The 60,948-nt window shown below is 39.9% G+C and overlaps 2 protein-coding genes across 2 annotated transcripts in view; one reads left to right on the top strand and one right to left on the bottom strand.

Annotated features, from left to right (window-relative positions):
- The window catches only part of DYNLT3 (dynein light chain Tctex-type 3), a 9,088-nt gene extending 3,151 nt beyond the window's left edge, over positions 1–5,937 (top strand). The window contains exons 3-5 of the mRNA XM_080910927.1: positions 2,728–2,851; positions 3,465–3,542; positions 3,967–5,937. Of these exons, the coding sequence (XP_080767053.1) occupies positions 2,728–2,851; positions 3,465–3,542; positions 3,967–4,043 (279 nt within the window). The 3' untranslated portion in view covers positions 4,044–5,937. The remainder of the gene's footprint in view (positions 1–2,727; positions 2,852–3,464; positions 3,543–3,966) is intronic.
- A 13,784-nt stretch (positions 5,938–19,721) lies between these two features.
- CYBB (cytochrome b-245 beta chain) lies at positions 19,722–55,303 on the bottom strand. The gene is made up of 13 exons (XM_080910487.1): positions 55,249–55,303; positions 53,301–53,396; positions 51,901–52,011; positions 42,781–42,865; positions 40,627–40,772; positions 39,039–39,229; positions 36,303–36,432; positions 35,257–35,349; positions 30,037–30,290; positions 28,508–28,670; positions 26,933–27,079; positions 23,989–24,113; positions 19,722–22,410 (listed from the first exon to the last, which is right to left on the bottom strand). Exons 1-13 carry the CDS (start codon positions 55,291–55,293, stop codon positions 22,284–22,286), a joined length of 1,713 nt encoding a protein of 570 aa, XP_080766613.1. The 5' UTR covers positions 55,294–55,303; the 3' UTR covers positions 19,722–22,283.
- Positions 55,304–60,948: the final 5,645 nt, after the last annotated feature.

Below are 60,948 nucleotides of genomic sequence, written 5' to 3' on the forward strand. Positions count from 1 at the left end.
TGAAAAGGCAACACCATCACTTGACTGATTAAAACTAGGTCGATGACTGTATCATGTTATACTGACCCTTGTTCGGTTCAGAACTTCCAATACTGGCCTTGGATGCACACAAGGGAAAGTTTGAGTCAGTAGAGAGAAACAGGATAATGTGTCTCTTTGGTCTGGGTAAGGATGGAAGGAAAATTGAAAACCCAAATTCAGGATGCTTGGGAATGTGGTTTTCTCAGCTGGGTAAGGTAGAACAATTTCAGGATGCTTGGGAATGTGGTTTTCTCAGCTGGGTAAGGTAGAGCAATGCTAACCACTCACCAGCCAGGTAACCTACTCCATTTCCCATACACATATTAAAGATCTGCGTGTGTGTGTGTGTGTGTGTGTGTGTGTGTGTGTGTGTAGGGTGTGTATAGGGTGTGTAGGGTATGTGTAGGAAATGTGTTTCTGTCACTGTAAATATGTTAAATCTAATGAGACCTCTTGCTTGAGAAGAGGTGGGGAGAGCTAGTGGGGAACTAAATTTTCACCTGTCATAGGAGTTTTAGACATGTCTGAAATATTTTTAAGAATATGGTTATCTATATAAGCCCTTTAACTGAGAATAGCTTGATACCAACTGAACTTCAGTTCTTGACATGAAAGATGACACTTGGGAGAAATCTCAGGCTTCATACATGTTGCTTTGAAGAACATGTTTCTGGTTTCCTTGGTCTTTCTTTCCTAAGTCAATTTTCTATGCCACTAAAATATTTCCACTGAAAAGCTAGAAAGGCTTAAATGTACAAGTACTGTTTTAAAACCCGTTGGACCATCCTAGATAACTCCATACTTTGAATAGTCATTTCTGTTTTATTCCATACTAAGCCTCATTCCTTTAACTTTGGGTTTTGGTTTGATTTGCTTTGGTTGTTAGCTTGTTTTTTGTTTGCTTGCTTATTTTTGTTTTCAAGACAACGTTTCTCTATGTAGCTCTGTCTGTTCTGGAATTTGCTCTGTAGGCCAGGCTGGTCTTGAAGTCCCAAAGTACCACTCGCCTCTGCCCATGCTGGGACTAAAGACATGTGCCGCCACCACCAGCTTCTTTTAATTTCTTGCTATGAGCTCTCTCTCCCTGTCAACTTACTTTTACCGCTGAGCTTTTAGAGCCAGTCATGTACTAGTACTAGAAGACATTTAATTTATAGTAACAATTAATTATTAGTGATAGAATTTCCCCCATGCCCAAAATTTCCTCAAAGAATTACATTTTAAATGACATAAATTCAAGACTTAGTACCTTTAAATTAGTATTGCTTCAACAACAAATGTTTGAGCACTGAATGTGTGCCCAGGTCCTGAATTTTGCCCTGGGGGAATATAAAACTGGTTAAAGCTCTGAAGTGTGTAGTGTCTATCAGGGTTGATGGTAATTAGTTAGGGACTTCACTCGGCTTGAGGCAGTGAAGGAATGAAGAAAAGACAAACACACATACACATGGCTAGAAAAACTGGGATCAGTTGCAGTGGCCTTAAAAACGAGGGAGGGCGCTCGGGTGATCTACAAGGTTATCCATTCATATTTTGACATTAAGGGTTAGGCAAAGAGGCACCTATTGGAGACTGGGCCTTATCGAGACCATCAACTCATTCTCCTACACTTTTGGTCAAAAACTCAGTGATAAGAAGACGAAGGAATTAGTTCTTGGGCCTCGGACCATGGTTTCAGTTTGACCCTGCCAGCAAGATGAAGTTGTCCCTGAAATGGCTGGATTCAGACAACTGTCTCCTTACAATTATATAGAGACAGGGAAACAGAGTTGTTATATACAGCTGAATAAAGAGGCAGCCTTAGCTAATCTCAATAGGAACAGTCTCTGTAGGAGAACAGTCTTCTGGCTCGAGGAGAAAGCCGTGGTGGACTTTTCTGCACACTGTCAACATCTGCAGATGGACCAGAAGAAGGTTTGAACATTTTTCCTGAGCCTTAACTCAGGAGTTGGGGAAGTTTTGTGATTTACCCATGAGTCTGAGGCTATGGGGTCCTTGAAATGGCTGTGCCCATGTCAGAAGCACACATTCTGTCGGGATTTCATTCCCATAGACTGGGAACTCGTGGCTTAAAGATGGTAGGTCATTAGCTAAATGTTTCACAGCAGACAGATACAGATCCTGGCCTTCAAGTCCAGGACTGGGTTACTAAAGCCATTGTTCTTAATTAGGTATCAAAAGTGGATGCAAGTGAGCACGGTGGTATATTATTTGACTTTCTTTTCATATATAATATCTTTATTCACTTCCACTGGCAGGTGTATTGACTGTTAGGCTAAGCAATTATTTTTCATGAATGGGATTTCAATGATGTTTTGAGCACACAAACCCCAGTTTTAGTCCTATGTGCTTCAAAGCTACTCTAGCCACTTAGTGCCATCTTCCTTTTTGTCATTTTGCAGTCATTTTGATCACTTACTGTTTGTGATTTGTCCTTCTTGTGTTATAAACATTAGAGTTCTTTGATTTGTGCCTCTGTTAGATTAAGCTCTTTACCATAGAGGCAAATTTATCTTCATAAGACCTGTAATATTTCATTGAATGAGATAAGACTCATGGAAATGTTTAGAGAACTCCTAAACTGTTAGAGACAGTGCACAACATTTACTAGATGTGTATTTTCTGTTAATGCCTCAGCAGATGCTATCTTGAATGTATATGTCCAGTTTGGTTCATCTGGCTTACTTGACCTGTTCTCTCTCCTAGTGTGTTGATGGAGTCTTGGGTGGTAACGATTACAACCAGAATAACATCAACCAGTGGACTGCAAGCATTGTGGAGCAATCCATAGCCCATTTGGTCAAAATGGGAAAAGCTTACAAGTACATTGGTAAGTGATGATGTGGTGTCTATCCTGTCCTCGTTAATTTACATACCTTTCTCCTCATTTTCTCTGACTTTTCAGAATGTATCTATCTGAATGATAGGCACTGGAGTTGAACACTCATAGTGTAAGATGCACTTCTGACTTATCCCTTCAGCATACTACCCAAAGGTGTATAAAAAGGAAGGGCTTTCTGTAAAGCAGTTTGAAGTAGTACCAGCAGTTCCCCCTGACTGCTGAGTCAGTGATTGCTGCCTTTCACTCATCCATCTATCCATGCCTCTGCATAGGCCTGTGAAGACCCACACACCAAGTACAAAGTGAAGTATTCCCTGCATTTCTGTCTGCATTCTGTTAATGGCACAGAGCACACAGTTTGATCCACAGTTTTTCTGCCATGCAATTGTTGGCCGTGATAGCAATGGTCCATGACATGGCCAAATCCCATGAAGTTAAGTTCAGGCTGGTGGTAAGTATTCAACATAGGAGACTATTTTAGTCTATTGGCTGAATCGTTTCGTGTTACTTTTTTTTCTAGCTTTTAGAGTCCTAATGCAAACACTTCGACCTTGTCGCCTTCTGTATTTTAGTAACTGCTGTTCTGTGTCTTTCTCTGCAGTGACCTGTGCAGTAGTCCAGAGGAGCCCATATGGATTTCATGCAGCCAGCTCCTGTTTCTGGGATACAACATCTGATGGTGAGGGGTCTTAATTTAATTTACCCAGGATCAAAGTTCCAGCAAAGTCAGGCTGGAGTTATTGCATAGCACTATGTAAAGTCTGAAAAGATAGTATCAATAGAGTTGCTTTGCAGTATCAATAGAATTGCTTTGTACCTATTCACAAGTGGGATTTCAGCCCGGGATGAAATGGGAAGTTACAGTGTGTTGGAGAAAATACTACTAAAAGCTATAAGTAAGTGAGTATGTGTGTGTGTGTGTGTGTGTGTATGTATGTGTATGCTGTTAATTAGTGTGTGTGTATGTGTGTATATGTATGTGTGTGCTGTTAATTAGTGTGTGTGTGTGTGTGTGCGCATGTGTGCGTGTATGCTGTTAATTAGTGTCTGGTAATTGTGAGGTTTTGCTAATATATCAAAGTCCTCTTCTTGTATGCTTTCAGGAGCCTGTACCATCAGATGGGAGAACCGAACCATGAACTGCATTGTTAATGTTTTTGCAGTTGCAATTGTCCTGTAACCTGTAACGCACTGACTGTTGGGTTAAAGCCTAAAGCCATTAACTTAAGTTTGCGAGTGTGTCCTTTCTAAAGAGTAACAATTCCGTATTAGTGTGCTAGATGGCAAGTGTGCAATATGCTTCAAAGCTATCAACAGAGAAATGAATGTGCTAAGCAGAAGTCTAAGAGCAGGTCGGCAGATTGTCTCATACTCTATACAGCATTACTTAAGGACATAAAATGTTAGCCAACAATTAATGCAAAAATATGGCTGACCTAAAAATAGAATCTTCTATAGGCCTTTCACTTGTATTATGTTCCCACAGAGATAGGGAACTCTATTTAGATATTAACCTTATCTATAACTAGAAAACATAGCAGGATAAATATGTGTAAAAAAAAAAACCACATGGATCAATGCAGAGAAAATGACATGAATTAGCCAATACCTTTCTGGTTTAAGTTTTTTCCTTTGTTGAATTTCATATAGTAGTTCATGGAAAGTGATTTTGACATATGCCCCCAGCCCCATCTAATGTTGTCATAGCTGCCATGACTTACCAGTTTTGTTGTCCTGAGAACTGGCAAATCCATTGATTTTTTTTTAAACATCAGTTTCTTACATTTACACTTGAGGTGAAATTAAATATGATTGACCAGATTTCCTAGACAAGCAAAATTACTTTAGTGTATGATCAGTGGCTTATGACTCAGACAACTGCCTTACAATCCACTCCTTCCACGAGAGACAGATATGTACTGAAAGTGTGCTCTGCATGTTTCTCTGTGGGCAGACAACTCTTAATGTGGTTTTCATGTGTCAAGCTTGTTTTGGCAGCTGTTCAGTTGGAAACCCAGTGTCTATGTTTGAAGGAGAACAAAGGAAAGAAAGGAAAAGAGTCTGGCCCTCCATGGAAAATTAACTAGAAAGAAAGCACGAATTGGTGATGGAATTATAGATGTAGTTTTTGAGGGTCGCTTCCCACAAAGTAATAATCAAATATGCAACTCTTACTTAAAGGCCTTATTAGTAGTCTTAGCTATACAGTAATAAATTTTATCATTGAATTAGTTTCAACTGTGTGTGAATAATTTAAAATACTTATATAGAGTTAGGACAAGCGGAATAGAATACACATTAAAAATGAACAATCATTAGCAGGTTATCTAATATCTCAGGGCTTAAGAAATACAGTTCAATTTATTAGGAAAATCAAAGATAACTGTTAGGATACACAGCTCGCCACCAAATGCAAAGTCAGTCTGCCATTTAGCCTTGAAAATGAAATCAATTTTGCATACTACCATTGACACAAAATCCACATAAACACTGGAGTCACAATTCATTGAATTTTTCGGGTAAGGAAAAGTTGAGTGTTAATGGTAACAACAAGGCAGGATTCTTATATGAGGACTGCATGCTTGGTTGACATTTTGCTGAATAACTGTAACTTGAAGAATGCAAAGATAGGGTTTAATGAGGTGACCTATAGCTTTGGCACATCAGGAGTTCTTTGTCATTACCTTTATGTTACTTTATGCTGCTGGCTCTTGTACCTCGGGAGATTGTAACAGTGACCAAATTACCTGTGCAGTTAAGGCTTATTCTTTGATTACTGTTGTCGAAAGCTCATTTGAAAATGATCAAATCATAACTGGTGAGCTTGCTTCCTGCGGTGTGTAGTTACAAGTACAATAAAGACTGTCTCATTGTGCTGGACATCGGCTCTGCTTAATCATTCAGTGCTCAGGAAACCAGGATCATGCTGACTTGGATAAATCCTGAGCAGGATAGATGGAGGAGGAAAATACGTGTGGGAACCCCATAAATATATTACAGAAATTAATACATCAGGAGTGTGAGGCCAGACTCAGTTACCCAACAAAACTATGTCTCCACATATTGCTACCCAAATCTAGTCTTCACCATTACAATATCATCAACAGCTTCAGGTTCATGTATTTTATGATCTTTAAAAACATTTTGCAAATAAATAAATAAAAACATTTTGCTTTAAAGCTGGTTTAAAATGTTTTGTGACTATTTTTGAACTTGTAATGATTATTTTTTAGCAATTTGTCTTGTTTGTCAAATTGCAAAGGAGTTGTTGCTTATTTTTTTTTTTAAATTAGGGGCTTTAAGTAAAATAAGAGTTTTCACATTTGAGCACCAAGTGCGGTTTTTGTAAAGCTGTAATTTTGTGTTTGTAAAGTCCTAACACACTGACTCAGAAATGGCAACACTGCATTACACTTTCTCTTCGGAAAGAGCACTTTTCTCTTCTTCCCAAGCTGGGTGTTACTTAATTATGAGCCTCTGAATGGGTTTTCACTGTGTGCATTCATCTTTGCAATTTATAGTGATCTTAGGATGATTTTTGGGTTGTGTCTTCAAAATTTGAGTCAAAAATAGTTACATGTTCTTAATAGTGGTTATTTAAAGAGCTGAGAAAATAGTCATCTATTTGGGGGAAGGTGGTTAAGTGTCTCTTCAATGCACATATCAAAGGAAAGTTGAAGTTGAATTGAGATTCTTGCCTCCTGTGCTACAATCTGTCCACAGGGAATTTGTTGGTGGCTAAATCATCTTTGGCCAGTGTTGGTTCTGTAAAGTTCACTCTCTACCCTTTACAGTGAACATTTTAAGTTAGCATACAAAGTAGCAGGTTTTTATGATGACACTGTTTTACATATGTGTCATACTTGGTGTGTGTGTCTTGATGCTCCCACCGCCCCCATGCCTTTCTGCTCCCCCCCACCCCACTTGCTGGTTCCTTCCCTCTTCTGTTAGTCCTTCCTCCATCTTTAATATTCCATGTGTTGTTTTTTTTAATTGAAGAACTTTATTTTTAAAAACAAAGATAAATGTAAAAATTTTAAGCATTTTTGCATAAAAGTATACAAATACATTTTTGTTAGTGCTTGGCTTTTTTTTTCAAAGGTTTGATAGTGTGCATTAAGGTCTTACTAGTTACAATGAGCATAAAGTATATGTAAAACAGGATGTAACCTGGAATTAGTCCAAGTTTTCTTGGTGTGTAAAGAGTAAACATAATGGTTTTTTCTTTCTTGAACTTCACACAGTCTGTGAGTTGTTTCTGGGGTGTTCAGAGCTTTCTGGGGTTAGTATCCAATTATCAGTGACTGCATATTATGTCTGTTCTTTTGTGACTGGGTTATCTCACTCAGGATGATATTCTCTAGATGCAGCCATTTTCTTAAGAATTTGGTTAAGTCATTGTTTCTGATAGCTGAGTAGTACTCCATTGTGTAAATATACCACAATTTTTGTATCCATTCATCTACTGAAGGACATCTGGGTTCTTTCCAGCTTCTGGCTATTATAAATAAGGCTGCTATGAACATTGTGGTGCATGTGTCTTTGTTGTATGTTGGAGCATCTCTGGGGTATATGCCCAGAAGTGGAATAACTGGGTCTTCAGGTAGTACTATGTCCAATTTTCTGAGGAATCGCCAGACTGATTTCCAGAGTGGTTGTAACAGTTTACAACCCCACCAACAGTGGAGAAGTGTTCCTCTTTCTCCACAACCTTGCCAGCATCTGCTGTCATCTGAGTTTTGTATCTTGGCCAATCTGACTGGTATGAGGTGGAATCTCAGGGTTGTTTTGATTTGCATTTCCCTGATGCCTAATGATGTTGAGAACTTCCTTAAATGCTTCTCAGCCATTTGATACTCCTCAATTGAGAACTTTTTGTTTAGCTCTGTACCCCATTTTTTAATAGGGTTGTTTGAGTCTCTGGTGTCTAGCTTCTTGTGTTTTGTATACCGTGGATATTAGGCCTCTATCTGATGTGGGGGTTGGTAAAGATCTTCTCCTACTCTGTTGGCTGCCGTTTTGTTTTCTTGAAAGTGTCCAGACTCTTAAACATCAATCCTTCATAAGATGTAGTATTTATTTTTATGGAGGACTGAGCCGTGTCTTTGTGTTGTTCACTTGGCAAGCTTTCTACCACTAAGTTATATATATATATGTAGTGAAGTGCTCTGGAAGGCTCAAGCCTGACAAAACAGGGCCCCAGCCTGACAAACAGGGAGCTGGCAGCTTTTACCTTTTCTCCCTTCCCCCTCCCTTGCTCTCTACAGTTAGAGGACATTCCTAAAGCTAGTTGCCAAGGCCTAGTCCCTTATGTGACTACTTCGTTATGCCTGACTCATTCCCGAGGCTGATCACCAAGGTCCAACTATCCAAACATCAAGGTCCAGCAATCAAAAAATAGCATTTTGTCTACCCTGATTAAAATACCCAATCAGAACTTAGCAACAAGTCCTACCTCATTCTAACAGACCTCCCTCTTTTCCTTGTGAAAATTCACACTTGCAAAGTTTTTTCCTGCTGTTTCTGCCCAATTCAGATTTGGCCACCTTGTCTCTTGTCTTGCTTAATTAAAGGAGCTCTTTGTGTTTGGTTTGTGCTTGGAAATTGGTATTTGGGTGTGGTCTATGCCTAATCAGGGGTCCAGATGGGACACCCTGAATTGGGTTCCCTTACCTAACCCTATTTGGGGGTTTTATTATTTCATGTGTACAGGCTGTTTGCCTACAAGGATATCTGTGTACTTCTTGAATGCCTAGTGCCGCCTGTGGAGGCCCAAAGAGGGGGTCAGACCCCTTGGAACTGGGGTTAGAGACAGTTAAGAGCTACCGTGTAGGTGCATGGAATCAAACTGCATTCTACAAGAGCAGCCAGTGCTTTTAAAGTCTGAACCATTTCTCCAGCACCTGTTCTCACGTTTTATTTTGATCCTTTAGGAAGATCTAAGGATTTTTATTTTGACTTTTTTTTTTTTTTTGTTTCTAGAGGCTAACTTAATTTTGTGAAGGTGGTTTCAGTGTTTCCAGCCTGTATCTTCAAAGCCATTAGAGCTGCATCTTCAGATCCCACCTCAGACTTCTGAGGCTTTGGGCTTAGTTTGGTTTGTTTCTTGTTTTGTTTTGTTGGTTTCTTTCCTTTCTGCCTGATTCTTCATCTTTCCCTATTACATCATCTTGAGAATACACTGGCTGCACTCAGGATTTTATTATCTCCACAAGATTGTTAATCACACCTGCATAGTTCCTGTTAACCAAAAAAAAAAAAAAAAAAAAAACAAACTCACAGGTTTCAAAATGAAAGATGTGGACATCTGTGGGTATTCTTCTGCTCCAACTCTTACCACCGCATGGTGCCAAGTGTCAATGGGCTCTCAATGTAAGGATCAGAAAAATGGGGAACAGGTAAATAATAAGTGATAGACTGGATTGCGCATGCTCTATTCCAAGGGAAGTTCCATTTCAGCTCCATCTGCTGTTTCTATTAAAGAATGGAGGCTCAGGTATGGCTAAACTTTCAGCTTTACAAAGAATCACAAGTATTGATTATAATATGAAAAGACTCACAAAACTGAAACAAAAATTCAGTATTGACCTTTGATTTAAGCCAACTCAGTAAATAGGATTCTTATTATGTACACCCTACCCATCTTCCCTTCCCTGCCTTCTCTTTCTCCCTCTGCTCTCCCTCCTTCCCTTTTCTCCCCTCCCGTTTTCCATTTTGATGGTCTTATTACATAACCTAGGCTGTCCACCTGCTCCTGTCTATCATGTGTAGTGCTTACAAGTGTGCTCCACCCTCTCCAGACCCTTGCCTTATTTGTGAACCAGTTAGGAGATGAGAATGAAAGAATAATAGGAAAATGATAGTTTTCCATTCCAGAGTGAAGAACTGTCTGGAGCAACTGGTCTTTCTCATTAAATTCCAGTATTAGAATCTCATTTCATGCTGTTTCTGGGAAGCCAAATACAAAGTCAAGGGAGACAAAGCATCCCAAGGATGGCAGAAATAAAGGAATAAAGAAACATCAAGGTTATAGAAATGGATAATTCTGTTCATAGGAAACTATGGGTGTGGGGAGGAAGTGGGAACTAAGCTGATCTCTTAACGTTTGTGAGATTGACTCAATTTCATAGTTTTTTAGAAGTTCTAGGCTTCTACCACCCCCTCAAGCCCTATCCTAGCCACCTCCATTGATTTTTGTAATCTGGTCACACGTCATACTTACTTGACCAATAGTCAATGAGCCAAGGGCTGGGATTGAAGTTAGCTACAGAGTGGGCTTAAGGCCAAGGCAATACTGGGTGCAGCTGCTGTAGTTGTCGCCATTGCTAATGGGGATCAGATATTTCAACAGAATTATGTCCTATGAATCATTAGTAGGTTTTTAAATGGGGGTAATTTAATGACATCTGTCAATAATTTTTTTTTGTCTGTTCTTCTATCTCGTGAATTGTTCTTTGGCTCGCTGCTACTGAACTAACAGCATAGCTCAGAAATGGAAGAGGCAAATAAGGCTTTTCTGTTGAATAGTGTTTAGAAAGAAACTTTTAAAATTAAAATAAAACCAAGGACGTTGTTAGCAGAGGAGGCAAGCTGAAGCATTAGGACTGCAAGTCTTAGTTTATCCCAGCTACATAGTGCAGATCAAACTAAGGTCCATAAGACTCTCAAGGGCAAACAGCAAACAAAAACCAGGGTGTCCACCCAGAGGATCAGGGATAAATAATACCTGTGGCAAAAAGCATAGTACATCAATTGAAATAGTTAAACGACCATTAACTTTTAAAAGAATTTAAATAGAATGCATGAATATATTTTTATGTAAAACAATATAACACTGTTCAACAAAATCTGTTGTAGACTGTCCTGCAGCTGTTTGTGTTTTGATGTTGATTTCACGTCTCCAGGAAGGAATGCCTAGTCTCTGGAGACTTCTTCAGAACCTTCTTCCTATTTTAATTTGTAAAAAAAAAAAAAAAAGAGCCATTGATGGGGCAGAGGAAGGGAAGGTGGAGAGAGAGGGAGGAGGAGAGGGGTGTGCAGAGGGGGGAGAGAGGTGGAAGAAGATGAAGCTGAAAAGAGTGGCCTGGAGAAACCACAAGTTATAAGGGGTCTCATAGCTGGGGAACAAAGTAGTATAGTGGTGGATCTGCCCAATGTAGGTGCACAGTTTATATTCATATTAACTGAGTTAATTTGGGTTTATTTGGGTTGGAGCAATTACTACAACAGTAAATGGCTTTCATCTTGTTTCCTCTCTGTCCTCCACATCTAAAACTACTCCAAAGGATCAAAACTGGTACTTTGTTGGGCATGATTCAGGCTACTGTTTTGCATTGATGTTAAATATCATTTTTACAGCTGCATGTGACATTAAACTGCAAATTGCTCATTAAAAAAAATAAAGTGAGGCTGGAGAGATGGCTCAGTGATAAAGAGCACTGACTGCTCTTCCAGAAGTTCTGTCTCAGCTCCCAGGACCACATGGTGGCTCACAACTCCAGTCCGTAACTCCAGTCCAGATATCCAGCTCTTTCTTTCGGCCTCCATGGATTCCAGGCATGGGCATGGTGCACATACATACATGCATGCAGGCAAAACACCCACACACAGAAATTAGAGACAAGTAAATCTTTAACAAAACAATGTTACATTTTGGGAGGGGTTCGTGTGCCACAGCACATGTTTGAAGGTCTGTGGACAACTTGTGGAAGTTGGTTCCCTTTTTCCACCATGTGGGTCTCAGATCACAGCCATCTCACCTACCAAGGTCGCCATTTTTAATATAGTACTTTACTTGCAGATTTTTTTTTCTGTTAGTGAGTAAAGTCTCAGTGTTGAGCTTAAGTAATAGCTTATTCACTTTGAACATTTAGGTAGTGTCCCATATTCCACTCTTACAAAAAGTGTGCCTATGAAAATCTTTTCACAAATCGACTGGTTTCCATGTATCAATTCTCCTTTAAAATAATTTAGAAGTGGAAGTATTGAATAGTCAGACCTCTTGCACCTTAATTGTTTTCTTTTCTATTTTAAAAACAATCACTTGGGACTGGAGAGATGGCTGAGTGGTTAAAAGCACTGGCTGCTCTTCCAGAGGTCCTGAGTTCAATTCCCAGCAACCACATGGTGGCTCACAACCATCTGTAATGGGATCTGATGCCCTCTTCTGGTGTGTCTGAAGACAGCTACAGTGTACTTATATATAATAAATAAATAAATCTGAAAAAAAAGAGATATCCTTTAAAAAATAAAACAATAAAAATAACTTGTCTTTATATAGTAACAAATTGCTGTTGTGGTTTCTTTAAAGATTTACTTTTATTTTTGTTTTATGTGAGGGAGCACAAGTCCTCTTCTGCCCCATATGATGATTTGTTTTGTCAATTTGGTTGCATTGGAATGTGTACAAGATTCATGAGATACACTTGTACATTTCCAGAGAGGATTTGAATAAGTGGGTAAAGATATACCCTAACTGTAGGCAATGGTGGTCCATTTCTGAGGTCCCACATAGGGTAAGAGAGGGAAACAGAGAACACTAGCTAACACAGATATTCTCTAACTTTGCTCTCAGACCACCACGAGGTGAATTGCTCTGCCACACCCTCACCATGATGGGCTGAAACCTCTGGAACCATCAGCCAAAACCAAACCTTTTCTCCTTATAATTCATCCTGTCAGGTCACAATAATAAGGAAACTCATACGCCTTCAAATATATAGTGCATGTATTCATCAGCTCTGAAAGTTATCAGTCTCAAATAAAATTCCTTGTTGTCTGTAGTATGACTAACTCTCCCGAAAGTCCTAGAGTGGGCCTGATTTGGGGCTATGCATGCTTAGGGTATCGTATACGGACTTGGACAAGAAAAGATTTTAGCTCATGGTTTCGATATTTTTGTCCATGATCTTATGCTCTGCAGATGGACCTCAGACAAGGTTAGAACATCATGATGGTTCAAGCTCTGTGCACAGGAGCAGGCAAAGCAGTCACCTATAGTGATCCACAAGAATCAGAGGACAGGCCACTGTGAACTAATTTCTTCTAAACTTTCCACAACCTCCAAAACCAGCACCGCCAGTAGGGTAACAGTGTTCAGCAAATGAGGGGCTCCGGAGGGCAAGCCATATCCAAACCACAGCACTGGTGGTTTGCACATCGACTTAAGTGGGAAGACCTGAAGTGCCAGAGTGGTATCTAAGTGACTAACCAGACACCATCCTTGGCATGCTTGACCACAATTGGACTTTGATCTATTAGCTTTTGTCTGACCTACCTCCAGGGAACTCTGCAATGGAGGCTGCGTTCTCTCTGTTACACCTTAATTTCTTTCCTTTCTAATATCCTTTCAGTTCCTTCGATGACTTAGCAGAGGGCTAGGAGAGAAGGTTGCCCAAACGAAAAGCCGGCCTCTGAGGGAACGCCCTCTGTTGAACTGGCTCCTTTGATATTGAACTCAAGACACATAAGGAAAGATGGTCAGACTTCCTTCGGAGACCTTTATTCCAAGAATCCCAAAAAGAAACACACACATACACACAAACACACACATGCATCAACTTACATTCATCAATGCATGTTATGTATGTACACATATTTATGAAACTTGCTTTGAAATAAAGCTTAGCTCCATCAGACTGAGCACGGGGACCCCAATGAAGGAGTTAGGGGAAGGACTGAAGGAGCTGAAGAGGTTTGCAACCCCATGGGAAGAACAACAGAATCAACCAACCTGACCATCCAGAGCTTCCAGGTACTAAACCACCAACAAAAAGAGCACACATGGAGGGACCCAGAGCTCCAGACGCATATGTAGCAGAGGATGGCATTGTCAGGCATCAATGGGAGGAGGAGCCCTTGGTCCTGTGAAGGTTTGATGCCCCAGTGTAGGGGAATGCCAGGGTGGGGAGGTGGGAGTGGATGGGTGGAAGAGAGAATATCCTCACAGAAGCAGAGGAAGGGGGCATGGGAGAGGGAAAAACCGAGAAAATGGATAACATTTGAAATGTAAATGCATAAACTATCCAAAAAAATAAGGATAAATATCTGGGTTTCTGTGAGTCTAAGAGGAAAGATTGAAAAAAAAAAATAAATTAAGCTTATGCATTTGTAGTTTGTCTCCTTCTGTAGTTTGACACGGCTGCCACCAGGGGACAGAAGGGTGCTTTAGCCATTGATTGTGTACTGAAGTGTAAACTTGGAAATTCATTTTGTATGAGATTCAAAGGGATGTTTTTTGGGCCCATTCTGTCCCCTTACCTGCTGTGGATGTTCACAGATCCCCAACTTTTGCTACAAAACAGCCTTCTGTCAAAGTAGTTAGAGTATGTTAACCTCTAAACCCATGCTATAGCCACGTTTCACAGCCCTTACTAGATGTAGAAGGAACAGCAACCATTTTGGGTTTGCCGCTGTTCCTTCAAAGAAATTGCCAGAATTCTGATGGTTTCTCCCCCCCCCCTTTGAAGCCTCTTAGCTGTAATCTTGTCTTGGGTCTTTTTTCCACAGATCTTTCCTTGTCTCTTTCTACACGCAACATGTGAATAGGAACTCAATGTTTGCTGTATATTCCAAACTCCAGAAAAACCGAGTGAGCAAAGCTACTTGTTGAGCTTACCGTTTTGGTGAAGTGACTCATAAGTTAATATGATCAGATGCTAGTGTGTGCTGTAGAGCAACAGCAGGATGGAAGACAGAGTATTTGAAGCAGTAGGTGGTAGCAGGGAGACCCCCTACTATTTTAAATAAACCTGTCAAAGCAGATCTCTCTGTTGGCATATATGTTTTAGCTATTCTATTGGGTTCTTACATCTACCACCATTTCAACCCTTATTCTACCCCAATCTCTTCCAGCTCCCCTTCCCCAAACTAGGTAGGAGAGAAAGAAGAAGGGATTTAAAGGGAAAGGTGTTTAAAAGGGAAAGGGTTTAAGAGGAAAAGGGGGATTTAGACCTCTTCAGACTACTTGTTGCTGATTACAGGTATTGGGGTCTTTGGGGCAAGTCCAGTCTTTGTCATCAGAATACCCACAGCCCAGCAGTAGCAAATAGCAAGCAATAGCAAGCCAGCAAGAGCAGTATGGACCAGCTGCCATCACCACAGGCCCTCTCAAGGCTCTCCTATTTACATCCCTCCAGAGTCCCCAGAATTAAACTATCTGCAGTTGGCAGAAATCATGCCCTTTCTATAGCATAAGACAATTATGGTTAATGGCTGTGGACAAACAGAAGCAGCCCCACATCCCATACCTTGGATTAAATCAAAAGCATATTCATGTTACATAAGTGTTTTTTTTTTTTTAAAGAAACCAAAATTCTCACTAGACCTCTCTAATAAAAATTCTATTTCAGCTGAAGAAGGAAATGAGAGGAAGTAAACCACACATTTTTTTAAATGAGTTCAGGCAGAGGGACCACAAATGTAAAGGACTGAACAATGGGATCAACCAGAATGTTTGAGGGCCAGCAGTGTAGGAGCTGAGAGAGCAAAGCAGAGAGGTATTCATCATTCTATGCTTTCTGAAACGTGAACAGCCAAGTCCTGTCACTGTATCTTCCCTGCCACGGTCGGCTATATTGTACCCCTGGGAAGTGCCTGACCAGTGTAGATCACTAAAAGGGTAGTGAGATCTCCCTGAACTACAGTGGTAGCCAGTTGTGAGCCACCATGTGGATAATGGGAATCAAACCCAGGTCCTATGGAAGAGCAGCCAGTGCTTGTAACCAGTGAGCCACCTTTTCTACCTCACAGCCATATCTTTTTAGAAGAAATGCTTGAGTGTATGTGTATGTGTCTGCATGAGTCTGTGGGCATCACTGGCTTACCAGGTGCTCACAGGAGTCAGAGGGCATCAGACTTCCCAGAACTGGAGTTACAGGTTGTTGTTGTGAGGCATGTGATACTGTGCTGGGAACTGAAAGAAGGTTCTCTGCCAGGGCAATAAGCACTCTTAACCACTCCCACATCTGCTTCAGCTCCTCCTCCTTTGTTATCCATTTAGGTCTATAGTATCACCATTCATTACTTTGCTTCTCATGTTCTCCATAGTTAGCTCATCTGGGATGTGCCTGTCAATTGTAAAATCAGAAAATTAACATTTACATGATCATGACTCTTTCACTTTAATCTGAGTTGTTTGTTGTGATCTTTATAGATCTATAGAACCAATGTATTAAGTATACTACTTAAAGGAAATATTTCTCCTATTGATCGAAAGGGCTACAGAGTAAATATCTGCATTGGACTCTTTCTGCTGCTTATTGGGTCTTTCAGAGGGCAGCCATGATAGGTCCCTTTTGGTGAGCGCTCCATACCCTCAGTAATGGTGTCAGGCCTTGGGGCCTCCCCTTGAGCTGGATCCCAATCTGGTCCGGATGCTAGACCTTCTAATCCTTAGGCTCTTCTCCATTTTTGCCCCTGCAGTTCTTTCAGACGGGAACAATTCTGGGTCAGAGTTTTTGACTGTGGGATGGCAACTCCAGCCCTCCACTTGATGACATTTTTCTACTGGTGGTGGGTTCTACAAGTGCCCTCTCCCCACTGTAGGGCAGTTCATCTAACCCCCCCCCTTTGAGTCCTGAGAATCTCTCACCTCCCAGGTCTCAGGTACATTCTAGAGGGTCCTCCACCTCCCACCTCCAGAGATTGTCTGTCTGCTGGCCTGTCCTGTTTCCCCACCCCATACCTGATCATGTTCCCTTCTTCCCTTCCTGTCCCCTTTCCCTCCCAGGTCTGTCCCCCCCAACCCCCGTGATTGCTTCCTTCTCCCTCCCAAGTGGGATTGAGGCATCTTCACTTGGACCCTTTGCCTTGTTAGCTTTTTTGTTCTGTGGGTAGTGTCCTGGGTGTTCTGTACTTTTTGGTTAATGTCCACTTATCAGTGAGTACATACCGTGCATGTCCTTTTGGATCTGAGTTACCTCACTCAGGATATTTTTGCCTGCAAAACTCATGATGTCCCCGTTCTTAATATAGAACTAAACAGAGAATTCACAATAGAGGAATCTTGAATGGCCGAGAAGCGCTTAAAAGAAATAATCAAAGTCCATAGAGATCTGGGAAATGCAAATCAAAACAACCCTGAGATTCCCCCTCAAACCAGTCAGAATGGCTAAGATCAAAAACTCAGATGACAACAGATGCTGGCAAGGATGCAGAGAAAGAGGAACACTTCTCCACTGTTGGTGGGATTGCAAACTGGTACAACCACTCTGAAAATCAGTCTGGTGATTCCTCAGAAAATTGGACATAGATCTACCTGAAGACCCAGCTATACTGGGCACATACCATGCCACAGTAGCATGTGTTCCACTATGTTCATAGCAGCCTTATTCATGATAGCCAATAGCTGGTAACAACTCAGATTTCTCACAACAGAAGAATTGATACGGAAAATGTGGTTCATTTACATAATGAAAGCAGAGGATTTTTTAAAAGATGTATTTATTTATTGTATGTTTATGAGTACACTGTTGCTGTCGTCAGACACACGAGAAGAGGGTGCCAGATCCCATTGCAGATGGTTGTGAGCCACCATGTGGTTGCTAGGAATTGAACTCAGGACCTCTGGAAGAGCAGTTAGTGCTCCTAACCACTGAGACATTTCTCCAACCCTAGAGGTTTTGTTTGTTTTTGTTTTTACCCAATTCATATGTACCAAATAGAAAGTAATTTTTGTTGATTATCTTTTACCAAGAAAAAACACTCATCTAAAAGGTCTCAAAGCTAACTTCTTTTGTGATTTGTTCCTGGTCAAGTTTACTGTTGCCTGTGATCTCAGAGGCACTCTGCAGAATGGAGCGCCTTATAATGAATGCAGCAGGTAGCTGACAACACATATGTTTTGGCTGTTTCAGCACTGAAAAACAGGCCAATCTGCTACCTTTGCAGACCCTAACACACCACGTATGGATTGACTTGCATGTGACTAAGGTGCCATGGTGGTTTTCAGCCACTGGAGACCCAATGCATACACTGTGATAGGTGGTTAAATAATATATATATTTTTTAATTTAATATATTTATTATAATTATTATAATTATAATTATATAATACATAATTATATATTTAATATAATATATATTTTATCAAGCAACATGCGCAGCTGAAATTTAGTCTACAGTCTTTGGAGAAAGACAGGTGTGTTAGTCTTATACATTGGCTCATCCTCATCTGACTCTGAAGAGTGATGGTTAGCTTTTTCTGCTAGCAATTACATTGTTACTCAAGTGGGAATTTCATAACTAAAAGGAGGAAGTGATGCCTAGCAATCAAGTAACCTAATATTATGGAAAAAAACCTGGTGATTATTTAATATTTGAATGTAATTGTAGGATTTATGAAGATGTTTTGAACTTGATATTTTAATATAAATCAGATTTGCTGACTGTGTGATCTTCTCTAAAGAATCAAATTTCAGAATATAATGTTTGGGGATTTTCCCAATAAATAGACAGGCACAATCCGTTTGTTGTTAGTTCCCAGGGTCAAAATCTCCTAAATTAACTCATAGTGGCCTCTCATGTTTTGTTATTCTTAGTACTGCCATTGAGTCACAAAACAGATCTTTGGGAGTTGAGTTCTTTTTAGTACAATTTGAGAGATTCCATTTTATTGGTTGTTGATAATATATCACCAGGAATTATGTAGAGTAAGTCCTCTTTGACCAACACAACCGGCAAGACTGGCATTCAATCTCAAGCTATGCTTGGCTGGTTGATCATTTTCCAAATTTTAGAAATGGCCAGTGGGCAGATTGCCCAGGCACAGTCAGCATAGTTTTTTGTTTTACAGAACACTTAACATTGAGAAATTCTATCATTTTATAATTTCACTTCTTCCTCATGAAAATGTATCACATACACACACACATACACACACACACACACTTCAAACAATGGCTAGTCATTTTCTGAAATATATATATTCATATATATATATATATATATATATATATATATATATATATGCCTTTAAATTGAGTCATTAGATTTTTTTTTCAAGAAAAGTTACCGTTTCCTTGTGGCATATGGGGTTAACACAGAGTCTGGATATGCAGAGCAGCCTAGCCTTGAATTTATCATTCTGACCTGAGTGCTTTATTGCATGGATTTACCAGAACACATGACGCTTCTCTTCTTTTATAATCTATTTCTATATATTTCAAATAAAACTCCATCACTCTGACTTTCCTTTTCCTCCATCCAGCATCCTACTTTCTTTCAATTTAAAGGTGGCATACCCGATGCCTACTGCCACCATTACCCAACCACTCTCCAGGCATACTTTGATCCCATAAACCTTATTTAATCTGGTAGTGGAAAGAACATAGGCCTGAATGCTAGAAAATATAGATTTCATGTTTTCTTATCCATCCATGAACTGTGGAGCCTTTGCTTATCAACCATCCTTCCTTGGATAGTTTACTTATCAACAAGCTTAGGGTTAAAATGGCCTTGTGCTGCTGCTGAGGGAGTAGCTGAGGTATATGTAAAATGTTTGGCATAGTAATAGGTACTCACTAAATGTTTGCTGTTTCTGTTGTTACCATTTACCTCTGTGCTTTGTGTTCCTGATACCAACAACTGACCTAGCCCAAAACATATGCTCTCGGCTGCATGCCTTCCCTAGACAGGGAGGGGTGTAACTGATGGTCTTGTTTAGAACAGCCGTCTTGGTAAAAGACAGGAACTTTGTTAGTTGGAGTCACCCTTTAATGACAAGTTCAATAACTGAGACGCAGGGAAAAGCTCACTGATTTCAGCATCAAAGCAAGCTTTAATCGTTATTTCTAAAAGTTCTCTGAACAATGGCTGCAAGTATTCAAATTCCATAAACATGATATTGCAAAAGCGGGGAAAGCGAAGACAATCATTTCTAGCCTTATTTTCTCACTTTATATCTGTTACTAAAGACAGATCTTAGTATCTGTTGCTAAGGACCGAGCATGGAAAGAGCTGTGCTGGCAGCTGGGGGCAGGGAGCTGGAGGCCTGGGAGGAAAAGGAAGTGCTCAAACAAGAAGCATGTGTGCACTCGTTTTCCATCTCCTAATCAGAATAACTCAGGCTAGATCTGGAGTTTGGGGAACTATGCTGATGTCAACTATTGCCTGCTTATGGGATCCTTTTCCTCCTACTTGGTTGCTTCATCCAGCCTTGATATGAGGGTTTGTGCTGAATTGTTATTGCATCCTGTTATTTTGTGTTCAGATGGAGGCCTGCTCTTTTTTTGTTTTTAAGAGAAACAGAGGAGCGATGGATCTAGGGAAGAGGAGGTACAAAGGTGAGGCTGAGAGTTGGGGAGGAGGGAGGCTGTGGTCTGGATCTCTTGTGTGTGAGAAGAATAAAGAAAAAAACAGAAAAAATGGAGAAACATTCTTGAAGGAGCAGACTCCTTACCACCTTCGTTAGAAAGGTATTTTCAGATTCCTTGTAACTGAGATCTCTCTCTAGCTCAAACTTTGCTACAGATAATTAAAACTGACTTATTCATTATACAAAACGAATGTGTGTTGAATGAATGAACTAATGCCTGGGGTGCAACATGAAGGGTCTGGACCTATCTTCAGGGGCGACAATTCTCGTGGTGCCATGTGCACATCTAGGAAAGCCTCATTTGCCAGAACCAACCTTCAGTGCTCTAAGGATGCTAAGAGAACAAGGGTACAGCAGTTATTTAAGGAGAATCTGAGCTCTCCCATCATCTAGTCTCTTTAAAATGCCCACACAATAGCAAACTTTGTGACCAGAATTGAAACTATATGAAGTCAAAACAGGATGAGTACATGCATCCTTCAGTTACATGTGGTACATACCAAATAAAATGGAGCGTGAATGCCAACACTGGGGAGACCCTTTCCCCAGCCCTTTTCCCTCTGAGTGCTCTGCTTTCCTTTCTCTTCTGTTGTGTCCACACTTTCTCTCCAACAAGGCCTCTGCCCTCTATGCTTCCTTCCTCATTATCAAAGCTGCATAGTTATAAATGTTTGTCTCCCTGGGGGTGGGGCAGTCAGAAATGCTTTTAGTTCCCAGAAACAGAAGTAGGGTTTTTTTTTTTTTTTTTTTTTTTTTTTTTTGTTGTTGTTGTTGTTGTTTTTTTCCTCTTGCACACGAGACTAACAGTGATCTAGACTGTGTCTTGCACTTCTGGATACCCATAAAATATTGGGTGTGATTTTGCTATCAGCCCTGTTATTTGGGGATTACAGATTCTAGGATTCGTATTTGGGGAAGATGGTGATGCAGTCGTGGTGATGAAAATGCTGTAGTTAAAAAAAAAAAGTTATTTTCTATACACATAAGATCTATTTGTGTGGGTATTTAAGCCAAAGAAGAAATGGATTCTAAGCAGGATGTGTATTACCAGGTATACATTTGCTAGAATTCAGTTCAAAATTCATAAGGGTTGGCTGGAGCAGACTGTTTCTGTCAGTAAATGAATGTGGTTTACTTTGCCAGCTTACAGACTAGAACTCGACATGTTAGCCGGCATCATCCTAGGAAGGTAGGTCTCTGAATTCATCCCTCCTGCCTCTAAATAACAATTGGATGAATACACTAGGTCAGGCCATCCCACTGGTTCATATTTTCCTCTCTACTCCCAGGGGAATCAGGATACTCTGGTCTGTAAACCTAACAGAAGGGCAATTCTGTCTCTGGACATGCATTCCATTCTGACATAGTTCTGAATGTTCGCCTCTGTTTGTTCATTCGGTAAACTGACCTTGAAACCTATTCTGCCAAACACCATGATAAATGCCCCTAACTCCAATCAGTCTAATAGTTCTTAGTGGGAATCATCTCAGACCCAGTTAGGCTGTTGTGCTGGTAAACTGGAATATACTTCTGTGTCATTGGTAAGTATTAAGTCACCATCAATATCACTATCTCCTTCATTAAAAAAAAAAAGGTCTCCTTTAGCATGATGCTAAGATTAAAGATGAAACAAAAATGAAGAACGATGAGCTACTCTTTGATTTGCTTTTTGTTGGGGAAGAGAATAAAAACTGCCTCTTGACACAGCCTGGTATTAACTGTGAAAAGATGACCACACCCACAGTCAGATGGCTTAGATCTGGCTTCAGCTTCTGAATCTGAAGGAAGTAGCTAAACTCATTTGAGCTCCTATTGTTTATCCTAGAACAAGACCCAGAATGTGCTTTTTCTTTTTTTGCCTTACCCTCTTTTGGCATGGCAGAGGGAAATATGAAATAATACAACATAGCGATGTTTGTAAAAAGTGCTCTGAAACCATGATGCTCCATGTAAAATAAAGATAACCTATGACTAGCAAACAATCTTTGGAATTCTTATGGGGGGGGCTATGCCATTATGGTTTCCTTTCCTCCTCCTCTCCTACAATCAACCGTCAATATCAGGGCATTTGGCAGCGCACACTGGTTTCCTTGTGAAAGAGCTGAGTTAGAAGTTTTCCTTGTTGAAAATGAAGTGGACTCCACGTGGGCCGGATTCAGAGTTGGAGATGCTCTGTTTACTGAGAGTTTTAGCCAAGGCTTCGGGGCCACACAGGAAAACTCCTATTCTGGTGCTTTGGAGAAAGAAAAGAAAGTTTCAGGCTTTGACATTAGTTTGGGCAGCAAAGAGGGTTGGTAAATTTCCTGTTAAGTAGAGGCTACTCTGTTCCTTTATTTCCCCCCACAAGTGACAAAAAATGTTCAGTTTACTCAAAAGGAGACTGAATATAGAGATACTTGGCAGACTCAAATGAAGTTGACAACTCCCCAAAATGAAATCCAAACAGAGATTTTGGAAATTTTTACCACAAAGATATCATGGTGTACTGGTTTTGTGCATCAACAAGACACAAGTTGGAGTTATCACAGAGAAAGGAGCCTCAGTTGGGGAAATGCCTCCATGAGATTCAGCTGTAAGGCATTTTCTCAACTAGTGATCAAGGGGGGAGGGCCCAGCCCATTGTGGGTGGTGCCATCCCTGGGCTGGTAGACCTGGTTCTATAAGAAAGCAGGCTGAGCAAACCAGGGGAAGCAAGCCAGTAAGTGACATCCCTCCATGGCCTCTGCATCAGCTCCTGTTTCCTGACCTGCTTGGGTTCCAGTCCTGATTTCCTTTGGTGATGAACAGCAATGTGGAAGTGTAAGCTGAATAAACACTTTCTTCCCCAACTTGCTTCTTGGTCATGATGTTTGTGCAGGAATAGAAACCCTGACTAAGACCCATGGCTAATAGGCAAAGTTAAGGTGTCCTTTCCTGTTGGACTTGAACTCCCCAACCTTTCTAGTATCTTGAAATCAACAACAATCCCTCATTGGGTGCCTCAACTCTGACAGCAGCTTTATCCTCTGAAGCCTTTTAGTTGAAATCCTTGTTTATCAAACTGTAGTCCCATGCCATCTTAAAAATGCATCATGTTTTTAATGATGCAGGTCTGTGGGCCCCACTTCAGACCTAATAAATCAGAGTGTATATGTAATTCTTAAGCAAGGTAATTTATGGACTCAGTAATGCACATTAAAGCTCATTAAAGCAATTGTTCAATTAAAGCAGGCATATCAAGCCTAGGGCCAATGGGCCACATACATCTAAGAATAGCTCTGTGCACAGCCTGACACATTTGTTAGATCACATCATGTTGCAACGACAAGTCAATGAATGCATTTGCCACATCTATTTGAAAAGATATATTTAAAGTAAAATATTGAGTTCCTCGTGTGTCCTATGTGACAGGGGGATTTCCTTAGGGTTTCATGATGGCTAAAACTGTAATGCACCATGTCATCTGTCAACTTATGATTTCAGACTCAGATACTTGATCTGAAAGTGGATGTATAACAGTCTTAATATTAAGCATAAGCTGTACTCACCATTTAAAATCAATGTATACAATAGTGACATTTGGGCAACTAAAGAAGAGAAATGCTATGGGGCAGGGCATTGAGAGAGTTACTCTCCATGTGATTTTGCTCTGAATTAAAGATTATTTCTAAAAGTTAGAGCTAGCAGACATCTGTTGGATAAGAATTCAACCCTATCACAGCATGGAAATATTACTGGTAACTTTTAGACTACCAACTACAACCAGTGCTCAGGAACTGCTGCTCTAAGTGGACCACAAGCTTCGAGAACACTTGAGTGGAGGATGCCTTACTTAGGGTGTTGACTTGCAATGGTCTTGAACTCATTATCCCAGTTGGGCCGTCCATACAGAGTCTTCTGTTTTAGGCCTGTGATCACATCTTTCTCCTCATCATGGTGCACAGCAAAGTGATTGGCCTGGAGCAAAGGATATACATTCAGAAAAATAAAGAGACATGGTATAACACATTTCACACATCAAGCTCTTACTACTTAACATATACACGAAGTGGCATACACACGTCATGACAGTAGCAGGCGATATTCTTCAGGAAAAAGGGATGAAAGGGCCCTCTGTACCCATCTTCTATCAGGATGTTATACTAGATATGTAGGTATCAGTTCCTTACGAGACATAGTGCATAGCCAATAAATGCCTTTACAGAGGGTGCCTTTGTAAAAAGCTCTGTTCAAATGTCAAGGAGGAGACCATTTGAAGCAAGACCCCCCCTCGTTAAAGAGAAAATTCCTCTTTTACAATCCCCCTAGAGGCAGGTGCCTACTGGACCTTCATGCCTGGGCCAGTTAGTGTGGGCAGTGGATTAGAAAGTTTAGGAGGAGATAGATTTCAAGGCTGTGATGGGGAATCTGCCAACTGCTTATAACTCATCTTCGAGAAAAGAAATTAGCCCCACCCCCAGCCTCAGTAAAAGATCTAGCCATGCAGCTGCTTGAGACTCCTGGCAGGTTTCAAGATGAACGAATGAACAGGGCTTTGAACACCTATGGAGTCAAAGGGAAACTGATGACAATCACCCAATAAACTCTTCTTTCGAGCCTGATATGGACATCTACTGAGAGGCTCTGCCAGAGCCTTACTGATACAGGTTAAGATACTTGCAGCCAACCATCAGACTGAGCATGGGGACTCCAATGGAGGACTTAAAGAAAGGACTGAAGGAGCTGAAGGTTTTTGCAACCCCATAAGAAAATCAACATCAACAACCAGACCTCCCCACAGCTCCCAGGGGCTGAAACACCAACCAAAGAGTATACATGGAGGGACCCATGGCTCCAGCTGCACATGTAGCAGAGGATGGCATTGTTGGGCAACAATAGGAGTAGAAATCTTTGGTCCTGTGAAGGCTTGTTTTCCCAGTGTAGGGGAATGCCAGGGTGTTGAGGTAGGAGAGGGTGGGTAGGAAGGGGAGAGCATTCTTATAGAAGCAGGAGGAGGGGGATGGGAGGGGTGAACTGGGAAAGTGGATAACATTTGAAATGTAAATACAACTATCCAATTAAAAAATTCTTTCCTGGTCCTAAACTCACAAAGCTAAGAGGTAAACCTATAACCATAGTCAGTCATTATTTCTCCCTGTCTTAGACATAGCCTGACCTCCAGGTCACAGAAAAGAAGTGTTAGCTGACTACTGGGCTAAACCAAATCATATGAAAGTTAACTATTTCCTCCCTGGTTGATGTAAAAATACAAAGTTCTTCTTTTGCCCCCAAGTACCATATCACCCTCTAAGAAAGGCAAATGCATACTTCAGGGAACCTGCCCTAGTTTCCTTTCTTGTCTCTGTCACAAAATATCACAATAAAATCTACTAGGAGAGAACGGGTTTATTTGGCTCACAATTGCAGGTTGCAGTCCATCATTGTGGAGAAGTCAAGGCAGCAGGAGCTTGAAACAGCGAGTCATATCCACAGTCAAGAGGAGGAAGAAAGAAATGCACCCGTGTGGGTTGCTTTCTGCTTCTAACTAAGCTTTCTTCTGTCCTATATAGTTCAAAGGTTCCCCTCCCAAGGGCTGATGCCACCTACAATGAGGTGCATCTCCCCACATCAGTTAGCAACTAAGACAATCCCAGACAGAGATGCTTATAAGTCAGTTCTATATAAATATTGAACCAATTGAGACTCTCTTCCCAGACGGACATTTATAACTAACCATATAGGCCCTAACGAGGCTTCTTCATACAGCACAGCTTAACCTTGTCAATTATAAGATGCTTATATTGTTAAATGATCCTGGTGGGAGACTATATTGCATTCAGTTGAAGAAAAGTGAGTTATTTTAGAAGACTCCAAATATTTTTCATGGCACATATTCATATGCATATATGCATATATACTATATAACTGACTTTCTTCACCATACATAAGTCAATTTATTTATCACTAATAGGCACAAACTGCTGAGACCTGCTGAGTGCATTTGGACTCTGCTGTTTACTTGCTGGATGCCTTTATCCAAATAAATTAGTAAGTTCTAGGCTTTTGAGTCTTTGTCAATAAAATTTAGAGAATAATAGTAGTTACTTTATCATAGGGTTGCTGAGAACAGAGAATTAGACAATCTGCATAAACACTAAAACCAGTACCCAGAACAGGACTCAGTCTGCAAAGGATTGTAGGACCCCAGTCCTGATACCTAAATCCATAAGAAATGAAGTCTCTTACATATTTTGAATTATATCTAGATTAGTCATAACACTGCAGGCAATGGAAGCCCTATGTAACTAGTTGTTACACTGTATCATTTAGGGAGCAATTAAAGAATATATGTTTAGTATGGTTACCTTTTCCCCAAATATTTGGATTAGGTTGATGGAGTATATACATGCAGAACCTCAAGTATATGGAGAGTTGACTGAATATAACCATATTGAATATATCATATAACATATAAATGAAGGACTGTATACAAGAAAGGAGTATAGATTTTCTTTCCATTACTGTTTGATGAATCCTGTCTATGTGCTTTGAGATTCCAGCTCTTTGGTGGGAACAATGTTCTAATACCAACATAGGCCTCTTAGTTTGGAATCTAGTCTCAAGGTCTAAATATCTGCTGATGATACAGAGTAACTATGAGCAGGCTGGGTCACTTGAGTCCATTAGCTGTCCTTGGGGGAAAAAACTAGTGCACAGAATTTTCCACAAAATTAAAAGGAAGCCAGCATGTTCTGGATAGACTAAGAAAGACCTGAGAACTGGATTCTTGTCCTCACCTGAGATTCATCCCAGCCAGTAAGGTAGATGTTGTAGCTGAGGAAGTCGGCATTGTTCCTTTCCTGCATCTGGGTCTCCAGCAGCTGCAGCAGGTCTGCAAACCACTCAAAGGCATGTGTGTCCCTGCACAGCCAGTAGAAGTAGATCTGGAGAAGGACAGGCCACGAATCAGATTATATCGGCTTCAACAAACGGGTCCCTAATGTACTAAACATTTTCATGATGCCCAGAATGCCTAAAAATGGGTTTTCAGAAATCTGGAGATGTTTGTCATTGTTTCAAGATAGGATCTTTAATATAGCCCAAACTGACCCTGGTTTAAACCTGTGATCCTCCAGTTTCTGCCTCTCAAGTGCTGGCATTGTGGGTGTGTATTACCAAATCCATATCACTCACAGGCTAATTTACACAAATCTTCTCTGACCTTCAAGCAAGCAGACGAGGAAATAATTTTCAGGAGCTGCTAGAGAGGTGGTTCATTGGGTAAGACTGCTTTTTGTTCTCCGAGGGCATCATCAGAGTTCTGTTGCCAGCATCTGTGTCAAGTGGCTCACAACTGCCTGTTACTTCTGCTCAAGGGCATCTGATGCACCCTTTTAGCTTCTACCCACATCCCTACATATGTGGTGTGTGGGTATGTATACATACATACATACACACACACACACACACACACACATGGACATAAATAAAAATAAATATTTAAAAGTAAATCAATAAATTAATGATTTAGGCTTACAGATATGTAGCTAAACCCCACCTTGTAGCTTGCTAGTTTCCCCATGCTGGCTGCTGTTCCTCTACCAGAATCCCCGACTTCCTATATATCTGCTCTGAGAAAAGCCAAAGGAATCAACACAGTGGCTGTCACAGGATGTCCTCCCTGCCTGGGACTGCCAGACCCTTCCAAGTTCCTAGGGAAAGGGTAGTCTTACTAACACCCTCTTCACTAGAGAAGAATGAAATGTGAGGCTGGGGTCAGTGACCCTATCAGAACCAATCTTAACAGTAGAATAATTTGAGGTTTATAAGGCATCTTTCTCCAAGCAACATGTAACAGTCCCCTGGAAATTTATCCCCAGGAGACATCATAAGCAAGTAAAAAGTTCTATGTCCCCTGCCCTAGTCTGCTAAAAAGCAGTATATTGAAGTATATATCCAAGAAGAAGGTATAATTCAGTGGTAGGACATTTGAGCAGCACACTTGAATCCTTGGCTGCCACCCTAAACACTGCTTGGTCTGTTTGTGTGTGTGTGTGTGTGTGTGTGTGTGTGTGTGTGTGTGTGTGTGTGATATGTGATCATGCATGTGCATACTCAAAGTGTACCTATTAGACTGGGATTGTCACTACTTCTTCTATTTCTCAAATTTTATAAATTTATAATACTGCCAGACAAATACAGCATATTACTTTTACTAACAGGTCTGTTTATATACACGAACACTAACTCAGCTTTTACTCCCTTGAGGTGAAGCCTGCCTCTCTGGAGTCACTCAAGCCTTTCCTTCATTTTCCCCATCTCTGAAAGCCAGATGGTTAATCCAGGCCCTCCAGCAAGTAAGAGGAGCTTACCTTTTTGAGCCTCAGATTGGTGGCATTGTCGCAATACTTGTACCAGACGGACTTGAGAATGGAGGCAAAGGGTGTGACCCCAATCCCGGCTCCTACTAACATCACCACTTCATAGCTGAACACATCTTCACTGGCTGTACCAAAGGGCCCATCAACTGCTATCCTGAATGGAAAGGGAAGGGGATGGTTATGGATGTATAGATCTTCACAGCATAATACCCACTGCTGTGCACTATGCTGACTCAAACTGAGGTAGTGTATGTATAGGAAACCTCTGGCTTTCAAGGAATTCATGTAATGCCACCACTGGGGTTGAAAATAAGAATATAAATGATTAGCTAACTAAAAATATTTTCTAGATTGCCATAGGTTTTTTTTTTTTTTTTTTTTTTTCTGATTTCTTACTCTTCTTTCCTCTACACAGAACACATAGGCCTCTTTAGATTTGTTTGATTTTGTCATGTGGGTGTTTTTCCCTGTATGTGTATCTGTGTAGCATGGACATGCCTGGTGTTCATAGAGGCTATAAAATGATGGGTCCCCTGAAATGGGAGTTACAGATAATTGTGAGGGCCTCGACTTGAACTTGGGTCTTGTGGAAGAAGAGTTGGTGCTCTGAGTCATCTCTGCAGCCCCCATGTCTCTCTTGGTATGAAAATCTGTACTTGATTCTTTTGTTTTGTATTGTGGTTCTTGTTCTTGCTGCTGTTGTGTGTATGCATATGCCAAAGAATACATGAGATCAGAGGACAACTTGCAGGAGTTTCTCTCCTTCCGCCATGGGAGCTTGGGGTCAGGGACTGGACTCAGGACATCTGGTATGCACAGCAAGCTCTTACTCATTGAGGCATAGCCCTGTGCTTACTTGCTTGCTTGTTTTTTTTTTTTTTTTGTTGTTGTTGTTGTTTTGTTTTTGTTTTTGAACAAAGATCTCTTGTATCCCAGGCTAGCCTCAGTGTTTTTATCTAGTGAGTGGGAACTTTAAACTCCTGATTCTCCTGTCTCCACCTCCCAAGTCTTGGGATTACAGACATGGGCTCCACACCCGCCAGGACAATCTACATTTGAAATTCCTAATTGCATTACAACTTAGTTTCTACTGAGTCCCTGACATGATTTTGAAAATGGCATCATTTGTTTGTGTTAAGTAGCTGGAGAGAGGGATGCAAAGCAAATAGTATGTTCAAACAAAAAGATATCATTTAAAATTTAAGAATTTTAATTTCTGATGGGACTTTTGTTTTTCTGAAAAAGTTAATAGAAGTTGCCCTTGACCATTACATATTTAAGGGAAGTTGAGGGTATTACTAATATTGGATCTCAATGCTTTAATAATTCGCCCAGAAGATCTAAACATATATGTAGACATATCACATGCAGTTGTGAACACAGAGAAATACCCATACATTTCTTTTGAGCCACTGTTCTTTATCACTCAGAAGATCATGTGGTAAGATATGGGGGACTCACAACTATTTAGCCATTTCTCCTAAACACATACACATTTCCAATATGTGTCCCATACTCACTTAGGTAGTTTCCAGGCATCTTGGAACTCTTGCTTATCACAGCCACAAGCATTGAATAGCCCCTCAGTCCAGTCTCCCACAATACGGATATGGATGCTAAAAAAGTCTTCCTCAGGAGCAGAGGTCAGTGTGAATGGGTGCCACTCCAGCTTGGATACCTCGGGGCATTTGACAAAAATGTACTGCCCAACCTCCATCTTGAATCCCTTCTTCTTCATCTGAAGCTCAATGGTTTTGAAAGGGTGAGTGACCACCTGTAGAATAAAACACAACCTTATCCACAAAACATTTGCACTTTTAGGATCCATATGGGTAAAATCATTATGATGCCCTACCTGTGTTTTTTAATTTTTTTTTTTTTAATTTTGGGACCAACACAGAAGGTCCATCAGCAGATGTATCTGTCATTTGGGATTTGTCCTCAACTGTAGCTGATGGCTAACCATGGATGGAGGAATGGACACCAAGTCCTCGTCTACCTTCAACCTGAGACAGTTTCAACTCTGCCTTTTTAGGATCAGCAGACATTGCAGCTGCAACCACATTGTAGGCCAGGCCAGCCCTTCTCTCTTCCTCATTCTGTCTTTCTTAACATTTTAAATATTTTTTCTTGTTTGTTTTGAGACATAGTTTCTGTATGTAGCCCAGGGTAGCCAGAAACTTGTGATGTAGCTTAGGCTGGTCCTAAAATCTTGCTCTCCCACCCCAACTTCCTGCTTACTGAGATCGTGGGAATGTGCTACCACATCTGGTTTTCTTTCCTTATGAGTAAAACCCCTGGGAACAGGCTCCTAATAAGCATTTTGCATACAGTTCTGTTTCACAGTCTTTGGCAGGAAATCGAAACCACCAGTCTGTTGTAATTTCTCTCTCTTTGAAGCTAAAGAAGGTACAAAAAACTAGAAAAAAAAAGTCTCCTGTTCACTCTCTCTCCTCAGGTCATGAGATAAGACACTGGCAGCTAAACAGAATATTGAGCTATCACTGGTATATTGCAACAGCCCTCAAATGAAGCTAACCATGCTGTCTGTTCTTGTCCTGAATCACACTTAAATGTGCCTAATTCCATGCATCGTTTCTACATTCCTCCTCACTTAGGGAGAGCATCATCCATCTTTCTCCAAGCCAGTTACTATGTTTATCCTCCATATACACAAATGTCCACAGAAAATATGTTCCAACCATATAAATCAAGTGAATGGGTGCATCGAAAAGAGAACGGAATAAAGGAAACAGAAAGCAATATTCTTTCTTGTCCAAAACATATCTTCACTCCCACGTTTATTTCAGCACCACAGCTAGGATCTAGAGTCAGCCTCACTGTAGAAAAGCAATGAACTGATAATGACAATGTGATATATCTACACAGTAGAGTGCTATTAAGCTTAAAGAATCTTGCCATGGGTCAGATTATATAATTTTTAAAAAATATTTTCTTTACTTACATTTCAAATGTTATCCCCTTTCCTGGTTTCCCCTCTGGAATCCCCCTATCACCCCCCTGCCTTTATAAGAGTGCTCCCCAACCCACCTATCCACTCCCTCTTGCCTTCCCACCCTGACATTCCCCTACACTGGGAAAACAGTGGCCTTTACAGGAACAAGGGCCACTCCTCCTATTGATGCCAGACAATGCCATCCTCTGCTACATATGCAGCTGAAGCCATAGGTCCCTCCATGTGTACTCAATAGTTGGTGATTTAGTCCCTGGGAGCTCTGGGGGGGTCTGTTTGGTTGATATTGTTGTTCATCCTATGAGGTTGCATGATCTTATAGAATCCTGAATGATATAAGTGAAATAAGCCAAACACAGATGCAGCATCATCTCCCTCATATGATGAACTTGCATGTGTTCAGCTCATAGAAATTGAATATAAAATGATGGTTACTCGAGGATAAGGAGAATGGGGTAGAAGGAGTTACGGGTTTTCTCGGGTACTGAGTTAGTCAAGTAGGATGAATACATTCTGGTGTTCTGGTGGGCAGTAGATATTGTAAATATGGTGAATAATATGTTTTCTATTTAGAAGCTTTATAGAAGACTTTGGATATTTTTTGTAATTGATATCATACATGTTTGAGTTGAAAGATGTGCTATTTACTTGATTACACAAGTATAACACAGAAGAATACTATATTGTAGCCTATAAACACATACAATTCTGAGCTAACTGAAAATGAAATCAAGTTTAAAGCTAACTACAAAGGTCATATACTGTCCCTGTGAAGATGCCTACAGTACCTAGAAGAATCTCAGAGGTGTGGGTACAGACAAACCGAAGGTCATCAAAAGAAGGAATATCAGGAAGAAGTGAAACAGCAGCTTTTGAATGATTACTGGTATTGCTGGGCATTTCTTTCCGAGAGCGGACTGAAGAAATGTGGTAAATCCTATCAATAAAAGTTAATGCTGAGGCTGGGGCTAATTAGCAAAGCAGATGTTTAGCATATGTGATGCCTTCGTTTCACCCCTAGCACCACCAAAGAAATGGAAAACATTTTCAAAATATGGAATTAAATGTGTCTCATATGACAAGGCTACAAACCCCTTTGTCTTCCCCAAAACAAGCAATTGAAAAGCATCACTTTGAATATAAAAAATGTTGTTGAAATTTGTTTACCATGCTGTAATTTTGTGTGGTAAAACAGTTTTTCCCATGTTGCAGTTTCTTATGATAAGCACAAAGAGGATTAACTAAATAAGATATACTACTAGTCTCACTGGCATATTGTTGGATAACCCCTGTTTTATATTTGCATGAGATGAAAGTGAACATTAATTTTCTTCACAAGCTAACAAATTTGCCCTAGAAATAATATTTGCCTGGTTTTGGCCATGCCTTATTTATGAAAAGAAAATAATGTGGCTAGGTTTTAAAAATGAAAAACAATGAAAATAGCATAAAAGAAGGGCTGCACATTCTTACACTGCAAGTCACCCAGTGGCAGCAGGACTAGCTCTGCTGTAGGTACCAACTGGAAATAATCTAGTGGGGGTGGACAGAGGGAATTTTGGTGTCTTGCAAAAAATAAACTTTAATACTTTTTGTAAATACTTTCTAAGGTGAATTGAATTAAATTTTATTTAACAAAATAATCTCAGCTGTTTTGTGAAACCACAAGAAACTTTTTTAAAATCTATCTATCATCTATCTATTATCCATCTACTATCTATCTATTACCTACTATTAATCTATCTACGTATTATCTATCACCTATCTATGTGTCTATCTATCATATAGAGTCTGTCTAATTGTATATCTTTAGTTTGTAATGAAAAAGAAAACATGGGAGAATGGAGAAAGAAAAAAAATAAAAACACTCCAGACATAGAGTTTGGAGAGTAAATGCATGGTGTAGTTTATCCACGTGATACCTCAGTCTCTGCAGCTCTAATATACAGTGATTACATATAAAGAATAAAAGAAGGTCAGGAAAATGAATTGAGGTGTGTACCAATGGGGGATGGGGAACTGGGACAGCCACTAGAAAGTCCCAGATGCCAGGAGTGCAAGAACCTCCAAGACCCAATGGGGATGACATTAACTGAAATACCCAACAAAGGGGAAGGCGAACCTGTTGAGAATATATCCAGAGGTTAGGCAAGGCCCCAATTGGGGGATGGGGCCACATATCCGTCTCCAAAATTTTAACCTAGAATTGCTCCTGTCTAAAGGAAATACAGGGACAAAGAGTGGAGCAGAGTCTAAAGGAAAGGCCATCCAGCGACTGTACAACCTGGGGATCCATCCCAAAACCCAGACAATCTTTCTGAAGCCAAGAAGTGCTTGCTGACAGGAGCTTGATACAGCTGTATCCTGAGAGGCTCTGCCAGATCATGACCTGTAGATGGCCCCACAACTGTTTGTATTTTGATGTTAATTCCAAATCCCCAATAAGTGCTGCCTAGTCATATACTCAGGACTTCATCAGAACCTTCCCATTTTAATTAGTAAAATAAAGGCGAGAGCCAGTGATTGGGCAGAGGAAGGGAAGGTGGAGAGGGTCAGAGGTGGAGAAGTAAAGGGAAAGCGAGGGACACAGAGGAAAACAAAGAGTAGGACCAAGATGGACATCAGGAAGGATGAATTGGATTCAGGTGGACTTAATTGGTGTTAGGTAGCTATAAACATTTTAAGGATGTTATAGGTCTTTTATCTCATAGAAGGGAAGTTTGTATTTTTGTTCATTTGATGTAGTTTTGTTGTAAAGAGGGTTTGTGGATTGAGAATTTAATATATATACATACCTGTATGAAAAGCTATCGGGCCTTAGAGTCATGTTTGTGCTGGGCGGGGTGTTAATTCCACCCAGGATGGAGGCAGTCGTGAGGGCAGAGTGAGATTGGAGACAGCTTGGATGGAGTGACACAATCCATACTAGAAGTGGTGCCCTCGGAGTGAGACCAAGGAGGCCAATAAAGAGATAAGCCTTTACATTTTTTATATTTACTGCAACAATGACCAATACAGATGCGGATGCTCAAAGCCAGCTATCCGGACTGGTCACAGGAACCCCAATGGAGGTGTTAAGGGAAGGACTGAAGAAGCTAAAAGGGGCCTTATCTGCCATCAATGGGGGGTGACTGAAGAAGCTAAAAGGGGCCTTATCTGCCATCAATGGGGGGTGAGGCCCTTGGTCCTGTGAAAGTTTGATGCCCCAGTGTAGAGGAATGCTAGGGCAGTAAGCAGGAATGGGTGGGTGGGTGGGTGGGTGAGAGTGCACCCCCATAGAAGCAGGAGGAATGGGATAAGGGGCTTGTGGAGGGGAAATTAGGAAAGAGGATAACATTTGAAATGTAAATAAATAAAATATCCAATTAAAAATGAATAAAAGAAGAAACTAGAAAGTTTCAGCATCCTATGGTTACTTGGTGGTTTCTGTTTTGTTTTGTTTTGTTTTGGGGCATAAAAATTTTGTCTCCCAAACACATAACATGTGTGTGTGTGTATGTGTGTGTGTGTGTGTGTGTGTGTGTGTGTGTGTGTGTGTGTGTGAGAGAGAGAGAGAGAGAGAGAGAGAGAGAGAGAGAGAGAGAGAGAGAGAATTTTAGTGTCCCTCTTAAAGACCATTATTAAGTTAAATTAAAATCAACTGTATATTTCTCTCTGTTTTTGGTTTAATAAAAAGAATGTGGCTGAGTGACCTTTAAACCAACAGTATAGAGAATTGGTGAGAGCACAAAATAGCTACTACCAATAATTCCGCATCAGTGAATACCTTTGTGATGACCACTTTCTGTTGAGATCGCCAAAACCGGACCAACCTCTCACAGAAGTACAGGAACATGGGACCCACTATCCATTTCCAAGTCTGTAATCACATCAAAATACAAAAAGAAGGGTTAAGGGGGTGGTGACAGCTCATGAGAGACTTAGAAGGAGCAAATATTTTGCCAGCCAGGTTAAACTTCATAAGCTTGCTGAAGCATTTACTACTGATAAGATTTTTTTTATAATAAGAGTCTATATGAAAATATCAAAAGTAAGATGAACTGTTAAGCAAATAAAACGATCACATTGGGGTTATATATTATATAATATGCATCTGTGGTGTGAAACTTTCCAGAGAGGAACTTTCTGTAAGAATGAGATTTCCTTCAGTGTAAACACCTGAACTTGGAGCAAGCCTACAACAGAGTAAGAATGGCTTCAGAATGAACCTGTCACATTTTGGAAACATGATATCTTTAATGAAACATTGCGATTTTTTTCTCTCTGTCATTGATTCTGAGATTAATATTTTGCAAGATGACAAATTTTGTGCAAGACCTCAGTATGTCTTCAATATGCTGGTATATTCTAGGAGCTATGCAATGCTTTTGCTACAGGGACACACATAAAAACTAAAACTCTCTCTGAGTCTCTGGACAGAATGAGGAAATTGTTTCATAAACTTGTAGGCTCTCTATAAGCATTTAAGCCCAACAGATCTATCCAGTTTGACCAGTTGGATTCCTAACCTTAAAACCTGAAGTATCAAAAAATGCAAAAGATAACATCTAAACGGACTCTGAAATAGGTAGACAATAAGAGCATGTTTCCCATATGTCCTGGTTTGTTTTGTTGTTGCTGGTGGTTGGTTGTTTCTTGCCAATTTGACACATGCTAGAGTTATCTTGGAAGAAGAATTTGAATTGAGAAAATGCTTATAGACAATTCACACAGTAGACAAAAGTTGATGTAATAGCCTAATGGGTAACACTTGTAGCTGTCTCTTGAGACTTACAGTAACAGCACTATAATAGAAGCAACACAAATACAAACCATAGGAGGGTTTCCGGCAAACTTTGGTACTGGGCACTCCTTTATTTTTCCCCATTCTTTGATTTTGTCTGCACAAAAATCCAAATTATGCTCTTTCAAACTGTCTGAAGTCTGTCCACGTACAATTCGTCTGGCAAATTTTTTAAAAAAGAAACAAACACACATCACTTAATAATAAGACAACAAGCTGCTCAAGTATTTAGATTTTGGGAATCCAGGGCCTCGTGTATTCTAGGCAAGAACTCCAACAATGAACTATATTCTCAATGCTGACTGAGCACATATTGCAAATATCTTCATGGGAGCCAATAATCCACTATTTCAGTAAGCCAGGGAAGGAAATGAAAATGTGTGACCTTGAAATTGCAGATGGTACAAACACCATTGGCATGGAACATTATAGAGTGTGTCTTGGGTAACCAACATGTGCCTTGTTAAAGAGACAATGTGCTTCTTCCAAACTGCCATTTTTGTGCATAAACAGATCTTACAAAAATGATAACTCCAACAGTCTGATTGTTAACCAATTGGGGTGCCTTTATGCAAATTAGAAAAGGTTTCTCTGTCTGTGAAGATACTTCCACAAGCCAATCAAGTGGCCAGCAGAAAGCAAAATACCTTTCGTTTCTTAGACAGCCATTGGTTTATACTGGACAATATATACAACCATATATAAAGGCTTTGATGTAGCAGAGTGCTTTATTTGTATATTCCTGACTTTTGTAGGCCAGGAATGTTGCATACCTAAAATCCCTACATGCTAAGGCAGAATGTGACTTTGAGCATTCCAAGTCAGCCTAGTCTACATAATGAGATTACATCTGCAAAACATTTTCAAAATGATGTATTTCTGGGAAAATCTGACCATCCTTACAGATATGAGCACCAGTACTGTATTCCTTAAAGTACATAGAGCCCATTTAATTCAACTGAATAATTATTAAGTAAGCAGATGTTAGAATATTAGGCAATTCTGGGTTAGCACAAAATGGAGTAAGTTATTTTAAAGAGTGCAAATGACATGGTCTTCAGAATATGCTGATAGAAGAGACATGGATATCCATTTGTAAACTTCATTTGGGATACCTATAATTGAACATATCGTTTAGTATGTTTTGAGAATGGTTTAAATTAAGGCTATGACACATCCCCACCCTTTTGTAAAACAGGATCTCATTAAGTAGCCCTGGCTTGCTGGGAACTCACAGTGTAGACAAATCCTTTCATATTCCTAGGTCTCTAAAGAAGCTGTCCTTGTATGAGCATTTATGTTGGGTTGGCATGAGGAAAAGTACTATCCACCAATTATCTCAGAATAAGCTTGAGAAGCAAGTATTCTTTTGCAACTTTACATTAAGGTCCTAAACCAGTAGGATTGGCTGAAAATAATTCTGTTTTTGACCCAGATAGCCTTGCCCTCAAATTTCCATTCTACACATTCATACTTTGGTAGACTTGGTAAAATTAACTCCTTTTGAGCTTCAGTTACTCCATCTGCAATAAACTGGAAGTGGTGGGATTAGTAAAGGGGGAAATGGGAAGACATGCTTTCTTCTTTAAGATAGCTGGATTGTGAGCAAGTTCCAGGGAAAGGCATTCCATTGCTTTTGGAGACTCAGGAGATGCTCCATTCCTACAGACTTCTCAGTGCTTAGAAAGAGCTTCAAAGTGGTGCGAATCAGGAAGTGGGTGAAGAACACACACAGCAGTTGGCCACGGTTGCTTTTCCTCCTCCTTCCTCTTTTCACTTTCAAGACATGGTCACCCCTAGGTTACTTGGCTTGAGCTTTGCATATCCTCTTTCCCCTCCCCTGTGTTCCTGGAACTCTACACCCATCATGGAATGTTCCTGGGCTTGGCTTTTATGTGCAGGTGGTGTGAAACAGTAGAAAAATGAAACTTGATATTAAGGCAAGTTTTTCTGAGCACAAAATCAAGCACCGTCTGTCCTTATGAGAGTTTTCACCACAACCCACTCGAAACCACCTGTTCTCTAGGCTACTCACCAACCCAGGGTGGCTTGTCCCACATTTTACCATTTTTACTATTAGGTTTCACATCTACACATGAGACGGTTAAAAGAAACACTGAATGTCAAGTTAGTGCCAGACATAGAGCTTGGTAACAGTTAATTACTTTTTTATCATATTTGAAAATTTGAAGGCAATACCCATGTATTTTTCTAGCTAGCATTCCTCCCCAATTCCTGAGGTAGATTCTCATATCCAGTAGGAAACCAGTAGTGATTATTAGCTTAAATCAATATCAGCTGGACAACAGAAAACTGCTTCAGCTCTTTAGGCAGGAATATAGTGGGCAATCTACACAAACCATGGCCCTGAGATGAACCATAGACAGTGTATTTTATACACAATGTATATATTTCAAGCTTATTTTAAATCACCCTTTATGAATTGGATGAGTACAACAAGAAAGCAAAACAAAACAAAACAAAACAAAACATTGCTATCTCTTCTTCTTCTTCTTCTTCTTCTTCTTCTTCTTCTTGTTCTTCTTGTTCTTCTTGTTCTTGTTCTTCTTGTTCTTCTTGTTCTTGTTCTTCTTCTCATTCTTCTTCTTCTTCTTCTTCTTCTTCTTCCTCCTCCTCCTCCTCCTCCTCCTCCTCCTCCTCCTCCTTCTTTGACTGACCTCAGCTGTTCTTTGCTGTGCCTCTCCTTGGTCAGTCTATCTAGAAAGTGAACCCAATGTATTTGGCAATGGAATTAGAAAACTCACTCAGCTCCATGAATGGCAAGGCCAATGAAGAAGATCACAAAGAGATGGTGTGTATACCAGAACACTTCAAAGTAAGACCTCCGGATGGTTTTGGTAGAAGATGTGATGATCAATATGAGACACAGTGTAATGACAATTCCCGTGATGCCAGCCAACCGAGTCACAGCCACATACAGGCCCCCTGCAGGGTTCTGGAACATAGAAACACAAGGGCTCAGAACTGCAGGAGGATCCATTTTAAAGCTGTTTATATAAGGCTTTTCCTGTCCCTTTCGTTATTGTGATTATATCTTTCAGAGTGATCTGGTGTTAAGATTTCCAAATTTAAACTGTCTCACATTAATGGTGAGTACAGCTAAAGAAGAACATCCAGATGGATGTTCTAGTGGAATTTAATTATAAGGAACTGACCTGATAAAAGATGTCTTCAAATCGTTCTCATGCTCTATCTCTTTGATTTGGAAAGGCTACTGTACATAGTTAGCCAATGAATTCTGATTACACCTTCCATTTGAGGCTGGGCTCACTATGAGCAAACCCTTAGATGAGAGTTTTAGGACAAATGACTTGAAGAGGGTTTCCAAGAGAAACTTGTCAGCGAAGATGAAAAAGTTAGGCAAGGGGAAATGCATACACAACAGCTTTAAGTTGACCTTACAGATAGTTTCTCATTATGTATACTTTCAAGAAACTAAAAATAAACATAGTAAAACCATGTGAACACAGAGAATAGGTGCTCTGGAACAGGCTGGGATGCACAGAGATGCACAGGGTCAGGGCTAAGACATCCCTGCCCCCTGACCCCGTGAGACTGCCTTTATTGTCTCCAATCTCAGAGAATTCTATTGAAGAAAGATGAGAAAATGCCATACACTTGGGCATACACAAACAAATCTGAGAGTTAAGTCATAGTCTGTACTGAGGAAAGGAAAAGGAGCTGTATGCCAAAGCCTGCACTCATTGGTTATTTGCCAAAGGCTTCTCAGCTTTCAGATCACATCCTTGGACAAAGAGGTAATGGGAGTCTCAAAGCAATCCATAGAAGAGGAAGGCGCATAGGTGATAGGAAAGGAGAACATTCTGGAGGAAGCACAGAGCCAGTAAAAGTGACCTAAGGAAATCTGGACAGATTGGGACAGCATCAGTTCAACTAATATGTTCAATATTCATCATGGGGAAAACAATGAACATTGAAAAGAAAAATTATTTATGTTATGACAGAAAAAAAAGCATGAACCATGCAGGCTATTTTCATGTCAATTTGAATGTAAAATTCGGGGCAAAATTAAAATTCTTTGACTTATACCTGTATTTGTAAACATGGAAAAATGTGTTTGAAATTCAACTGGGGAATTTAACTGTCTCCTTATGCCACTGGGTTCATAAAAATGGCATGCTCCTGTCGTAGTATAAGTTCAGGTGGGAAGAGATATTTTTTTAACTTATATTCTAAACTATTAGCAAACTTTCTTTGTTGGTTTTTAATGGGCAAATTACTGTTTTTTTTTTTTTTTTTTTTCATTCAGTAAAACAAAGTCCTCTGCTTTGATGGCCCATCAAACATCCGAATCAGAGAAGGGAGTCTTACCTTGATTTTTTCTCTAGCAAAATTGAGATATTCTTCATTGTCCTTGTCTCCGATGTCAGAAAGTGCTACTGAATATGGGTCCGAAGTTCCGACTCTGGCATTCACACACCATTCCACATTGAACAGATGAGCAATGGTGTGAATGGCTGAGCAGGGCAGGGAAGAGACACAAAGAGGAGAAGGATACACCACATCAGTTGTTGCCAGAGCCTCTGATGCTCAAGAAAACCAAAGGGATGGGGCCTAGAATTCAGTAAACAAACTGGATCCAAATAGCCAGAGAAGCGAGGCAGGTCTAGTAGGTCAGCTTCTTTCTGCCTGTCCTACTGTGGAAAAACCATACAAGCTTTCTGGTATTGGTTCCCCATTTGTGAAATAAAGGCGTTGAACTAACATTTCAGGAGAGCCAGCCAACCAATTTTTAAGAGTATATATTTGATAGATTCACATCTTCTTTTCTTCCCTAATGTGTTTGTGCTCAAATGAGGAAAGCATATGTGGTGGTTTGTATATTCTTGTCCCAGGGAGTGGCACTAGTAGAAGGTGTGGCCTTGTTGGAGGAAGTATGTCACTCTGGGGATGGACTTGGAGACCCTCCTCCTAGCTTCCTGAGGATGCTCACTCAGTCTGTTCCTGGTTTCCTTTGGATGAAGATGTATAACTCTCAGCTCCTCCTGCACCATGCCTGCCTGGGTGCTGCGAGGCTTCCTGCCTTGATGATACTGGACTGAAACCTCTGAACCTGTAAGCCAGCCCCAATTACATGTTGTCCTTTATAAGACTTGCCTTGGCCATGGTGTCTGTTCACAGCAGTAAAACCCTAACGAAGACAGCATCCCTGTGATGTCTGCTTCATTACCTCCAGAAAGTAGTGGTGGGCATAATTGAATTAATACAAACCAATGGTCATCAGCAGGACTCTCTTAGGTTAAAACAAAACTGCTCTCCTAACTGGGCTTCAGAGGGGGGGGGGAAGAGGGAGAAAGAGAGGATGTACCTAGTCCTGCCAGGGTGAGGGAATACCTAGAGAGGACCTCCTGTTCTTAGAGGAAAAGGAGAGGGAGCAGGAAAGGATCTGCAAGAAGGGGCTGTTGAGAGGAGGGGGCAGGTAGTATTGAGGTGCAAAGTGAATTAATTAATTAAAAATAAGAAATTGCATTCACTATTTCACTATCATTTGCTTAGAGCTTCCTAGGGGCCTGGCCCTCATTGTGTTTTATAGTCACCCAGTCCTTACATTAAACCAATTAAATAAGTATGTTTAATATCAGCTCATCTAAAAGACGAGGGAACTAGGGTGTCATTTGCTTTAAAACCTTGCCCGAGGTCACCTAAGCCAGGAAGAAACTGAATTAGGAATCAAATTCAAGCTGTGTGGCACATGTCTACATTCTTGCTGGTATAGCATGGTAATTTCTAACAGGATGTTGTCATTCATTTCTTTTAAAGCTTTCATTGACCACAACTCAAATTCATGTAAAATCTGGTAGAATAAAATGGAGACAGTAAAACACTTCCACATTGAACTCATTTTCATCAGTGCGAGATAACACTCCCCATAGGTAGAGTACAGGGACTTTTTGTTCATTACTGTGCATGTCTGTTTTCTGGCAAATAAATTATGTAAGTGAATTCATGGAGATTGTGTAACAGTTCTAGGAACACTCTTTGCCGCAACAACATCCCCACCACAATTATGACAATAATATATAGTACACTGCATATTAATACACATTGTGTGTAAGCATAGTATGATATAGTAATAATTGCTAAGGTATGCATGTGATAAGGGTCTTCTTAAGATATTTTGAATTTATGGCCCATAGTTCTGCAGGTTTATTGCAAAATCCACAAAGTCCACATCTGTAGCAAAGCATTTGTAGAATGATTAAAAATGTGTGTTCACTAGCAGACAATTTTTATACTAAGATAATAGGATATGGTAAGGACAAGAGGACAGACGATATAGCATATTTTAATCTTATTTATGTAGGAAGACCTTATGACTAAAAAATATTCAACTCAAGTTATGAAGCTTAACTTTCGGAAATAGAGTTTGAATGCTTTTGAGCTCTCATCTGACCACAACCTAACGGGCCTACACATATGTATCCAAGGTCACTCTCTACCTTTCAAATGTCTTTTGGAACTTACCTGTGTGAAGGGCTATCATCCAAGCTACCATCTTATGGAAAGTGAGGTTCCTGTCCAGTTGTCTTCGGATTCTGGTTGAGCAACACTTTGGATGGAGAGAAAAAAGAATGGTAAAAATTGTTCATATGAACACTTTCTATGTCCTAGACACTTGACATGTAATTCTCATAACCACTCTACAAAGATGGATTTCCATCCATTTGGTTGATGACACTGAGAGAGTCATCACTCCCAGTTCGGACAGCTAGCTTACATCATATGTTTCTTGTTCTCATACTGTGGTATGGGGCCTTGTTTCAAATACATTTTTCACTGTCTAAAGTTTTGGATTTTGACAAAATATATTTCTAGTTTTAATTAATTTATTTAATAAACAAGGTGTCTAAAACTTCATAAAGAGATGTCCTGTTATCCCATTCCTAGGAATCTGGTGGGGACAAAGATGAGTGAAAAATTCTATAGCAGGCAAATATGTCTTGGAAGGTGCTGCTCATATACACTATAGGAGGGGGGGGGGGAAATGGGTTCACATGCTCATTTAGGCCAGAGACAGTACAAGGAAGATCATTGACATTAATAATAAGTAACAACGATGATGATAATAACTGATAGTTACTGAGATCTTGTGAAAGGAACTACTTTAAGCCTTTTACGTGTGTTGGCTCACTTAATTCTTATGTCAGTTTTATTAAGGAGGGGCCATTAGGATTGTTATCTAACAGGTAATGAAACAAAGGTGGTTGGTTATCATGCCTCATAGCGACATAGTGGCAGAGATGGGATTTAAATCTTGACTGTCTGATAATTGTTTGTACCAACATTGCAGTATTTAATTATTTATATAATACCTTGACATTAAAATAGAAAATGAGTCTGTATCCTAGTGCATTTGGCTCACCTGCATATGGTAGAGTGCATGGGTGCGAATCTGGAGTCAAGTCAGTGCTCAAAGCAGAGAAAGCAAAACCTCATAACAACTGTGCTCCACAAATTAAACGTACTGGACACAAAAATAGTCAAAATTCTTTAAAGGCATTAATGAACTTCTAAAGTAATCTTAGGTATTGGCAATACATTGGCCTAAATATTTCATTCAATTTAAATAAGGAGGTTACTTATTTCTAATAAAATATTTAGATTTTATACAAAATGTGATTGTATGGAAAGTTATATCTGCTCCATTGTTTCTCAGTGCACCACACCTGCAAGCAGGAAGGCTACACAAAAGATTACACTTGAAATCACTAAAGTACTAGAAGGGAAACACATTAAGATTCAAGATATAGGAGAAAAGCTTTATGATGTGGCCTGTGTGATCCAGATAATCTACCTATCACTTAATGCAATAATGTGTGTATTCTGGTCTCTATTATAGATAAAAAAATTAAAACTTCACATTGGCTGGGATTCCAGTCTACTACTTGTCTATCAAAAGTCTATGCCCCTTTCCATAATATCAGACACAAGGACACCACCATCATTAGTATTCTAAGGGTCTCAAAATCAGACTTAAGAAGTGAAGTATTGAGATCTTTAGTGGAAAGTGGTCAGAGAAGTTGAGGGTAGAACAGAGATTAGAAGGGCAATTAATCAATGAAGGGTCCATTATCATTCAGCTACCCCTGTCCTTTAACAGCAGGCTCATTCAGACTAGCAAACTCCTCTATAGTTTTAGGGAAATAACCTCCTGTTTCTAAATCGCCATGCTCTTCCAGTTCTTAAAAGTCCTTCTGGTAAGCAGACTTCTGGAAGGACTTGTAATGACCTTCTGCAATCTTCTCTCCTTGAATTTGGATGGGATCTGTGTGAATGGTGTGTGGTTTTGTTATACTATATGATAAAGAGGATTCTGCAGATGTCAAGTCCAAACTTGATTTAAAGAAGGAGGTTCCCTTCACCCTCAAGTGATCTGACACTATCACATAAACTCTAGAAGTCCAAAGTAGAGGAAGTCAGATATTTGAAATACAAAAAGAATTTAAGGTACTGTTGCCGTCTGGTAGATGGGGCAGGTACATGGCAGAGGGGTGAGAGGGCCTGTGGGTCCAAAAGTGGCCTTGGGGTGACTGCTAGATAGGAAACAGGGACCACATACCTGCAACTCTAATGAATACATTTTTGCTAAGAAGGAGCTTGGAAGAGGTTTTGTGTTTGTTTGGTTGTTGTTTTTATTGTTTGTTTGCTTCGATTCCTTGTACAGAATTGAGGATGCAACCCAGGGCCTTGTGCATGCTGGGAAGATACTCTATCTCTGAGCCTAGACTTTCAAAATGTTTGCATTTTTCTCTCAGTCTTACAGAAAGCTAGACCTCTGCTTTACATAACTTTCAGCTTGCAAATGAGACTTGTTCTAAACCAATGCATTTGTGGCAATTTGTTGCACAGAAGTTACAATTACTAGCATCCTTCCTGGAGTGGTAAACTGTATTGGACTCTTAAGAATCATAGTCACCAAACCCAGACAATACTGCTGATGCCAAGAAGTGCATGCTGACAGGAGCCTGATATAGTTATTTCCTGAGAGGCTCTGCCAGAGCATGACAAATACAGAGGCAGATGCTCTATCACAACCAACCATGGGACTGAGAATGGCCCCCAATAGAGGAGTTAGAGAAAGGACTAAAGGAGCTGAAAGGGTTTGCAACCCCACTGGGGGAAAAACAAAACAAAATAGTATCAACCAACCAGATCCCCCAGAGATCCCATCAACTAAATCAACCAAAGAGCACACATGGATTGACCCTTGGCTCCAGCCTGCATATGTAGCAAAGGATGGCCTTGTTGGGCATCAGTGGGAGGAGAAGGCCCTTGGTCCTGTTAAGGCTTGATCTCCAGTGTAGGAGAATGCCAGGGTAAGGAGGCAGGAGGAAGTGGGTGGGTGGGTGGGTGGAGGAGCACCCTCTTAGAGGCAGGGGGAGAAAATGGGATAGGGGAATTCAGAGGGGAAACTGGGTAAAGGGATAACATTTGAAATGTAAATAAAGAAAATATCCAATAAAAAGTGAGTTATGATTCTTTTAAAAAGAGAGAGAATCATAGGACGGTCCAGGCAGTGAGCGGTGGGGACGAGTGCATTTAATTCTAGCACTCAGGAAGCAGATCTCTGCCTTTGAAGCCAGCCTAGTCTACAGAATGAGTTCCAGGACAGCTAGGGCTACACAGAGGAACCCTGTCTCAAAATGACACAAAACAAACAAACAAACAGACAAAAAGAATCGCAGGATGGGAATTAATATAGTTAGTTGAAAGCAGCGATGAATTACATTTGAAAGTAAGTTTTGCCTTTACATGTATCTTTATATGTTGAGTCACAGACCTACCATATAAAGATACATGTAACCTGTAGGACAGGTTTCTCACCTATTTAATCATCAAAGCTCTTTTGTAGGAGGCATGTATTCATCCAGGGAGGGTTATTATTATTAGAATCAGTTGCATCACTGTGTACCTAAGTTCTCAACCACCTGTAGCCTGGCTCTCCAACTAGAGGGCAAGCATTTTAAACAAAGATCAACATGCTACGTACTTTAAAAAGTTTTCTTTAGTGATTACTTGCTCATACAAAGACACCACACTTTTACTCCCTTGGAAATAAGATCACTAAGCCTGTCCGCATTCACTGCTGCATATTTTCTATTTTCTTGAAGGAGGGAGGGGGAGAAAATTGGCTGGCGCCTGCATAGTAACAAGTTTGAAGAGGAAGAGTATGGCTTTGTTAGGCTCCCTACACCTTCACCTCAGTCCTATCTTTATCAGTATTGTCATCATTGATAACATTTGAGAAACAATAGATGTTGATGCCCCTTACAGACATTTGACACAAAGACTTAGAAAAAAATAATAAATTCAGAGTCAGAAGATCGGAGTGATCTGATTAGGTAATACAGAGCCCATTCAGAGATAACCATTATGCCTTAAGTGAATGCAAAGCACATTTTATTCAAAGAAAAAAGAAAACTAATGAATTGGAGCAACGGGTCTCACCAGAGCTGCAAACCTTCATTTGTCCTAAGTGCTTTTTTCCCCCTTGTGTGCTCAGGATTGGTAACCAAAGCATACTGATACTAAGCTTTAGGGAAAAGGATCTCCTCATCACTTTCTGAAAATGGGGCAGGATGATCAGCTGATATGGTTTAGAAGGAAGGCCTTCAATCAAATTGCTAGGACCCTTGCTGTTCCCCTTAGCCTACAGATAGCGCGTGTGTGCTTTGACTCCCCTCTGAGTTATTGCCAGCCAGATCCCAAATAGCCAAGCTGTGATCTCACCTTATAGCTTCCCTGGGGAACTATCTTAGTTATTGTCCACTGGTTCCTAAAAGAAGTTTCTCTTGTACGGTCACGGAGCCCCTTGCCCAACTTCGATCAACTATCATCATAGTGCAAGGGCAATTGTTGGGACATCCTGGCAAATTTCTGTGCTATATTGAAACTGAATTTCAAAATTATGGAAAGTGGAAGTAGAATAAATTACGTTGTTAATAAAGTATACCGTGGGCTTTTGAGGCTCCATCATATGTATACTTGGTCTTACTGTGCTTGCCTTGTGTGTTTATAAACATTTTACGGGAAATGTCAAGACCTAGTCTTACATCTGCCTGCAAACCTCAGGCAAAGAATCAGACAGAGGCATCTGCACCTGGTGGTAATAGAAACGCGTGATGAATATGAAGAATGCCCCTTGCATGGTGCTCTTCATGATTTTGCAAGCCCATACGTAGTCTCTCTTTCACAGGGCTGTAAGTTCCTTAAGCTTGTGTCCACCCATCCTTCTTCACACTGTGACTCCAGTTATTAGGACACAGAGGGACCTCTAAAGGGCGACTGCTCAATAATTAACTATTTTAATTAATTAGTGTATTTTTTACTAAAGGTATGCCTATTCACTCTCCTTTTCCCCCCAACACTGGGGATGGAATGTATTGCCTTTCACACTTGGTGCATTCTTCATCGCTGAGCTACAGCCCCACCCAGGAGAGTCGGTTTATGTTGAGGTTTGCATTATTTGGCTTCCTTCCCTGTTAAACTGGCCTGGAGGGGGGAAAGTGCAAGGCTCCCTGGGAGGCTATAGAGAGAAGAGGCCATCTGCTTCTTAGATTTTAGAAGACAAAAGGCCTTTTCACCTTCCTGTTTCATTCTGATCTGAAGATTAGAACTGTCTCGAAAGCTCCAACATTGTTTCTACACATCAAGCTGAGGTTATTAAAAGTTCAGCAGGTGCTTCTGCAATGCTCAGGCCTAGCCTGTTCTTTCTCTCTCACAAAGCTAGCCTAGAGCCTGATATTTCTGTTGCTTGCTTGGTTGGGTGGGTGGGTGGGTGGGTGGTTGATTGGGTTTGGTTTTTTTAGGGGGGTGTTTTTGTTTGGCTGTTTGGGTTTTTTGTTTGTTTGTTTTGTTTTTTGTTTAGTTACTTGTTTTGTTTTTGGAGGAGGGTAAGCTTACACGGCCAGAGAGCTTTTTTTTCCCCTCCAGGTAAACAAAAGGTTTCAAAAGCAGAGTCTGCATGACTTAGACCTCTAAAACTGAACTGAAATTCTATGGCTGTTTAGTTAGCACAGTCCTTACCTTATCATAGCCCGGCCATTTCTAGACTAGGTTACTTAGCAGGTTCAAATATGCATATTAAAAAGAGCCATGCAGACAGTTCAAGGTATTTAGTTGACAGTAGAAATTCGAATAGTCTCAGGGAACAAAATAGCTTTGGATCCCAACACAGCTGTTTATGCTACCACCTCACATCCTTGACATGAAATCCAATGGAGCCTCGGTGTGCTGAAGCTGTTACAGTTTCCAGCAGTAGTCACAACATATGCACTCATTTAAATCCCAATCAGAAAAAGTAGCTTCCTTTGAAAAGTCCAGCTTTCAGATTGCCGACCTCAGAAGGAAGGGCATGCCGTACCTGGAGCCGATCATTGCTTTTGAGGGAGGGGAAACGGGAAGGGTCCCAGAAGTGGTGGTATGAAGGTCCAGGAGCAATTTGAGGGAAGAGTATAAATGAGAATGGGTGACAGACAGGGAGAAGTGGTGGTGGCTCATCAACCAGAACTAAATATGCCCTAAGGAGAAACATTATTTTGTGTGCTAATTTAAATAAATAAATAAATAAATAAATAAATAAATAAATAAATAAATAAATAAATAAATAAAGTAGGTGAGTTTTTCTTCTACGTGAAGATGTATCTGATTACAGAGCTTGGCTTTTCCAAAGCTTACTATTGTTATTAAAGATTCTCATGGGGATCTTCCCCCGTGGGCAACAAGAAGCTCCAAAGCTGACATTTTGTATGTGTCGCCCATGAGACATGACCATCCAAGGCAATGCAACTCTGGGTTATGGGGTAACAAGGATTTCTTAACTGACCACCTCGGTGAAAACACTGCCTGTTTTTCAGGCTTTACTTCCTCTAACTAAAAAGTGTTCGGATGGGGATAGGGAGATTTTTTTTTTAAAGTACCCAAATCATGTCTCTATAAAAACAAAACTATATTGCACAATGGTGTTATTTAGCAAGCCTTCATCTGGCTCATGTATAATGTAAAAGGTGGGTAGCTTGGTAGTCAGCCTTTTAATGCAGTGAGATTTCATCTCTGTGGATCCTTCCATTCAGTAGATTATTTGGAAAGCCCTATGAAAAATGGCTAACATATTAGGTGTTGCCTTGGTTTGCAAGGCACAAGTGTGATACAGCAAATTAGCGATTTAAATAAAGGAACTTCATCACAATGTTTTTCCAGAGATAAGGGACCTAGTTCTTTCCAGAGAATCTTAAAGGATTTGTCAATATTCTTTTGGCTTTATTTGTTTGACTTGTTATTTTGTTGTTGGACAAAGTGACTCTAACATCTTTTTCTTTTGTGTTACTCTAACATCTTGCTCAACAGTTGATGGATGTGCAGGGCTGAAGGTGGGTTCAGAGCCTCCTGCATGCTAGGTCAATGCTGTTATTACTGAGCGACCTCATTCTTCCCAACTCTTCATGTAAAATAAGACCACTGAGAGTAGAGATTAAGGAGTATGTTTAAGACAAAATGGTATTTTATAAAGTAGTGGGAAATACCAAAGTTTAATTATTACCCACTCATCCCATTTGAACAAGTTGAGTGCTGTTTTTAAATAAAAACTCCCTTTTAGATTAATAGGAATTTTATTTGACTAGGGAAAGTGAGGCAAAGTGAAAGGCCAATGTGGACATGTGACTGAGAATTTAGTTCAGATATTTGGTAATTGTCAAATGAAGAGTTACCTCTTCAGCAGTACATTTAACTCCTTGGGTTCCCCAGCACAATCTTTGTTTCTTCCCCAGTCTTACTTTAGATGTTTGCCCATTAAAATTTCTGTACTGTCATGGAAATAGTTTGCTTACCATTTTCCTATAAAAGTGATTTGAACTCAAATACTGTAGAATTTCAGGAAAGAAAAAGACAGACAGAGGAGGTGGGTGGACACGATTGTGTGGTGGCTAGAGAGGTCAATGTCAAGTGTCTCTCTTTATTATTCTCCATCTTATTCTGGAAGCAAAAACTCTCACTGAATCTGGAGCTTACCAACTCTGTACAACAAGGTGGGCATTGATCTCTTGGTTCCAGGGGGCAGTAACCCCTTTTATTTATCAGGAATAGTAAAACATCCAAGGTGAAACAATGACTTTCTGATATTAGGTTTTAAAGACTAGTTACACAGAAATATTCCCTAACCAAACCCAGGATGCTACATGTCCTTGGCTTGAGAGGCATGCTCAACCTGCACAATTCTGTGCACGGTTTCTATATTTCTTCCTATTGAAAGAATGACACATCCCTCTTTCTCTCAAGCCAGATAGGAGCTGACTATGTCCACCTTCATTTTCCAAGTAGAGAAATGATCATAGAAGCTAAAAGAAAACAATCTAGCCATCAACTCATACACTGGCTAAATATTATCCTTTGCTTTTTTTTTTTTTTTTTTTTTTTTTTTTTGGTGTTGATGATTCAACCCACACCCTCATGCATGGTTGGCAGACACTATACCATTGAATTGCATCTCCTGCCCAGTGAACACATTTAAATAGAATGTAATAAAGGTTGATGCGGAAAGTATTGTGCTATTTCTCATTTTAGAGAATAAGATTTTCTCGCCATCTTCTATGCATTTGCCCATGCTATCTTCTCCACATATAATACTTTTCTATTTCATCAGCAAATTCTAGATGTTGATTAATCCTCGCTTGCCCATTGTCAGGCTAGTTTGTCACCAAGACCTTATTTGAATGTTTTATGGGACTCACCATATTTTGCTTTGTACCACATTTATTTGAACATGTGGGCTAAATAAGTATCAATAACTTAATTTTCATCTTCATATAATGCTACCAGTAAAAATATACAGAATTCTACAGCTTAAAAATACTTTGTCTACATCAGTGTGCTTGTTAAAGTGTTTATATGAAGGCAAAGGGGACCCAGGGCACAAAGGAAGTTCTGAAGTCTAATTCCATGGAGCTAGCACTTTTAAAAATTTTCTTTCTTTTCTTTTTTTTTTTTAAACAGGATCTCATTATGTAGCTGAAGCTGGCCTAGAACTCACTATGAAGCCTGGGATGGTCCCAAACATAAGATGCACCTGCCTCAGGTTCCTCAGGGCTTCAATTTTAGACATGTGCCAATATAGGCGTATTCCTAATTATATTTTCTTCTAGTATGTTGTTTTGTGCAGTTGTTTGAGATGTTGTGCAGAAAATATGTTTTCTGTGATATAATTTTAAAAACATTCTTGAACTCTTAGTTTCTAAATGTCCTGTGTCTGGCTCATAAACCTGTACACATGCATATTTACTTCATTACTATTGGGGTATATAGTTTGTTTAGCTGCTTTTTAAAAATTCCAAGTTAAATGCTGTTCCAGGAAACTCTGCCCACAAACAGTATAATATATTTATGTATGTATGTACGTATATGTGTGTGTATATATAAGTAGATGTCAACGCAGATGTACATGATGTATATCACAGCATGTGACATGACATAGCCCATGAATATTCTACACAAGATGAGCTTCACATAGCACTTGGCTCTTCCTTGGAAAGAACATTTGGTGTGATGAGTCTGACAGTCTGAGGCACTAGACAGAGTGATTGCTCTTACCGCACTGGAACCCCTGAGGAAGGAGAGCAAATTCCGGCACACTGGCAGCAGGATCAGCATGCAGTTGAAATTCAGGCAGGCTGCAGGTGCCCGGGCCAGAGCCAGTGCTGACTAGACAGAGAGAAGAGGCAGTGAGGGAGGCTGGTGAACAGAACATCTGGACTCCTCTTCCCCAGAGTCTCATCCTGGGGCCCTCAAAAGCGATCAGGAAAGGAAATTTCTTTCACAGCAGAGGGGTTTCCCTGAGAAACTACTTGTGTGTTTTCTTTTAACCTTGAAACTGTCTTTTTACCCCAAGACAACATTTTAAGCTTCAAACCTGAGGAGAAGTGGGATATATCTACTTTGAGTTCTTGTTTATTCACCTCCCACACCACGGGTTTTTGGTTTTCCTATGCATGCTTTAGCACAGATCTCTCTTTCCACTCCGTTCTCCCTCAGAGAACATCAGGTGTCTCCTTTATTTGCATCGCTCTCCACCATATCCCCTTGAGACGAGGCCTCACCTTGAACTGGGAGCTCACTCTCTTTAGTCTGGTGTTCAGCAGGGATCCCACCGTCCTGACTACTCCCGTCCCCTCCTAGTTACAGGTTATAGGTTATACGTTATAGGTGCATGTGGCCACACTCGAGTTTTTACATGGAAGCTGGGGATCTAAACTCTTGCCCTCATGTTTGCGTAGCAAGCATTCCTACTCTTTGAGCCTCCCCGCCCTGCCTCTTATATATTCTATACATTTTAAAGTAAGTTGCATGCCTCAATTTAATTTCTCCTAACTCTTTAAGTACATATACCATTAACATGAGGTCAGTATCAAAACTAGATCTTTTATTTGGAGCAAAGTTCCCTTAGCCCTTAGACCTTCACTGTAACTTAAGCTGATACTTGGGCAAAATTGGTTTAGTAATATCGAAAGATGTTATCTATTATACAGAGAAAACAGATCATCATTAATGCATTAGAAACAATCTTAAATGTTGTGATTGTTTTATATGACTTATACATGTGACTATAACATATTTGTAATGTAACAAATGATTTGCCCCAAATGATATGAACCACCAAACTTAGAAAACAAATACAGAAAATTTCAACTGTCACACCAGTGTCACCACTATACAAATGGCTCCCATTGGCTTTCCATTCTAGAGATTCCTATGTTAAGCTCAGTATATATTGGTGGGTGGGGATGTGGATAGGACCCCCTGCCACACACTTGTTATCCTGGCAGACCAAAAGGGGCACTTGCCAAAGGATTTGCAATTGGGGAATAAAGCTAGTAGTGTTGTCTTAGTTGGTCAGAAGATATTTTTCAAAGTCTTAAAAAGGAATCCGTGTAAGTGCAACTGACTGCAAGTGTGGGCTGGCCAGGATTGCAGGAGGCAGATGTTATACTCACCCCAAGGAGTTTTCGAGTGTAATTATACTTGGGCTCATCATCGTAAACCTTGTAGTACTTGACAAAGAGGAAGACATTCAGCCCCAACCACACCAGCTGCACAAACAGAAGAAATTGTGTGAGGTTTATGCCTCTCAATAGGTAGATTCCGTATGAGACTGGGGGCAAATGAAGAACAGGAATTCCCCAGGGTCAGACTGTGACATAGGTCTGGGTGCACCCAGCTCAGGGCCAGATCTTCCCTCTTCCAGAGCCTCTACACGTTTCAGGAACCGACTTTACCTTCTTTCATTGTTTTGTATGATTGTTTCACTACCTGGTCAACATACTGAATTAATATCAGTCTGTCTTGTCTCTTTTCTCTTTCCTCTTCTTTTCATCTTAACTTCAGACAGGCAGGTAGCAGTAATGGGGAGGAAAGAGCACATGAAAATAAGGTCCTGTTCCTGTCTCCTGACCTCAGCGCTCACCAATGCCAGTCACCTGCTTGCAGCACACACAGCTTGTCATTCTATTGGATAAGTTTTCCTTAATTTTTAAACGAGGGGATATTGAGCATAGGCAAAAGGTCATGGAAGTGAAAAGTAAAATAAATGCTCTCAGTTTTAAGTTCGCATTTGATCCTAACAACAAGCTTATTAAGAAATGTTACTGCCCAGTTTTCTACACCAACCCCATAATATTTTTACTTAAATAATAAATTATCAGTTATAATTAATATTAACTATTGAATACCCATGGATTCAGTCTCTCTTTACACAAATGGTTGCTACAGAAACTCCGTTTCTTATGTTGCTATGCTCCCTAACTCTGTGTTTCTAAGTCATGTTTTACTTTCATGTGTACATATACATAATTTAAAAGATCACTTTCTGAGGAAACTGTAATTAAAATGAACATTAAAGTTCAGCTTTTTTCTTAGGTGAGTAACCAGCTCTTAAAATGGCAGTGAGGACTCAAGACTGGAGTTTCCAACCCTCATGCTTCTATATTGTATTAGAACGTCAGTTTGGCATGAACTATGTTTCGATAAAATATTTGTTGTTTTAATTTTAACCACACTAAAAATTTATTAATATCTTCAGAACTCAGACTCTGTGCATTACATGGCTAATCCTTACATAATTTCTAGTAAGTAATTTTTAATATCATGTTTCATGAGCTGTTTGCCAAGAATATTTAGATACCACATTTCTTCCTATTCAACTAATCTATAATTGCTTTGCTGAGAACACTAACTTAAGAGTTTAGAACAGAAATGAATTAGCTATTAGAACCTTCTAAAATTGTTTCTTATATATAGTTGCATATTATGTATATATATATATATATACTATATGTACATAAATACATGTAACACACATACTACACAGGAATGAGTGTAGGTGGTTTATTTCAATTCCTTTACCTCGATTTATTGTAAAATTCTAAGTCCAGTTCAGACTACATAGAAAAAATTTGCTTGTTTTAAAATGAAACATGAGAACCTTGATTTTGGTTTTATGACTGAAATAAAGCCAACTTTCCTATCTAAGAAATCCATAAGAACAATTGTTATTCAGAAAACAGTACAGTATCAATTGGCCATTTAAAGTAGTTAACATAAAAAAATGAAGAAACTTACCTTGGAGTAATTGAGAAAAAAAATTTCACAATTAGAGATCCTTAGTATGAAGCATCTTCTATGCTCTCTGTTAAATGCTGGCTAACACCATAGTCTTAGGAACTCAGAAATCAAGTATGAAAATGAGAGCCTCTGATGCATATTTTTAATTAAGAAGCTTGGGATGGGAGAAGTAACTGAATCTACCTACAAGTAAATGTCTTTTCCCAGAGTAAGTACATTTCTTAAGCAAACAACAATAATAAAAGCCATTGTTCTATTTTAGCTTCCAAGAGAACTCTAACATGCCAAAAAATGTCTAAATTGCTTGGTTTTGGTACTTACAATGACAAAGATGGAGACTCCCTCATTCACAGCCCAGTTCCCCATGTTAGCAAAGGTTAAGTGTACTGGCTCTGCTTTTCTTCTCTGCTGTGCTTCTTCTTCTCATGAGGAAATGAAAACAGCAGCCTTGGGGCAATATGTTTCCTTTTCTATTATCAGAAATTAGCTAATCATTGGCCAACTGAAAGGCTGTTTCCATAACAAATTTAAATCTTCAAACCACACAGAACCTACAGAAAGAAAAAAAAGATCCCATGATTCAATCACAAGTAAATACGTTGAAAAGTGAAACCATTGCTACAACTGAGAGACTCTTTGGTCAAGTTTTAAAATTTGTTTTATTATTGATCAGATTGTTTATGGAGTTTGTGGATGTATTACAGACAGTGAATTATTATTTTTTGATAAGTATTTATCTCCTTGGAATTTTCAACTTATCCAGCTAGCCATGTCTTGGTGCTAAGCAAAACACATGAAACACATATGACATCTTCTCACAGGCTCTTCTGATAGTATTGATCCGAATTAGGTAAAGTAAAAAATAGTGATAGACGATATTTATGGTGTGATTGTCATATGCCAATTTTATATCCTAAAATGGATATAGGTACCTAAAATGGTATCGTGTTTGTGCATTGAAACATATAAAATAATATGCATGCATACACAGAAACATAATTGTACACATATAAACATCAGGGCACTTGTGTCCTACAACTCAATTCCTATAGAGTAGGTTCTATTTTATTACATATACAGATGAGGAATCCAAGGCTCAGAACAGTGAACTTACCTGGACCCAGTTACAGCACCAAAGAATAATACAGTTGCATAACAGAAGTCCAAATAACTGACATCACCTGTATGTAAGATATCAGAAAAAGGGAAAGAACATAATTTTTTCACCTCCACCCTAAATCACTCCACATAGGATTACAGGAAAGGAAATGTTTAGATGACAGTCCTGGTCCCAGGCAGGCATTGGATATGCTAAGTTTATAAACATTGTCAGATCGAAGGCACGTCGGTATATGGGAGATGCTCAAACTAGATGGAGCACAACTACTTCCTGGCAGCCAGTCAGTCTTAAAGACATGAAACAGGTTACAATGGCAACCTGATGCTGTGATGAAAGTTGACTGCACACGCATGGCTAAGAGAGAAGTTCAAGAAACAGACTGGATCACTGGAAGAGGACAAAATCGCTAAAGAACAGCGGCACAAACTCTTCTTGTTGCTCTCTATAAAGTACACGGACAGCCTCTGGGCTTGTGGCAACTAGTAAACCAGTGCGTTTGTTCATTGCATGATAGTTAAACAGGAGTATTCTAACATTCTCCACTGCAATTAGAACATGCAAAACCCACATCAAGGCAGACTGACCTCCTGGGTTCATCCCCCAAATAGATTTAAAGAAACAGGGTTAGAAAAAAATCAGAGCATGAGGAAGTTATGGGCTCCTTTGTTCCCTTATCTGTTTCAGTCTACTGCCCTCCTTGCATGTATTTCATTGAGAACTACATTTGTCAGCCAACTTAGGTTGATGGCTTCTGGCTGGTTTAGATAAACTGGAGTAGAAGAGATGCCACAATGTTTCTCTCTGCAGATTTTTGCCTCAAGAGGCATTATTGCTGCTGGGCCTCTAGCTTCCCCCAGTTAGCCAGTCTTTCGGTGTCAAGAGCACCTGCTAGTCAGTAGCACTGTAGGGCTTTCTTCTGCCAGATGGCCCCTGTTGCTGAGTGGGGGTGGCGAATTAGACAGCCTCCTCCCAGTTCCTCTCTTGCTGAGAGGTAACCACTTCCTGCACTTATTCTTTTCATGTCGATTTTTGTCCCCTGTTGGGATTCTCCACTTTTCCATCATCCATGTAGCACTTTCCTGGTGTGAAAGTCCCTCTGTTGAAATATGGTGGTTTCTGTTTATTAATTGGATTGTGAAACAATTTAGATGAATACTTGCCTGGGACCTATCCCAGCATTCAGTCCTCACTGAAGCAGCCTAAGGGGAAGAGTGTCAGCAGGGGCTTGGTCTTGTAAATGTAAAAGTTGCTTTCTATAATAACATAGGCCTTTTTTTTGACTTTCAATTATTCTGAGACCAGAAGATGCAGGCCTATGGATGGATCTACTGACACTTGTGGCTAACAGTGGGGTGACTAGGTAAAGGATTTGTTGTTTTTGCTCTCTTCTCTGGTAAAAAACCAGAAGCCTCTCTGGCTAAGCTTTACAAATCAGAGAGGAAGGGAAAAAAAAAGAATTAGGATGCTTTATAAGTGCAGATATGCACAGACACATATACATTCATATACACATTTACATTTTCTTTGTGTTGGATATTTTAAGTATTTACATTTCAAATGTTATTCCTTTTCCAGGTTCCCCCCTCCCATTTCCATCCCCCCTGCTTCCATGAGGATGCTTTCCCTCCTATCCACTCACTCCCACCTCACCAATCTGGCATTTCCCTACACTGGGGTATCAAGCCTTCACAGGACCAAGGGATTCTCCTCCTACTAATGCCAGACAATGCCATCCTCTGCTACATATGTGGCTGGAGCCATGGGTCCCTACATGTGTACTCTTTGGTTGGTGTTTAATCCCTGGGATCTCTGGTTGATATTGTTGTTCTTCCTATGGGTTACAAACCCCTTCAGCTCCTTCAGACCTTTCCCTAACTCTTCCCTTGGGGTCCCATTGTTCAATTTAATGGTTAGCTGCAAGCATCTGCCTCTTTATTGGTCAGGATCTGGCAGAGATTTTTAGGAGACATACATATCAGGCTCCTGTCAGCAAGCACTTCTTGGCATCAGCAACAGTGACTGGGTTGGTGGCTGCATATGGGATGGATCCCCAGGGGGGCAGTCTCTGGATGGCCTTTCCTTCAGTCCCTGTACCACATTTACGTTTTCATTCACACATTAACACACATTAACACAATTACATTTTTTGCTAGGCCCAACTACCTGTCTCATACACTCCATAAGTATTCATGCATGTTTACATGCACATATATCTATATACCTACATACATACATATCAGTAGACACATACATATGAATAGATGTATGGATAGATAGATGGGATAAAGCCCTCCAAGCCAAACCATCCAACCAACAACGTTATTTCTTTTCTCTGGTCTTTTTATACCTTCTTAGACAAAAAAATTTCTTTAGAAACTTACCTAATAGATAAAATGTTACATAAAATGGGAGTTACAGAAGTTTGTTGATATTAAGTTCAAAGCAGTGTTTCATTCTATAAGTTCTTTATAAGTTCAGAGCAACATTTTTACATGTCCTTGTCTTATCATATTGTACACCTGGGCTTTATCTTCAACCTGAATGTTTTTTTTTAAATAAAAATTTGTCCCAAGCGCATTTCTCTTTTTAGTGTTATTATGCAGCCATTATTTACTATTATGAGGAGTGGGCACATTCTATTCTTGATTCTAACTTTATTATATCTTTCTTTTGAAGCAACTAAGACCATCTCTTAAAACTTTTATCCTTAAACTATTTGAATCAAATCAGAAATCTATAGAATCATTAACTCATCTAAACAGCATTAATTCATGAAAAGTTCATCTTTATGTTGATCTGCAGAAAGTCTGGTCAATAGGGTGGGCTAATGTCCAGGGATTGTTACATTAATTTAATAGTGAGAGGGAAGGCATACCAGGTACAAGAAGCAATCCTGAGATGAAGTCTCTCTGAAACTTTGTCATTGAGCTCACCCATCTCGAACCATGCAAGAACACCCCCAGAAAGGCTTCCTGCAAGCCTTATAATATACTGGATGGCTCTTGACAAGTGCTTATTGTTTCATATAACTAAAGAGTCATATGTGCCTCAAGAACAATAGAACACTATAAACATGAATTCTATATATCTTCTCCACTCATCCTGAGTGAGATAACCCAGTCACAAAAGAACAGACATAATATGCAGTCACTGATAGTGGGATGCTAACCCCAGAGGCTTGCACTCCCCCAGAAACAACTCACAGACTGTATGAAGTCCAAGAAATAAAGAAAACAAAACAAAACAAAAAAATTTACAAAACAAGAAAACTTTAACTATTTCCATGTTACATTTTGTTTTACATGTACTTTAGTTCATTGTAACTATTAAGTTTTCAAGGCATACAATCAAACCTTGAAAAAAATCAAGTACTGACTAAAAAAATATATTCATATAGTTTTATGTAAAAATTATGTTAAAATCTGAAAAAAGTACTGACAAAAATGTATAATTTTAAGCAAAAAATGTTTAAAATCTGTACATTTATCTTTGTTTTGTAAAATAAAGTTGTTTTATAAAAAAAAATAAACCCAGAGCTTACCATGAAAAAAAAAAAGAATAACTTCAAGCTTTTCAAAATTTGACAAGCCCTTTTCTTCTCTACCTTTCCCCTCTTTTTTATTTCTCTACTTAATGGTTCATCTTCTCTTATTCTAGCTAAGTCTTCACATTCCCCCCACCATTTTTATCTGTTTTCTAAAACCTATGATCTACTGTGGAACAAGAGAGAGTACATACAGTGAATGTTCACATACAAAGTAACAGTATTTTCTACTACTTATAAACGTGCTTCTTGAACATTTCCCCCTCCCTTTTCTTCCCTCTAAAAATTCAGAAGAAAATTCAGAGAAGGAAGTATTTTTCCACGGGCAAACAGCCATTCCCTCCAATTGTTTTTTCCCCTTTATGAAAGTTGCCACAGCACTCTGAGGAGCCATTTTGTGAGTCTTAAGAGCCTCAACCAGGGACATAGATAAGATCACCTGCAATGAGAAGTAACATGAAAACTAACTGCCCTATGAGGAGACTTTAAGAAAGCTACAGTTTATGCTGCTCTTAGAAGTTGCAAGGTTGATAAGGATTAGCTGTGTAGCCCTGACTACACAAGGAGACTGAAAGAAATTAAACCTTTGTATTAGCTATTGGGTATTAGCTAAGGGCTCATCTTGTCCCAATCTCTTCTGCTTCCATTGTGTTTTGAAATTGTTGACATTCAGTTAGACTAAGGAAAACTTAAGCATGAACTCACAAGTGGTTGAGACAGGGAAGAAAGGAAGTCCCAAGTTTCAGAATAGTCCCTGATTTCACTTCCTGAATATGATTCTGCCTTTCTGTCTTGATAGCTCAATTTGCAAATTAGAATTCCCACAATTTCAAGAATAGAAATTGCTATAGAATGGGAGATGTGTAACTACATCAAAAGTCCCAATGAATTTTGTTCCTGTGATGATTAAAGTGTTTCCTTTTTATGTAGATAGTTTGTATATGTTAGATTTTCAATAATTGTCATGTTCTGACAAAATCAGTATCTATAAATGATGTGGTCCCACATCACTTGTCTAAGAATTACTACTGAGAAGTCCCTTTGAACACAGTAATTGTCCTAGTTGGGGACCCTTGATGGAAACAGTAATTGTCCTAGTTGGGGACCCTTGATGGAAACAAAACCAATCAGTGTTTTTGCGTCCTGTGTTAGACTTTTAGTTTTGGAGGAACAAAATTAAAACCTTTTTCTCTTCCTCTTTGTCAGTGATGTATGCCTGGTGTGACCACAGCTGGTCTCTCCTATCATGTGCTAAAAATATGAATCTGAATTATACCAGGTCATGGAGGAGTTGAGCTATAACTGACTGGGAAGCCTCCTCCCTAGTGCCTTGCTCTCACAGTATCAGAAGTTGCTG

This window comes from Micromys minutus (assembly GCF_963924665.1).
Source record: "Micromys minutus genome assembly, chromosome: X".
Lineage (NCBI taxonomy): Eukaryota > Metazoa > Chordata > Mammalia > Rodentia > Muridae > Micromys > Micromys minutus.

Bases quoted from the DNA above. Each gene is read 5' to 3' on its own strand.
- CYBB (XM_080910487.1), bottom strand. From the start codon at position 55,293: ATGGGGAACTGGGCTGTGAATGAGGGAGTCTCCATCTTTGTCATT. The intron at 53,397-55,248 runs GTAAGTACCAAA...CTGTTTGTGCAG, and splicing joins GAGTCTCCATCTTTGTCATT to CTGGTGTGGTTGGGGCTGAA. The intron at 40,773-42,780 runs GTAAGTTCCAAA...TGCCCTGCTCAG, and splicing joins GATGATAGCCCTTCACACAG to CCATTCACACCATTGCTCAT.